The 59,771-nt window shown below is 37.7% G+C and overlaps 1 protein-coding gene, 1 non-coding gene and 2 pseudogenes across 5 annotated transcripts; 2 read left to right on the top strand and 2 right to left on the bottom strand.

The window, feature by feature from the left end:
* The first annotated feature begins 2,100 nt into the window (after positions 1-2,100).
* Positions 2,101-43,878, top strand: REL (REL proto-oncogene, NF-kB subunit). 4 transcript variants are annotated; one of them, XM_035272505.3, is made up of 11 exons: positions 2,101-2,364; positions 10,718-10,793; positions 11,327-11,469; positions 13,928-14,076; positions 20,458-20,549; positions 34,988-35,128; positions 36,384-36,488; positions 36,587-36,799; positions 38,498-38,566; positions 39,017-39,085; positions 40,194-43,878. In XM_035272505.3, the coding sequence occupies exons 2-11, from the start codon at positions 10,790-10,792 to the stop codon at positions 40,970-40,972; spliced, it is 1,764 nt and encodes a 587-aa protein (XP_035128396.2). In that variant the 5' UTR covers positions 2,101-2,364; positions 10,718-10,789; the 3' UTR covers positions 40,973-43,878. The 4 variants fall into 4 exon arrangements, with proteins under 4 accessions (XP_035128396.2, XP_002757773.3, XP_008978905.3 ...); XM_002757727.6 differs by lacking the exon at positions 10,718-10,793; XM_008980657.5 differs by lacking the exons at positions 2,101-2,364; positions 10,718-10,793 and adding an exon at positions 12,053-12,120 and having other exon boundaries at positions 11,323-11,469.
* Positions 29,393-29,532, top strand: LOC118147487 (U4 spliceosomal RNA). The gene has a single exon (XR_004733944.1). It is a non-coding gene; the product is annotated as a U4 spliceosomal RNA (small nuclear RNA).
* Positions 43,879-54,553: 10,675 nt separating the features above from the next.
* Positions 54,554-55,901, bottom strand: LOC100389717 (non-POU domain-containing octamer-binding protein pseudogene; annotated as a pseudogene).
* Positions 55,902-56,464: 563 nt separating this feature from the next.
* On the bottom strand, positions 56,465-56,852 carry LOC118147315 (small ribosomal subunit protein eS12 pseudogene; annotated as a pseudogene).
* Positions 56,853-59,771: the final 2,919 nt, after the last annotated feature.

The raw sequence follows: 59,771 nt of genomic DNA, 5'->3' as shown, positions 1-59,771 counted from the left end.
CCACCACACCTGGCACACTGTGTTGTACTGATAGGCTAGCAGAGTTGCAATTTTCCAATTTTTAAAACATTTTTGAATAAACCAGTCTGCCCTCAATTTATACAATATTTGCATTCCTGGGAAATATAGTGTATATTAAACTATACAAAAATATTTTCTATTTACATATGAAAGTAGGTTGTGTTCTAGGCATACATTATTGTAATAGGTGTTTCACCTACATGTGAATGTTTGTGAGACATTGGAAGGTCATGAGGATGAGGGACAATTCTTGACTATGCTCTTTCCTATCTCAAGGACCCGCTGCCTGCTGTTCCCCCAGCTGGAATGTTCTTTCCCTCAATCTCCCTGTAAATGCCTCTTTCTTATACGGAGGACTCAGTTCAAATGTCACCTCCTCAGAATATTCCTCTCCCTCAGTCACTTTTCATTTGGCAGTTCCTTCAGAGAATTGAAATTGTAAATGTATTCCGTCTCTTTGAAATGTACATATTTTAAAAAGCTAAATAAGCCTCTTGCTAGTTTTACATCCTCAGAAGGTCTTTCCTGGGAGCCTTGGAGCCATCTCTCGGAACTGTGAACATCAAGGATGGTGCTCCACGTCTGTCTCTAGGAGGGTTTAAGTCTTCACTCTTGGCTCCAAGATATAATTTCCCATTATTTTCCATTGAATAAAGACAATTAACAGGTATGTAATGGATTGTGCCCTGACCATATGAAAGGGTGAGATTTCTTTTTTTTCTTTTTTTTTTTTTTGGTCTTTGCACTCTCTTTCAGTAGACTGCCTGTGATGTGCATCACAATATGTTTTAGCACACACCCAATAAAACTGTCTCATTCTTTTGTTGTACATTGTGCATTTCATGGAAAGAATAGTTTGAGGTTGGCAGGATATTTTAAATTATTTCCCCACCTGGATCCTCCAGTTTAGGGCACTTGTATGTCAGGCTGATATTCCCCATTCCCTCTCTGTACCTACCTGCAGTAAAGGATAGCGGCAAGGGCACGGAACTTTGGAGTCAGACAACCCTGGCTTTTAACTGTGTCTTTTCTTTTACCAGCATTCTGAAGTACTGTATGTTGAAGTAATTCTCTGAACCCCAAATTCTTCAGCTATAAAATTAGGAATAATAAATGTCATAGATGAGGTATAGAAATTATCTGACCTATAGCAGGTACTATTCAAATGAAAGTAACGAAGTTATCCTAGGTCCTTTAATGGCCCTAAATGTTTGCTCCATTTCCCCTTTTCTTGGTATCTATGTGAAATCTCGGAATAAGGTGTCCACTTCACTAAACTTGAGTACACTGCGTAATGAGACAACCAACTCGAAGTGCAGACCTTTTGAGTTTAAACGGGTTTCAGCAGGTAAAATACATAAAGTTCACAGTGCCCTCGCAATTTAGGTAGACGAAAAAAAATCAGCCGGGGGGTGGGGTAGCTCCCCGTATGCAAATGTAGGAATTACAGAAGAAGACAGGCCCCCGCGCTACCGCACTTCCCCCTCCACAGTCCCGCGCGCTGGCGCGGGGGTGGAGATTTGCATGTGCGAAATCGGGAATAGGGGGAACCACCTCTCGAAAACCCCGGCCGTCGCCCTCCCGGGCTGCCAGGATCAGCCCCACTTGGCCGCCCGACGCGCCCCCAAAGGCTCCCGGGCGGCCGGCCCTCTCTACGTCACCCGCACCCTTCCGCCCGCTCCTGAACTTTAAACTACACTCGGAAGAACAACCTGGAGGAGGGGGATTTCTTAGGAGCCGGCGGCCTTCTCACGCTGCGAGCCGTCACCTCCCGGCGCCCACCGTTCCCTGCGCTCCCGAAGCTCCCTAGGTTCCCGCAGCCTCGACCCCCTGCCAAGACCACCACCACCACCACCGCCGCAGTGGCAGCAGCAGCTCTGGGGGCGTACGCGCGGAGGCGGGCAAAGAGCGTGAGCGTGCGCGGGGGGGGGGGGGGCCGCGAGGACGCGACGCCCCGCCCCACGCCTCCGGGTGAAGGCGGCCGCGTCGGGTATACGTCAGCCGCGGGAAATTCCCTCCCGCCAAGCAGCCCGCCTCTCGGCCGGGCGGGGAATCGGTTCTCGCCCCGCTCCGCCCCCTGCCCCTGGCTCCCGCAAGGTGGACAGGCGACGCAGGGCGACCCGGAGCGCAGGAATTCAGGGGGTGGGAAGGTGTGATCCTCAAACCCAACCGAGGGCGGGAAGAAGGAGGAGGACCCTGGGGTGGTCGGGGGACTGGGGGCCCCACCGGCACAGGTCCCTCGGCCTCCTGATTGACTGACTGACGGACTGACTGCGGCCGCCTCCGGCCGGGACGCTGGAAGCTGCCTGCGGGAAGGCGCGGGGAGCGGAGCCATGGCATCCGGTGAGTGTTACCGGGGGAAGGAGCTCTTCTGGGGATCCTGCCGCTGTGAGTTTAGGGAGCTTAGTTTTGGCTGGGGCGCGTTCTGTCTTTGAAATGTTATGTGATAAAATTGTCAGCTTTTTAAAAAGTCACCTGGTTCAGGGTTTGCGTCCGAAATCCAAGCCACGCTCTGTAATTTGATCCTGTTGTCATAAGCAAGAACCTTAGAAATTGCCAACGACTTTAGGATTAGGGAAGTCATAATCGAACTAAAGGAGTACGAGGAGTTCCCATACTTAAAAATGGGTATGTATTGAAGTGGTGGTTTTATGTTTTAGAACAAGAATGAGGAACCTTCAGACCTCGGGCAAGCTCTCTCCCCCTTTTTAGTTTAATTTCATCAGATGCAAAGAGGTGATCCCCCTTGTACTGACAGTTGTACAAAATGTGGCGCGGCTTTAAAAATCATCCGTGGTATTTTAACACGGATTTAAAAATCCGTGGTATTTTAAGTTTTAATGTTGCTTCGACCAACTGTGGGCCGGACACGGTGGCTCATGTCTGTAATCCAAGCACTTTGGGAGGCCGAGGCGAGCGGCTCACCTGAGGTCGGGAGTTCGAGACCACCCTGGGCAACATGGTGAGACCCCGTCTCTAATAAAAATACAAAAATTAGCCCGTAGTGGTGGCGCACGCCTGTGATCCCAGTTATTCGGGAGGCTGAAGCAGGAGAATCGCTAGAACCCGGGAGGTGGAGGTTGCAGTGAGCCGAGATCGCGGCCCTGCACTAAAGCCTGGGGGACCAAGCGAGACTGTATTTAAAAGAAAAAAAAATGTGAAGTTTTTATTGTGAGATAAAGCACAAGGTTTCTAATCTGACGAATAGAGACGTTGAGTCCCCGCTCCTCCCGGCTAAAAATAAGGGAAAAGGGAGTTTTAGAACATCGTGCTTTTAAATAGTAAGTAGGATTGAATACAGCTTTATTACTTTTAAATATATAATTTCCCTTAATAAATGCTCGAATCTCTTCCTTCCTCTCTCTCTTATACATAAGTTTATAAGAAACATTGCAAGGCAAGGAAGAGTCTCGTGTATACACAGACATGGTTTGGGGCTGCCTGTAGTTTAAGGTTAGGGGCGTAGGGGAGCCGGAGCTGGGGCCGGGAGATAAATCAAGTAACCTGGGTTCGATTTGGACTTTTACCAGGATTTTGGCAAGGTGAGTGGGGAGCGCTTTCCAGACAGAGGAAGCAGCGTGAGCAGAGGCAGGAAGGGCTAAACACATATATTAAATGCTGTACTAAGAGAATGAAGAGGGGGCCCCGTTTCTGAACTTGACTCCCATCCTCAAACTGCCTGGTTCAGTGACTCTTAGAAGAAAGCCGATGTCTAGTAGAGAAGAGGAAGTCGAAGCTTAAAGAATCTCTTTAAAAGGTTGAGCAAAACAATGCTGTAGCTATTGCTGTAGGCAGAAAAGGAAATTGGGGTGTTTCACTTGACATTTGATTTCAGTTTGTGGTTGTGAGAATACAAGTGTAGTTTAAAATATTTCAACTTTCCCTTTACGTGCTTAAGTGACCCCAAACTTTCAGATAATTCTGTACGTTTGTGAATTCAAAGCATGTGTAGATTGTAAGTGCTAACTAAGATGACTTCAAATATTTTGTTAATTTATTGGTTATCAGAAAGATTTTGTTTGGAAGTAATGAAGAATACCTAACGTAAGTAAGAAAGTTCAGCCTTCTGGCGATTTAATCAAACATTACTAATATATTGCATGAATGTAATACTTCTAATTTTTTCAAATGCGAGAGAAAACAACCATTTCTATATAGACTATTCTAAGATTCACAGGATTTTAAAATGTGTTACAATTTAAATTTGTTCATTGACACTGTATTTTGTGCTGTTGTGAGGACCAAGGATTCCCTAAATGTAAGGAGGAAATGTTTAAAGAAATGGAAAGTTTTAAAGGTTTGGAAGTTGAAGGGTGATTTAACTTTTTGTTTTTTGGTCTTTTCTGAATAGTTGCATTAAAATGGGACTATTTAAAATGTAACAAGTTATTTAAACTGTAATTCAGTTATTAGAAAACTGTCAGGCCTGGAATTTAAAAAAATGATTAAACGAATCTGTGTACTTTTCCTTAATCTGTTATATAAAGACCTTAGAGATAGAAAAAGATTCGCTAATGAAATTCTAAATTCCCATTCTGTTTTGAAACAGTAATTTAACCGGAAGAGTGACCAAAAAAAATTGCTTAGTTTTTCATTGCCTAATTTAGATTCTGTTGGTAGTAAGGTAGCATTAAAACTCAAAAAGTACTTTTATTCATTACAAAGCGTTTAAGAATATTTCTTCATTTCTCACGAGATATCATATATGAATAGGTATATGTAGTTGAATATGTGATATCTATAATGTAAAAGTAACAGAAATCATAATCTAAGCAAAATTATATAATTTAGAATATAGTTTAGAATCATGTATATACATATGATTCTAAATTTTGTTTAGATAAGTTAGCAGATTATTTAGGATTTCACATCGTGTATTAAGCTGCTTTTTGTTGCTTTTTTTAAAAAATTATACCTTGATTACAGTCTTTTGACATAATTAATAATAGACATAGTGAAGAAAAATGTTCCCAAACACATCTAAGGTATGCATAGTAGGCAGTCATAACTTTTGTATATTTATGATTCTGTTTTGTTTACTATAAGTAGAGTTAGATATTTTATGTCTGAATTTAAACCTTCTTATTGTTCCAGTAAAAAAAGCAAAATGTCTTTGTGTGGCATATAGCTCTGTTAACTAATAATTAGTGTTGTCTTTGGTAACACTAATTTTAATGTTTTAAAATTTAGATAATTTATTTTTATTCATGTTTTTCTTTAGTATGGTTCTTCTGTGTCACACAATAGGAAGTACAGGAATGAACTGTTTTTGTGAATCTTACTACTCACCAACTGTTTGTAGTGTGAATTTCAAGAGAACTGTTTGTTGTTTTTTTTTTTCTTGAGAAGGGGGGGAAATAGAAGTTAGTATGATGCAACTTAATCTTTAATAACAGAGCTGGAAGTTAGGAATGGATAGCTACAGCAAATGACTTCTTTTTTTAAGTACAAGGCCACATATTAGCATGAATGCTTCAGAAATGCCACACATGAAAAAATAGAAATAACAGTGGTGTTAAATAATTAAGGTGATATATGATAGGCACAGATAAAGGGAATGAGTTAATCTAATGACAAGGGAGGGGGCCAGACAATGAATCATACATAATTGGGAACATCTAGGTTATGCATAGTATCTTTCTCAGATACAATTTAAGGAACTCAGAATTTCCTTTTGTTCCAACTTTTTCTCATCTGGGTTCTCTGAAAATGATTTTCTTTGTAGGCACATGACCCAAATATTGCATGGGATAAAATTGTTTTTCTAAAATTCATGTTTCTGGGCCTCTTGTATTTTCATTTTTAAAAGAGAGGTGATTTGGTCTTGTCATTTGTTTTAACTTTAATACCTGTATAATCTAGGACAGATTTTAAAGTTTCTTTATTTTCCTTGGCATGTGAAAGAGTTTTTTCAAGACTTACCTTTTCCCCCACATGGTAACAGAATCCCTATTACCAGAATCTTTTATAGTTTTTACCTTGTGTGTGTACATCAGTTGAATACACATCTGAATACTTTGATTCTTAAGGCCCGATTCAAAGTCAGCCTGATGTTTTGGAGTAATAAAGTCAGCCTGATATATTGGAATAGACTTTGGCTCATGAGAGACCTGGTTTGAGGAAAACGAATAGTTCTTATTTTCTTTTTCTCCAAATTAAGTAGAGGTGATATTTGGAAAATATATGTTGTTAACTCCATTTTCTCCTTGAGGTCTCAGGCAAAGTCTGTCACCCAGGAACTTTATGAGAGATATGCAGTCTAGTCAGCTGTTCTCAACTGTGGTGTTGACACACTGGTGTGTCAATCATTTGTGTGATGTGTTAAGATATTTATTTTGTAAATTATTTACTTTTTAAATAAATGAGAGCATTTGAAGGCTATCTCTGTAGTGTCATTTTTCTTGCTTGCGTTTGAATAAGATTCTTTTTCGAGTGGGAGAGAAAAAGTTACAAGTAGCCAGAATTGCTTTGCCTAATTTATCCATGTCCCAGTCCATACTTGTACCTGAATTTTTAGATTGCTTCTCTAGATATGTGCATTGGGTTGTTTCCACTTCGTGTTTAAAGCAATTGTTCTTAATCAGGAGTATGTTAGAATTTCTTGGAAGGCTTTTTCAGAAAAATGTATATGGGCTTTAAAAACCTTGAAGATTTCTGTTTCTCTTAAACACCTCAAGTGGTGTAAGAATGTGCATGTTTTGAAAAAACTACCTAGCTGATTCTGATGTAAATCCCCAATATAAACTCTGTTGAAGGGATTTCTTTGGATCTAAATACTCATTTGACTATACCAGGATGCATTATCTTCTTAAATTAAGTTGCATTTATTTTAGGTTGCAGGTTATGTGCTGTGTCAGTTATTGTGACTTTACCTCCAGTTGCTTTAATGATTGATTTTTAAAATTTGGCACTCCCATATTAGCATGCCATTCATAATTTGTTTTTCTTATAACTTCACGTAATTTTCAACTTTAGTTTCATCATCTGTAAGATGGGATAAAAATTTCTATTTTTTTTAAATGGAGATTAAAGAGGATCAAATGCGAAACGTGTATTAAAGGGGTATTAAAATAGTGTTATAATTATAATAATTAACTTTTTTCTGTATGCTTGATGCTGGTTGCTAATTCTAGCAATAAGATGTTAGTAACATGTCTATTTCTGATAATTTATGATCCATTTAAACGTTTATTTTAATGTCATTAATTTTTTTATCTTAAAAAGTTATGCTTTATTAGATAGGCACTATGTTTTAAAATAGCATTCTTTTTTTGCCTAAGTGTAAATAAAAGCCTAAATATATCTTAGAAACATTTTGGCTATATTTCAGATGTTATTCTGGTGTATATTAGCCTTTTAAAAGACTGTTTAGAATATGGGGATCAGTCCCAGCTTTGCATGGTATCGCTTAAAGAAAAATACAGTAATCAACTTGTTTAGAGCCAATTTTGAAGACGTTTTGGTGCTTTTCAAAACTGGCGATTTGAGGTTATCTTAGTTAAAAGCACTCATTTTCCCTACAATTCCCTGATTTGTATTTTACCGTCTTCCACTCCATAGATGACTACATTTCAGCACATTTTATATTCAGGAGGAATGGCACTGCACAAAGCACAGTATTGAGGAAGGAAATAACTGGTGAATTGTACTGATGCATTATATAAATGATTTATAGTTGGGAAGTTTTTAAAAAATCATAAACTTAGATAAGTAGAAATATGAATCAGAGTATGAGAAAATACTGAGGTATAGCAATCCTGGTACCTACAAAGCACTATTTATTTTTCTTAGAAATCTAATTTAAAATACTGAATAATCAGTTATTTGATTATTTAACATTTGAATAACTTGTATAAACAAAAGATCTTAAGACTTTTTAGTCATTCAGTAGTTGTTCAATTAATATCTGTGTACAAGGCACTGATGAGTAAGCCACGATTTCTGCCTTCAAGTAGCTTGAAGAAATAAAACAAATAGCTTTATTTCAAGAAGAAATAAGACAGTAGGTTTTCCCTAAGAGTTATTTGGAATAATTGCTATAAACAGAATACTATAGTAGTTTAAAGGACAGGAGATTATTTCCAGCTAGGGAATATAGAGTATTGCAATATACTCTGTTACTTGGTTGTAACCCCAGCTTGTTGATTTTTACCAATTAAGAGCTTCTGCAATAGGAAAAATAAATTTCAAGGATTTTAAGTACTCAATATTATATGATAACTGATATTTATGTAAATTTTACTGTTTAAAAATGTTTAATCTTTTCAACAACTACTTTTATTTTTATAGACTTTTTCATAAACAATCTAAATAAGTGTCATGTAACCAATGAAGTTTTTTTTGTTTTTGGTTTTGGTTTTTTGAGGCTGGAGTACAATGGCTCAATCTCAGCTCACTACAACCTCTACCTCCTGGATTCAAGCAGTTCTACTTACTCAGCCTCCCAAGTAGCTGGGATTACAGGCACTTGCTACCATACTCAGCTAATTTTTTGTATTTTTAGTAGAGAGAGGGGTTTTGCCATGTTGACCAGGCTGGTCTGGAACTTCTGACCTCAGGTGATTCAACCACCTCGGCCTCCCAAAGTGCTGGGATTACAGATATGAGCCACAGTGCCTGGCCTCAATGAAATCTTTGAATGTTCACTATGAACCTAGCATTTTTATTCACACTCCCTCCTCCCAAAGTTAACCACTTAATCATTAACGATGTCATTTTATATCACTTTCCCACCAGGACACCTTTAAATAAGTAGCGGGCAGGGATTTATTTGACCTTTACTTCAGCCACATAAATTATTTAAAATGTCACTTAAAAAATAATGTTAATTTTAACAGTTTGTAAGGGGAAAATGTACTTTTTCTTAAATACCCCTACAAGGATATATAAGGGTATGAAATATTTAAAATTGAAATATGAACTTGAAAGATTTGAAATACGCAAGGATAAAATTGTGAATTACTCATCTGCATATCTTATGTTTTTGAGTAAAACTGAAATAAGGATTATGAACTTGTTTGGGTTAAAGTTAGTTTTCTCTGGCTCATTATCTTTTGAATAAACAAATAGGTGGTAGATTCAAATACAAGGAGTTTGCACCATACAGAATAAAATTAAAAGTAACAGTAATACTTTATTCAGTAACCCAAAGTAGAAACCATGGAACCATCAATGATTCTTTAATTCCTGAGCTATCGATGATTCTTTAATTTCTCTTAATCCTAATTTTCACCAAGTGCTGTCAGTTTTATCTTTTAAATAATCCTTCATTCCTTTGATCACTGCCATATTTCAGACATACCCTCATCATTGTCCATGTTATTATAGTGGTCTCTAAAACTGATCTCCTTGCTTACTTTTTTCTATCTGTCTGCTGTGACTAAAGTTTTTACTCTAAAATGCCAATCTGATCATATGATTTGCCTGCATCAAAATATTCATTGATTTCATCACACATGAAAGGAAATCCACATTGCTAAGTATGCTCTGACTTTTAGTTCTCTTTCTAAAAGTGGAAGTGTATTCCATTTACATTGGTGATTCCTAAATAAACCCTCCTTTGTGAATACACTGTTCCTTTTTCCTCTTCATTTCCCTACTCTTTTGCTTCATTAACCACTCTTTTTCTACTGACAGTTAGGCTTTCCTGACTCTTTTGCTCTTATTATCATTTCCGCAGAGTTTTGTTAGTGCTTTCCTTCCTGCTATAGTCTAATAATTTGTGTTTGACTTGCTCTTCTGTAAGGTCCTTTAGGCTGGCAGTTTTGATAAAATCATGGTATCACTACATCATTGTTATCAAGAAAGCATCTGAAATAATAGACACCATTTATTGAATGTATATGTATATATGACACTTGGTAAGAATTTAGCACATATAATCTGTACTCTTCACAACAACCCAATGAGGTAGGTGCTATTATGAGTATTCCTATTTTACAGAAGAGGAAACTAAGGGATTTTAATTTTAATAACATTTCCATGGTCTTACTGTTAAGAAGTAGCTGGGTAGAATTCTAAAGGCCTCTTCTCAATACTGTTCTGATGAGACCCACTGTGTTACCATTTCTCTGTATTGCTTGCATTCTAACAAGATAAGCCTTAGTCAGCAAAATGGATATGTAATTGTGAGAATTTAGAAATCACTAAACTGATTAAGGAACACTTTTTTTTTTAATGGAAAACATCTTCACACCCCTGAAATAAAAATACATTGTTAACTCCCCTACTTGCAAGCACAGTTGAGTGTCTATTTACCTTTTCTCCCACAATTTGGATAATAAGATAGTAAAGTTGCATATATTTTAAACAGCTTTATTGACATATAATTTATGCACAACAAATCACACTTAAAGTGTGCAATTTGATAAGTTTTAACATATGTATACAACCTTGGAATCATCATCACAAGATAATTAACATGTCCATCATCCCCCCTGCCTTTCCTATCCACCCTATCTTAGGCAACCAGTTATCTGCTATGGGTCATTATATATTACTTTACAAATTCTAGAGTTTCATATAAATTGAGTCATACAGTATGTTGTCTTCTGATCTAACTTCTTTCACTTAGCATGATGTTAAGAGTCATCCATGTCATTATGTATATCAGCAGTTCATTCTGCAGATGCATATTTTGAATTTTAGTTATTATAGAAAGTAAGTAATGTTTTTTCTTTGTTGTGTCTTACTTTAGATATATTTTACATGGGAATGATTGCACATTCTTTGAGCATAAAGTCCTTCCTGGGGCTTGTTCTGATATACTATGTGTAAGTTTTTTAATATTTAATGGAGATGTAAAAAAACTTACCTATGCTTATGCAAGGATTTAAATGCATTTTCACTTTCAGTGAATGGACTTTTCATTCAGTATTAAAAGTATGATGTAAAACCAAGCAGTTAAATACATTTAACTCACTTTAGGAGTGTAATCTTCTTTACCCTTCTCGGGGAATCTTGGGGGAAACCCTTCTGCTAGGTCTCACGTGGGAGGCGGATATCTCTGAAGTGGTTATCTCAGAACTTCATATTGACATTAGCTGTAGATACTAAGCTATAAAGTGCTAACCATCAATATGGTTTGAATGACTTGTTTTGACACTGCATAGGGACTCAATTTGAATAGGGAAAAAAAGGTGCCTCTCCCAGCATATCTCCAAGATAACATTTCAACCTTGCTATTTAAGGTTAGGAGGAAAAAAAATCTTTATTTAAGTCTGCTGTTATGAAAAAACAGAAGTGTTAACATGCATTATTAATTGTTACACTAATTTCACTGAACTCCTTTTTAAAAAAATTTCAGGTGCATATAACCCGTATATAGAGATAATTGAACAACCCAGACAGAGGGGAATGCGTTTTAGATACAAATGTGAAGGGCGATCAGCAGGCAGCATTCCAGGGGAGCACAGCACAGACAACAACCGAACATACCCTTCTATCCAGGTAATAGACCCTTCTTCTGTGTCTGTCTCTATTAGTTGCCTCATAGATCAGCTATAGCAATTATTTTTAAGGGCCAGTTTCTTCACAGTTATATCCACAGTTTTGTCTTTTTATTTTTTCCTCTTTTCCTTTTCTTTTCTTTTTTTTTTTGAGACGGAGTTTCACTGTTGTTTCCCAGACGGGAGTGCAATGGCGTGATCTTGGCTCACCGCAACCTCCGCCTTCTGGGTTCAAGCAATTCTCCTGCCTCAGCCTCCCAAGTAGCTGGGACTATAGGCGCGCACCACCATGCCCAGCTAATTTTTGTATTTTCAATAGAGACGGGGTTTCACCTTGTTGACCAGGATGGTCTCGATCTCTTGACCTCGTGATCAACCCGCCTCGGCCTTCCAAAGTGCTGGGATTATAGGTGTGAGCCACCATGCCCGGCCCCTCTTTCACTTTTTTAACAGATCTATATTAGATAGATGTCTAAGGACATTTCTTAAATATAGTATGGAGTCTTTCCCACTGCAGATAGTTATATGGTGCTTGTGTATTAACCTAAGTAGAGCGACTCATAATGTTTAGTGTACATTGACAGCTTTTGGATCATGTTCTCTTTCATGGAACACACAGCTAATAAGGAAAACACATTCTCTCCTTACAGAGGTGAGTGATATTATTCTGTAGATTAAACATGGATTTGAGAACTCAATCACAATTCTTCTTGGCTAGTCTTAGGACTAGAACATCTTTTTCTTCTTTTTCCTTACCTTTATTGCCTGTCTCTGATTCTCTGACTCGTTGACTGATTTGAAATAACACTTTTTAAATATGGTTTTTTTTGTATTAGCATAAATTTTGAAAAACTTTTGACTTTGGTAAACATACTAATAGTTATAAGATGTACTAGATTTATTTATTTTTATTTATTGAAACAGTTTCGCTCTTGTTGCCCAGGCTGGAATGCAATGGCATGATCTCGGCTCACTGCAACCTCTGCCTCCTGGGTTCAAGTGATTCTCCTGCCTCAGCCTAACGAGTAGCTGAGATTCCAGGCACCCACTACCATGCCCAGCTGATTTTTGTATTTTTTGGGAGAGTCGGGGTTTCACCATGTTGGCCAGGCTGATCTCGAACTCCTGACCTCAGTTGATCTACCCGTCTAGGCCTCCCAAAGTGCTTGGATTACAGGCGTGATGTACTAAATTTATATTTTCTATTTGTCAGCTATTTTTTTATTTGACTTTCAGTGAAGGGTTTATCCTTTAAATGCCAATTAAAAACTTTAATGGCAAAGTAGATTTTGAAGTGTTACTTTTATCAACAGATCTTAATTCACTGTTTTATAAGTAGATTATTTACAAAGTCTATTCTTTTGATGAACTTAAAGGGAATTGCTAATTATAGAATAAACTAATGGCAAGATTATATATTGAATTCCAGATTCCTATTTTTATCACATTTTAGGCAGTAATATGGATTTGGGTTATCTAAGTATTTTAAATGTTAAAATGGATGAGGTGCTAATAAAAAGGAAATAAGGAAATACTATTTGTCCAATTTTGGAGCCATTTTTAAACTATAATTCATCTTATCCTATGCATCTCTAAAATATTTCTAAGATCTGTATTTTTACAATTCCAGTAGGTCCTGAACACTTTGCAGCTTGAGTTTTGTATTTGCCTCCTTAGAGTCTTGAGCAATTACCTTCTCTTTCATCCAGAAAGAAATGTAATACCTTCTGGTTACTGTTCAAATTCTATTTAAATTCAAAATTACAGATTTTAGTGGCCGCTACCTGGTAAGCTACCCATTCTTACTTTACCTTGTTCCTTTGTGGTATGCTGGTTTTTATATGCCCTGCTTTGTTCTTACAAATTTACTAGCTTTCAAACTAAGCATTAGTTTCTATCCTTCCTTTTCCATGTTAAACTCTCCTTTTTACTCTGTTCTGTATGTACTTTCTATGTGAAATTTGATGTTGTTAAACTAAATTTGATTTATTGCCTATTCTAGAGTGAACTCTTGGGGTATGCTTACTGAACAAATATTTTTATGAAGTGGAATGTCACATATTAAGTAAAATGATCATTTTATATGCTATCCTTTCCAGTGTGGCTTAAATATATTTTCAAGGAATGTTTATGGCATGACAGTACATTTAAGAGCTGGGCATTCAGTAACTTAACATCTGTTTTCTCATGTCTATGATAAAATTTGGGTATAGTTTATTTGTTTTGAAAGGAAAATAAGCATAGTCAAATGATTTGACCAATTGAAATTAGGGCAGAAAATATGTCAATGAACTGAGAGGTAAGTTTTTCTCTACTGGTATTCTCTGGAAAGTTTCATCAGTTGGACTTTATTTATCAGGTGTTGATTACATGATAATTAATGTAAATTGAACTCTCATTTAGATCTGTTTATAATGTGATCCATTTGGATCATATATTTAATTTCCCCCTTTTTTCAGATTATGAACTATTATGGAAAAGGAAAAGTGAGAATTACATTAGTAACGAAGAATGACCCATATAAACCTCATCCTCATGATTTAGTTGGAAAAGACTGCAGAGACGGCTACTATGAAGCAGAATTTGGGCAAGAACGCAGACCTTTGTTGTAAGTATACAGTTACAGACATCTTCAGAAACAAGATAAGGCATAGGATGCTCTGTTTCTTCTCCATGACAATTTGTTACTTTTAAGCAGAATAATTTTCTCATTCTAATTCTGTTTACTATGTTTTACATCTTCTTACTATTTGCATTACAACTACCCTTTCGTTCTTCATTTGTAGACACATCTTATGATGATGATTAGCAGGAAGACATTTTTGTAGTTATTTAAAGTAAACATTAAACTTATTGTATACTGTGATTTCCTTTCTTGGGGTGAACAGTTTTTTAAATAATTTTTTACTATCTTTTCATTTATAGTTATCTTTATTATTATTGTTGTTATTATTTTGAGACAGGGTCTTACTCTGTTACCCAGGCTGGAGTACAGTGGCATGATCTCGGCGTATTGCAACCTTTACCTCTAGGCTCAAGCAATCCTTTAGCCTCAGCCTCCTGAGTAGCTGAGACTACAGGATGTACCACCATGCCGAGCTAATTTTTGTATTTTTCGTAGAGATTGGATTTTGCCGTGTTGCCCAGGCTGGTCTTGAACTCCTAGACTCAAGCAGTCTGCCCACCTTGGCCTCCCATAGTGCTTGGGATTATAGGTGTGAGCCACCATGCCACACCCATTTATAGTTAATATAAAAATGGCTGGATGTGGGAGAAATCAACTGGAAAACTCTACAATTATTATTTAGAAAGTAGCAGGTTATAGAATTAACATACAGCAATAGTTCTAAGAGAAAAATAATTATGTAATAGTTTATGATCGTGAGGCTACCAGAAGGTGGGCCCATTCATCATGTTAGTGAGAATGTAAATTAATGAAATCTGTTAGGCAATTTAACTACATAGCAAAAGCCTGAAAAATATGAATGCCTCTTGAGCCCGCAATTCCACTTCTAGTTTAGCTTCAGAAAATAAATAAGCCTATTCAGACATTTCACTCTAGTGCTGTTCATTGCAGTTCTCTTTGTAATGGCAAAAAGCTAGAAGCAATCCAAATAGTAAAGGGGATTAACTAAATAAACTGGTACATTCATCCAGTGTACTCCTGTACAGCCTTAAAAATCATATTGCAAATATGTCTACTGATATGTAAAGACAATCACAATATATTAGATACATAGGGTTTTTTGCTTTGGTTTTTTTTTGTTTTTGAGACGGAGTCTTATTCTGTTGCCCTAGCTGTAGTACAGTGGTGCAATCTCGGCTCACTACAATCTCCATCTCCCAGGTTCAAGCAATTCTTCTGCCTTTGCTTCCCAATTTAGCTAGGATTACAGGTGTGTGCCACCATGCCCAGATAATTTTTTGGTATTTTTAGTAGAGACGGTTTCATCATGTTGGCTGGGCTGGTCTCAAACTTCTGACCTTCAGTGATCCACCTGCCTCAGCCTCCCAAAGTGCTGGGGTTACAAGCGTGAGCCACCGCAGCTTGCCAGATAAATAGGTTTTAAAACAATATGTGAAGAATAATCTTATGTTTATAAATATAAATTTATATATATACATGATAGTACATATGTTAGTACTAAAGTATTAATAGTAGTTGTCTGGGTGGGTAAGATTGTAGGGTTTTATGTTTGTCTTTTACCTTATTTTATAATTCATTTTTGTAATGAACATGTATTGGCTTTTGGGGGAAAATGAACTAGTTACAATAAAAAAGAGATTCATAGTCCCACATATATTAGTAATAACCATTTAGAAAAAAAATGCCTTAAATGCTCCTCTTAACAATAATAACACAAAACATACACACTTGGCAAATATTTGTCTATATTACTTGACCTCTCAATAACATTTTACATTGTGATCACTTCTTACTTGAAACATTTTTATTCTTTACTTCTGTGAGAATAAACTTCCGTTTTACTTCTTGCTTTTCTGGCTGTCCTTTCTTAGTTCCGGGCAGTTAAATTTTTGAACCACCTCACTTACTGTCCTAATAATGCTCTTTAGGGCTGTTCCACCTCTTTCCCCAATTTAGGATCCCATTAAGGATCACACACTAGAGGTAGCATTATATTTAACATGAATAGTGTTTTCATGTTAACGTGAAACATTTTGGGCAAGAAACCTACAGAAGCGATGCGGTATAATTCTTAAAATATCCCTTCAGTTTTTTACATTCTTGGGTATATTAATTGGCATTCTGTTATAAAGAAGAACTTTCCCTTCTTCACTATCTCCATTTAAAAAGTCTCACTGTCAACTCATGGAGTCTTGTATTTAATGTATTATAGTTATTCTTTTGGTTTTCAAATTGACCCAGATTTGAGTAATGCATGCCTCTTCAAACTGTCTTCTGTATTTTTTTGATATGTCCTCATCTTTCTTAGAGCACTTTTTTACTTTCTGACAAAACAAAATGTTCAAGGCTTGTGCTTTTCTTTTTTCTTTCTTTCTTCCTTTTTTTTTTTTTTTTTTTTTTTTTGAGACAATCTTGCTCTGTCGCCCAGGCTGGAGTGCAGTGGTGTGATCTCGCCTCACTTGCAACCTCCCTCTTTTTGGGTTCAAGCGATTCTTGTGCCTTAGCCTCCCAAGTAGCTGGGACTATAGTCATGCATGACCACACCCAGGTAACTTTAGTATTTTTAGTAGAAATGGGGTTTCTTCGTGTTGGCCAGGCTGATCTCAAACTCCTGACCTCAAATGATCTGCCTGCCTTGGCCTTCCAAAGTGCTGGGATTACAGGAGTGAGCCATGGCACCTGGCCAACTTGTGCATTGCTTGCTCCAGCCCTGAAGTCATCAATTTTGTTTTTTGTTTTTTGGGAGTTTCAGGCTGGAGTGCAATGGCGTGATCTCGGCTCACTGCAACCTCCGCCTCCTGGGTTCAAGCATTTCTCCTGTCTCAGCCCTCTGAGTAGCTGGGATTACAGGCATCTGCCACCATTCCCAGCTAATTTTGTATTTTTTACTAGAGGTGGGGTTTCTCCATGTTGGCCAGGCTGGTCTCAAACTCCCAACCTTAAATAATCCACCTACCTCGGCCTCCCAAAGTGCTGACATTACAGACGTAAGCCACCGTGCCCGGCCGAAGTCATCAGTTTTTCCAGATTCTTGGTTCCTTTTAGTAGGAATGGTATTTAGTCTGATTGCCTTCTTAACATATTCTCTTAAATGTCTCAAAAGTACCATAAGCAGCCAGGCACAGTGGCCCATGCCTGTAGTTGCAGCTACTCAAGAGGCTGAAGCACAAGGATTGTTTGAGCCCAGGAGTTTGAGTCCAGCCTGGGCAACATAGTGAGACCCTATCTCTTTAAAAAAAAAAAAAGCACCTCAAATAGAATATGCCCCAAACCATGATTTTACTGTGATCATACCTCTTTCCCCTCAGAATTGGTCTTCTTCCAGTGTCCCGTGTGTTGGTGATTGCTATAAAAGCCCTATAGCTGTCATCTCTGACATTCCTTCTCCAGATGTGCATGTTGAATCGACTAACAGATACCTTCTAAAGTGGTTTTGAATCTATCTACTTCACTCAGTGAAATTTATCACCACGACACTACCACTACAGTCTAAACTGGGGCTGCTGGAATAACCTCCTGACTAGTCTTGTATCAACTCATTTTGTACTTTTTCCCCCTCAATCTTTCTTCACGTTAGCCAGAGTGATCTTTTAAAATACAAATGGAATTGTTTCTCCCTTGCTTAAAACATTTTAATGGGTTTATTTGGCTCTTGGAACAAAGACAGCATTCCTTCTATATAGCCTATAAGGCCCACATGACCCACCTGTATTTCTAGCCTTCTATTAAACTCCGCTTTCCTTAATTTTTACACTCAACTCACAAAACCTTCCTTTAGTTTCCTCTGCTTACAATGCTCTTCTATAGGGGTCTTTGTGTGGTCTGTTCCTTTTGCCTGAAGTCTCTTTCTTCTAGTCCATCATAGGCTGCATAATATCATGTATACCTCCTTCATAAAACTGGTTATGATTTCAGTTTAGCATTTATGTATTGTGATTATTTAATGTATATCTGCTTCACTAGACCAAAGACTACTAGCTTTTTTCTATAAAGGGCTAGATAGTAAATATTTGGGGTTTTGCAGGCTATATGGTCTCTGTTGCTCAACTCTGCTATTGTAGCTTGAAAGCAGCCATATAGATAATATATAAACATCAATAGGGCTGTGTTCCAGTAAAACTTTATTTGCAAATACAGACAAGATGCTGGGTTTGGTCCATGAGTTATAGTTTGCCAACCCTTCCACTAGATTGTAAGCCTCTTGAGGAGAGAGATTGTATATCCCCATTACTTTCCAGAGTTTTTGGTATACAGTAGGAACCCCAAAACTTATTGAATGTCTGTGAATGAATGAGTGAATAATTGATTCAAACAGTCTCTGTGATCCTTAATTTCTCATGTCAGAATTTCAAAAATTACCACCGCCTCTAATATTTTGTGAACAGCAGTCAAATACAAGATTATTCAGATGAAACAAAATGAAGTCATATAAATATATTAATATGAAGAAGTCTGTAAAATCTTTTGCCAAAGAAAAAAAGTCAAACCAAGAATCTTTCAAAGAAGTGGAATACTTTTGAGTAAGAGGATTATAACTGCAAGATTTCAAGAAAGGACTAAGAATTCAAGATTTAGCCAACCGAGCACAGTGTCTCATGCCTGTTATCCTAGCACTTTGGGAGGCTGAGGCAGGCAGATTGCTTGAGTCCAGGAGCTTGAAACCAGCCTGGGCAACATGGTGAAACGCTGACTCTACAAAAATACAAAAATGTACCAGGTGGGGTGGCATGTATCTGTAGTCCAGCTACTCAAGAGGCTGAGGTGGGAGGATCACCTGAGCCGGAGAGGCGGGGGTTGCAGTAAGTCAATATTGTGCCACTGCGCTCCAGCCTGGGTGGCAGAGTGAGATCATCTTGAAAAAAAAATTTTTTTTAAGATTTATTTTTGTAGTTATTGGAGGCAGAGGAAGGAAATGTGAAATATATTTTAGGTGCTAGCAAAATTGTAAGCGTATTGACTGAAGAGCATCAGCATAAGACAGCATGAGTGTGGAGACAGGCAAAGTAGCCTCTGGTTTCAAGTGCCATGTGAAGTTTGAACAAATAGTAATGTTATTATAATTGAGTTTTGCTTCCTTATTCACACCCACCTGATTTTACTGATGTCATGGTTTTTCCATGTGGGAACAAGTATGACTGGTGGTGGTGGGGGAGTTCCCCCCACCACTGTCTATGCTACAAATATGCAAATTAGTAATATTTGTAGCTATTGGGAAGTTTTTCATAAATGACACTTTGAAACTTGTTAAATATTATTGTTAGCATTAAACTTTCTAATAAAAAACACACCAGTAATTCTTTGTGATGAATAGCTGTGATAACTTTGTATAATATGGCACAAAACATATTCTACTGCTACTAACAGTGAATTCAGGGCTCAAAAATCACATTTCTGCAGAGCTAGGCAAGCAGCATAAATGAGTGGTGTGAATCAAGTGTAGGAGGACTAACAGGCACTGTAGCAAACTGAAGAGCCCTGCATAAATGGGTCTCAGTCCTCAGCCTATGTTTTCTGTGCCAGCCTAGTGTTTCCAGGCCTTTAAAATATTCAAGAGAAACCAGAAATCCAGATGTTCATATGTAGTTTTCTGATTTCTAAATGTAGATAATCTGTGCAGATTTTTAAAAATATAGGCAACACTCTTGTGGGCCTAGCAAAACATACCTGTGGGCTTCAACCTGTGGACTTCTTTTTACAGCTTTTGCTTTACATTATCAAACATACAGATTTTATTGATTTGATTCTGAATTTGAGAGGTAAATTTTACCATTATGGTATTGCTTTACTGTTAATCTATACTTTGGTATGTTTGACATACATATTAGTAAGATGTAATTGTGAAACACTGTATGTAAAAATGATATATAGTATTTTTCTTTTAACAGTTCTCTTAGAAATATAACCCTACTTCTTTTTTTTGAGATGAAGTTTTGCTCTTGTCCAGGCTGGAGTGCAATGACATGATCTCAGCTCAATTCTCCTGCCTCATCCTTCCAAGTATCTGGGATTACAGGCTTGTGCCACTACACCCAGCTAATTTTGCATTTTCAGTAGAGACAGGATTTCTCCATGTTGGTCAGGCTGGTCTCAAGCTCCTGACCTCAGGTGATCTGCCTGTCTTGGCCTCCCAAAGTGCTGGGATTACAGGTGTGAACCACCATGCCCTGACATATAACCCCACTTCTTACCCTCTCATCTTTATCAGAGCAATTTGAAGCACATTCATGCTTTGGTATGTCCAGCTGACAGCATGATAACTTCAGTATTGCTATACATTTGATTTTTGCAATATTCCATGTGTTTATAATGCAGTTTTGAATATTCTGGTTTTTTTCCTGCTAGTTTCCAAAATTTGGGTATTCGATGTGTAAAGAAAAAAGAAGTAAAAGAAGCTGTTATTTCAAGAATAAAGGCAGGAATCAATCCATTCAATGGTAAGTATGTTTGATATAGTCATTTCTATTTATTTGGGTATTGATTTCAGTCTATCTATATATATGGTTTTTTTGATTGATTGTTTTTGAGATGCAGTTTTGCTCTTGTCGCCCAGGCTGGAGTGAAATGGCACAATCTCGGCTCACTGCAACCTCTGCCTCCCAGGTTCAAGAGATTCTCCTGCCTCAGTCTCCCATGTAGCTGGGATTACAGGCACCCACCATTATACCCAGCTAATTTTTGTATATTTAGTAGAGACGGGGTTTCACCATGTTAGCCAGGCTGGTCTCGAACTCCTGACCTCAGGTGATCTACCCACCTCAGCATCCCAAAGTGCAAGATTACAGGTGTGAATCATCATGCCTGGCTATTTATATCTCAAACCTGTGTTTTAAGTTCTGTGTTTACTTTTCTACTTGTTGACTTATACCTCTACCTGAGGAATGAAGTATACTATTTAAAATAGCTTTTTCACAGTTGTTGAAAAAAATCTTATGCACACAGAGATTTCTGGTATTGTTGGAAAGTGTCATTGTTTTCTACAACAAAACTTCAAAATGTTCTGATTCTTTTTGAATGTGGCCTTCCTTATGCCACTTCCAGCAGACATATACTCTCCTTTTGAGTGTTAAATAGGCACTGTTTATTGGAGTGCATTTAGCTCAAGGGCATATTCACCAGTAAGTGATTGGGATTAAGTAATCCCAATGTGGAAGAAGAAGCATAGAAATAATAGAAATCATACAAAGTATTTTCATAGTATATTTGTATATATGGCTAGAGAACTACTGCTTAGTTGATTTTATTGGGGGTAGCATTTATTAAGTATTTATATTTATGGTACTATCTGCCTCATGTTATAAGTATAAATGCTTAATGTTACCTGACTGTTACTTGTAAGCACTGTATTATTTGAAGAGATAAGTACTACCACGCTAGATGGTGGCATCCTATACTTACAGTAGCCTCCCTTCTAAAGTCATCTGCAGCTACTTAAATATGCAAAAGTCAGGAATTAAATGACTATAACATTTTCAAAGAATAAATTTCCTGGTCATATTTAAGACTTCCTTATACTGTTAGTTTGCATTTTTCCTGGATGTATAAAAATAATTTAAGAGATATGTTGATAATTTAAGGAATATATTCACAGAAAAGTACTATTTGATGGACCATAAGATCTGTATCTCTTTTCTCTAGGTTTTCATTTTCATACTACTTAGTGTAAAACTGAAAACCAAAGTCCCCTTCTTCCCTTCCCTTCCAGTCTTACCAGGGAGACTGCTATTAAGTTTGATATATATTTTTCTAGAATTGTTTTTATACATGTGTAGTTATATGTAGACATATATATTTTATATAAAAGGAATCATGCTATACATCCTATTCTACTGCTTTATTTTTTTTCCACTCAGGAATATACCTTAAACTTTCCATGTCAATACTTAAAAATATGGTTTTTTTTTAACAGAATATTTTATTGTTTGGGTAGAAAAGAATTTGCTTATTTAGTTTTTTTTTTTTTTTGAGATGGAGTTTGGCTCTGTCATTCAGGCTGGAGTGCAGTGGTGCAATCTCGACTCATTGTGACCTCCACCTCCCTGGTTCAAGCAATTCTCCTGCCTCAGCCTCCCAAATAGCTGGGATTATAGGCACTTGCCATCACACCTGGCTAATTTTTGTATATTTAGTAGAGACGAGGTTTCACCATGTTGGTGAACTCCTGACCTCGTGATCTGCCCACCTCAGTCTCTCAAAGCGCTGGGATTGCAGGTGTGAGCCACTGCACCTGGGTTTTTTGGTTTTTTTTTTTTTTTAAGGTAGTCTTACTCTGTTGCCCAGGATGGAGTGCAGTGATGTGATCACAGCTCACTGCAGCGTTGACATTCTGGGCTTAAGAGTGATCATCCCACCTCAGCCTCCCTAGCAGCTGGGACAACAGGCATGCCACCATACCCAGCTTGTTTTGTACTTTTTTTAGAAACAGGGTCTTGCCATGTTGCCCAGGCTGGTCTCAAACTCCTGAGCTCAGTAATCCACTTGCCTCGGCCTCCTAAAGTGCTCGATTACAGACATAAGCCACTGTACTCAGCTTATTTAGCCTTCTATTAATTGTTCTAAAAACATTTATGTTGTTTTCATTTGGTTTTTAAAGCTCTACTGAATATATGCTTTGAGCTCTTGTGTGATTATTTTCCGAGGATAAATTTTTGAAAGTGGCAAATTTCTAGGTCAAGAGTATGCTCATTTAAAATTGTGATTTATTGCCAAATTAATAGGCTAGACTTTCAAATCAAAGAGGCCATGTAAGTCTAGATGCAATGTAAAACAAGGAAATTATAAGTGATGGCTATCGTTTATTAAGCACTTCTTGTATGTCAGGGAGTACTTTATGTACACTATTTTATTTCATCATGAAAACTAACTAAACGTTAGTGCTTTATGTACACTATTTTATTTAATCATGGAAACAATTCTGCTTTATGGAAGAGAATACCAAGGCTTTTGTTATATAACTGTCCCAAGTCATGCAGCAAATATAAGTGGCAGACCTGGAATTTATATGCAGGTTCCCTGACTCCAGTGGTAAAGGCATTAAAAAGAAAGACGCTATCTGTGGAATTTTTTTCTTAGTTTTGGCAGTTCAGAATCAGGCATGATGTTTTTTGAGATGCCCAGGCTGGAATACAGTGACGCGATCACAGCTCACTGCAGCCTTGACCTCCCAGGTTCAGGTGATTCTCCCACTTCAGTATCCCAGGTAGCTGGGACTACAGGTATGCACCACCATGGTGCAATCTCGGCTTGCTGTAACCTCCACCTCCTGGGTTCAAGCCATTCTCGTGCAACCTCCACCTCCTGAGTTCAAGAGATTTTCATGCCTCAGCCTCTCGAGTAGCTGGAATTACAGACGTGTACCACTATATCCGGCTAATTTTTGTGTTTTTAGTAGACACAGGGTTTCACCATATCAGCCAGGCTGGCCTCAAACTCCCGACCTCAAGTGATCTGCCCACCTCAGCCTCCCGAAGTGTTGGGATGACAGGTGTTAGCCACCATACCCGGCCACAGTTTTTATGTTTTTGTGGAGACAGGTTTTGCCATATCCCCCAGGCTGGTTTCAAATTCCTGGGCTCTAGTGATCCGCCTGCCTCAGCCTCCCAAAGTGCTAGGATTATAGGCATGAGCTCCTGGGCCCAACTCAGGCATGATATTAATAGTGAATATTCATAATAACACTAAAAATAGTTCCTGGTAGATAGTAAGTGCTTTATATACTTTATTTCATTTAATCCTTATAACAACCAATTAGATAGGTACTATTATTAACTCCATTTTATAAATAAAATGGAAGCATAGAAAAGTTAAGTAGGCCAGGAATGGTGGCTCATGCCTGTAATTCCAGCACTTTGGGAGGCCAAGGTGGAAAGGATTACTTGAGTCCAGGAGTTTGAGACCAGCCTGCGCAACATGGTGAAACTCCATCTCTACAAATTTTTTTTTTTGATTGACCAGGTGCAGTGGTGCGCAACTGTGGTCTTAGCTACTCAGGATGCCGAGGAAGGAAAATTACTTCAGCCTAGGAGGTCAAGGCTGCAGTGAATGGTGTTCGCACCATTGCACTTCGGCCTGGGCTACAGAACAAGACCTTATCTCTAAGAAAAAACAGGAAAGTAATTTGTTCAAGGTTGTATAGCTGCTGAGTGATTGAGCTAGGATTTGAACACAAGTAGCCAAACTCTAAAGTCATGGTCTTAACAACTCTGCCATGCTGCCTGGATGAATATTGATTTGGGGAAGGAACAATTCTTCCAGTTAATCCTTCCCACTATCTGTGTTTTCCATTGTTGTGTACTTGTTTTTTTAAACATTCATTCCTTCCCTGAGCTCTTGAGTAGTGGTTCTCTCTCTCTTTTTTCTTTGAAACAGAGTCTCTGTCACCAAGGCTGGAGTTCATTGATGTGATCTCAGCTCACTGCAGCCTCTGCCTCCCAGGTTCAAGCAATTCTTCTTCCTCGGCTTCCTGAGTTTCTGGGACTACAGGCATGTGCTGCCATGCCCAGCTAATTTTTGTAGTTTTTAGTAGAAACAGGGTTTTACCATGTTGGCCAGGATAGTCGATCTCCTGACCTCATGATTCGCTCGCCTCAGCCTCCCAAAGTGCTGGGATTACAGGCATGAGCCACTGTGCCCGGCCGTGGTTCTCAATTTGAATGTGCATAGGAATATCTTAGTACTTGTTAAAAACATAGATTTCAGGCCACACTTCCACTAATTTGATAGGGCTGGTATGGATCCTGGGAATCTGCATTTTAAAAAATATTTTTAAAATAATAACTTATCAGAGTCACCTGGCACCAAAGTATGTTATCTGTTCAGGTCTGCAGCAGCCCCAGTTCTTGCCTCCTCAGAAGACAAAGGAGAGACTGAGGCAAGTTTTAGAGCAGGAGTGAAAGTTTATTAAAAAGCTTTAGAGCAGGAAGGAAAGGAAGAAAAGTACATTTGGAAGAGGGCCAAGCAGGTCACTTGAAAGACAGGTGTGCTGGGAATCTGCATTTTAACAAACATCTAGATCAGTATTTCTTAATTCTTTGACCATGACCCACAGTAAGAAATAGATTTTATTTTTCAGCTCAATACATTCACAGGCACATACACCACACACTTACAACAACAATACCCTATGTATTAGTCCGTTTTCACTCTGCTTATTAAGACATACTTGAGACTGGGAAGAAAAAGAGGTTTAATTAGACTTACAGTTCCACATTGCTGGGGAGGCCTCAGAATCATGGCAGGAGACCAAAGGCACTTCTTACATGGCAGTGGCAAGAGAAAATGAGAAGAATGGTTTTATCAGGGGTTTCCGCTTTTGCATCCTTCTCATTTTCTCTAAAACTGCAGCACGTGCCTGTAGTTCCAGATACTCAGGAGGCTGAATATTCACTTATTCACTACCACAAGAGCAGTATGGGGGAACCACCCCCATGATTCAAATTATCTTCCACCAGGTCCTTCCCACAACACATGAGAATTATGAGAATCATCTTGAATTATAATTCAAGATTTGGATGGGGACACAGAGCCAAACCTTATGACCCTACTACATTCAGTGTAGTCTATTCTATTCTGTTCCTTTCCTTTCCCTTTTTTTTCTTTCTCTCTTGCTTTGTTAGTGCTTACCTAGCTCACTAAATTAATTTTACAACCAGTGGTTCCAAAACTACAATTTGAAAATGTCTGAGATGATTCCGATGCAGGTGATCCACAGAGTACACTTTGAGAAACTGATCTGATCTGCATGCTGAGTTCGGCTTCTCAAGTTTGGCTTCAAAGTCCTTCATAATCAAATCCTTGCTTTCTATTCTAGCTTTCATTCTCTACCTCAATTTCCTACCCCTCCTTCCTCTACCACTGAGTGCACACATGCATTTATTTGTTTTTGTCATTCTGAACTACCTGCACTGTTAGAAGAGTTACGTTCTTTCTTACCTCTGTGCTTTTATACATGCAGTTCCTTTGCATGGAATACCCTGATCTGCCTGGTGAATTTTTCTTACTTATCCTTCAAGTTTAGAATCACATCCTCTTTAAAGCCTTCCTTTACCTTCCCTTTGTTTTCCCAAAGTACCTGTATGTATTTCTAATATGATTTGCTATAACTTTGTTTACATGTTTTACCTTCACTAAATCGTGAGATTCTGGTTGATGAGGACTATCTTCCATGTATCCCTGGCACCTAGCTTAGCGTCTGGCATATGAAAAGAAACTTAATTAAAATGTGTTGAAAGGGCCAGGTACAGTGCCTCATGCCTGTAATCCCTGCACTTTGGGAGGCCGAGGTGGGTGGATCACTTGAGTCTAGGAGTTTGAGACCAGCCTGGACAACATGGTGAAACCCCATTGCTACAAAAAATTGGCTGGGCTTATTGATGGGCATGCTAGGGAAATGGCCAATTTTTATTAAAATATTTCTGGAAGAAAATTTTTTAAAAAATTGGCTGGGCATGATGGTGTGCACTACCAGTCCCAGCCTGCTCCAGAGGCTGAGGTGGGAGGATCGCTTGAGCCCAGGAGGTGGAGGTTGCAATGAACTGAGATCATGCTACTTCAGCCTGGATGACAGTGAGAAAAAACTGTTAAAAGAATAAATGGATGAACATGTCTTATTTGTACTTTTCTACCAAAAATATCACAATTGTTTTCCTTAGCTGAGATGCCCTGAAAGCCTTCTCAGTTCTCTAAGTCTAAGGTAATGCCTTCCTAATTTATACTGTATACTTAGCAATTAATCATTGAAAGTTTTGTGATATCTGTTAGATCATTTGATTCTTCGGGAATTGTCTTCAGATGTGAATTTCATGCTCATTGTGGATGAGGTCTGTGATGGAATGTTGTTTGCATTTCACTTTGGCACCTAAACAATGTATTTGTTTTACTGTCATATAAATATCTTCTCAGCTAAGTGCCTTGAACTCTTGTTTCCTACCTGCACACAATAGATTCCTCAACTAGTGTGTTTTAAGGGCAATCATTATCTTTCTTGCCATTAGGTCTTTAAAACTAAGGAGCAGTCTCTTGCAAATGGGGCATAAAGCAGTCTACTACTGTCAAAGTTGAGGCTTCAAGTAAAGGATTATTCAAATTGTCTAATAATGTACCAAAGTCTAAATTGGGTGAAGAATTTAATTAAGGACTCCAATATTAGATTTTAACAGTGTGTACTTAGCTAGAACAAGAGTGGCAGTTAGACTTTGTAGAGGACTCTTAACTGCAAAGGCTGAAAAAAAAATTTAATTACATATCATTTTCTAATTATGTATTTAAGTAATGAAATATTAGGATTTCTCGTATGTGGCAATTAAACCCCATAGAATACCTAAACTCTGTATTGAATTTTGTGCAATAAAATTGATTTTGACAATAAAGAATTTGCAATTAAGTTTTATTAGATATTTTACTATTTTCCTACATAGAGAATCTTGAGTTGTTTGGAGAGTAAAAGGCTGTTGTACAGTTGAGTCTGGGAAAAGTACATTACTTAGTAGTCTGAAGGGAATACAGTTTGGTAAGACAAGTAGTTTAACATAGATTCTTACCTCTAAAGTCTGGTTAAATACAGGAAAAAGCCTTTCCTTACAACTGAAAACGTAAAGCTTGAAAAAAATGATTCATATCTACTTCATTGTCCTTTCTTCATTGCAGTCAAAGTTTTCAAAGCTTTTTTTCATTACCCAAGGCAGAACTTGTATACTTTCTTGCTTTTGGTATTGCTTGAACATACTTCAGTTATAACACTTTTCATGTTGTATAATTTTAGTTTATGTATCTATTTCTCATCCAGATACTCCTCTCACTAAGGTCAGGCACTGTCTTTTTATATCTGTATCTAACACTTATTTTGCTGTGGTAGCACATAATAGATACTCAATAAATATGTTGAAAAGTTGAGTAAATTAATGATGTATTTCTAGCACCTTTACCTTTTGCCTGAACACATGAACACTTAAATATCAGCTTTTATTATATATAGAATACTTCGTATACTTTTAAGTAACAAAAATGTAAATTAATTATAACTAAATTTTATATTTTTCCTTAACTGAGACATAGTTCATTTTTTTTTTTTTTTTTCTATTATTCGTAGAGACAGGGTCTCCATATGTTGCAGGCTGGTCTTGAACTCCTGGGCTCAAGTGATCCTCCCGCCTCAGTTTCCCAAAGTGCTGGGATTACAGGCATGAGACACCATGCCCGGCTGAGACATAGTACTTAAAATTGTTATTCCATATGCTGTGTATTTTTGCCATGTTATTTATTTTTATTTCTGTAGTATTTGATGGTATTAGAATTTTAGAAATGTTAACATTTCTAGAGCTAGTAGATATCATAATTGATTTTAAAAATTTAATTCCTGCTTATGAAAAAATAGAGCATGATATATCTTCTTGGTTAAAAATGAAATTCTCATTATACACCTACTGATTTTAGGGTTAAAGGAGTAATACTTCTTTCTAAAGGTAGATTGAACACTTAACATAAAAAGGAAGGAGAATAGTTATTACCTTATATTCTTTTGACAAAGTACAAAGTGAAATTTTAAACTAGTTTAAGAGGAATTTGAGAGAATTTGATTGGTCTCATGCTTTCTCTGTTAGTTTTTGCAAATGTTAAAACTGAGTATCAGGCCAGGTGCAACCACTCACGCCTGTAATCCCAGCACTATGGGAGGCCAAGGTGGGCAGATCACTCGAGGTCAGGAGTTCCAGACCAGCCTGTCAACATGATGAAACCCTGTCTCTACTAAAAATACAAAAATTAGCCGGGCGTGGTGGTGCACACCTGTAATCCTAGCTACTTGGGAGGCCGAGGCATGAGAATCTCTTGAACCTGGGAGGCAGAGGCTGCAGTGAGCCGAGATCATATCACCGTCCTCCAACCGGGCAACAGAGTGAGACTTCATCTTAAAACAAAACAAACAAAACTGAGTATTAATTTTCACATTACAGAATAAAACACTGCATTTTGTATTATAGAATGATGTGTATTTATTAAAAAGTCTACAGCAAGCATTATCCTAAGTAAGAGAAATATCAGAAGCATTGATTTTAAAGTTGAGAATGAGAAACAGGGCACACTTTTACCACTTTTATACAACATTGTAGTGAGGATCATGACTGAGCAGTGAGCATTGAAGCCAGTGTGCAGTGAGATTCCCCTGAAAAGTAGAGGCATAGGATTGAAAAATTAGGAAATAAAACTGTAATTATTTGAAATTGTTATTTGTAATGATAACCCAAAAGATACATAAATAGATTATTCAAATAAGTTTAAAAGAGTGAGCTTTTTGCTTTGGCAGTATTGCCAAATGAGGTTTATCTCAGGAGTGGTTATTGGTAATTGAAAACTTTTTCCGAGTTCCCTGCTGTCATGACTTGTAGTGTAGTCAGCATTGGCAAGTTTTGACAATCTTTTTGGAGACTGAATAAAAAATGAAGTTTAAAAAGGTTAGTGGATATAAAATTAATGTACAGAAGTCAGTCATGTTTCCATACATCAGCAACAAATAACTAGAAAACGTCATTAAAGCAATTATTGTCAGGAAAATGAAGCACGTAGAAACAAATCGAAGAAGTGATAATCAAGATTTCTTTAGGGAAAATTATAAAATTTTATTAGGAGATCATAGAGAATACTTAAATAAATCAAGAGGTATTCCATGCTAATAGTAATATTGTAAAAATGTCATTTTCCCCCAGTTGATAAATAGATTCAATGCAATTCCAAACAAAATCCTAGCGAGATTTTTCATTAAATATGATAATGCTAAACAAGAACCAGTTACTTTATAGAAAAAGAACAATGAGGAGAAATTGACCTCATCAGAGAGAAGTATTAATACTAATTAAGTGTTGTACTGGGGTAAGGATAGAAAGATTGACTCATTGGAGTAGGATTGAGAGCCCAGAAAAGGCTCCAATCACCTGTGACCCTAAGCTGGAATAATTGGGTAAATAATTATCTTGTTTTTATTACTCTTTCTTAAATGTATGTATGGCTCACATTTATTTCAGTATTTAATGTTACAAGTATTTTGGTCTTTACTTAAAATTTAGTGATGTTTTTGTGACCAGAAGTATGCCATAGAAACTTAACTCTTACTTATATTGATTAGCCTGTGGTAAAATTTGTTTTATTACGTGTTGTTTCACTTGAAGTTGCAATTTCCAAGATCCTATAGACATTATCCTAGAAGACATTAAGTGAAGACTTCTGTGTGTATAAATAGATTTGAAATTAAAAATATAACAGATCTTCTGAAGTTGCAACAGTACTCAGAAGTATTATAAAATAGAAATCATTTCAAAAAGATTTCATTTCATTTTTGCCCAAAAGCTTTGTTTTGGTTTGTTTGTTTGTTTTTTGAGATGGAGTCTCACTCTGTCACCAGACTGGAGTACAGTGGCACGATCTCAGCTCACTGCAACCTCTGACTCCCTGGTTCAAGCAATTCTCCTGCCTCAGCCTCCCTAGTAGCTGGGATTACAGGCACGTGCCACCACACCAAGCTAATTTTTGTCTTTTTAGTAGAGACGGAGTTTCACCATGTTAGCCAGGATGGTCTCTATCTTCTGACCTCATGATCCGCCTGCCTCAGCCTCCCGAAGTGTTGGCATTACAGGTGTGAGCCACCATGCCCAGCCCCAGAATCTTTCCTTTAATCTATAAAAGACAAAACTGTTAAATACACATTTTTGTCAGTTTAAATCTACCTATTTACCCAATTTTTATAAAATTATTTTTGTAATTATTTTAAAAAGAAAAAAGAATTGAGAGCCCAGAAACAGAGCTAAGGAAATATACAACTTTAGTGTATGACAGAGGTTGCATGACGTATTACGAGGAAAGGAGGAAGTGTTTGAGAAATGAAGCTTGAAAAAAAAATAGTTATTTAATTAAGTTGGATTCCCTACCTCACATGATATACAAATATCAGCTGAAAATGGATTAAAGGCTTTAATGTGAATCAACACTTTAAAAACTTTTGGTAGATTCTGTTGGTAAACATTTTAATCCTTGGGGTATAAAAAGATACAGAGTGTTTTCTATAAAACCTTTGATAAATTTGATTACGTTCTTCATTTCAATTTATTACATTTTTCAGTTCCAGAATTTGATTCCTTTTTTTCAGTTTCAAGTTCTCCAGTAAACTCTCAATCATAATTCTTTGAATATGTTAAGTATAGTTACTTTAAATAATGTCTGAAAACTTCATTATTTGGATCCTTTGTGATTATTGCCTGTTGCTTTCCTTTTTAAAAAATAATCGTTTTATTTTGCCTCCTCGTATGCCTGGTTATTTAAGATAGAATACCAGTCATTTTCTGTGAAAAAGTATAAAGATTTTAGACCTACGATATTATCTCCCTGCAGAAAATTTTCTTCTGGCTGGTGGCTGGGTACACTAGCAATTCCAGATCACCTAAAATCAATGAATGATTTAGGTTATTTGCGGCTGGGTTTTCATCCCTGAGATCTGATTTGTTTCCAGTTACCTTTACTCTTAGGGTATAGCTTTTCCAGACCTCAAATCCCCAAAAGTCTTGGGTATTTACCATATTTGACATCCTTGGCAGACTCTCAAGTCCTTTATTTCTTCCCCATATTTTATCGAATGTTCATCTCAATCTTCTTAACCATCTCTTAGAAAATTGTCAGGCTATATTCAGATAAAAGTGGCCTCTCATTCTGAACTCTGGATTTTCTTCTCTCATATTTTGGTCCCATAATTTTTCATGAGCTTGTTGGCTCTCTAACATCATTAGAGAAATTTTGTTTCATATTTTGTTCACTTTATTAGTTATTATGGTCGAATTGGTCCCAGTTCACAGATTATCATCTGCCATTACCAAAAGTAGAACTTCTTTTCGTTAACTTTTACTTTATGCTTTCTTCAGTAACTTGTAAAAATATCTAAATGCTTTGTTGTTCAATAGGCCTTTAATTAATTCTTCAGTCATGTAAGTTAATTGAGGAAATATATAATGAGTATCAAATGTATGTAAACCACTATGTTCCATGCCTAGTGGAGATAAGTCAGACACCCCTTCTGATTTCATTTGAAACTTCGTCTAATAGGATAGAAGAGGCATACATAAATTATTATGTAAGATTTTAAAACTTTTAAATGCATAATAAAGGTGTAGGTCAGTCTTACACTGATCTAGAGAGGAGAATTCCATTGCAGAGGATGAAGTTAGGCTTTATAGAAAATAAGCTTTGAGCTGGGTTTTCAGCCTTACACTAAATCTTGTATTGGGTAAAAACAGGTATCTGTAATGATTCTTGCCTGTCAGTGGTTTTTAACCACATTGTGCAGAGATGAAAGTAATTCTGATGCCGTAGTAATTGTATTTCCACAAATTGAGAAGATTCAAAGCAAAATCTCATTAACACTGTTTTTTTTTTTGAGAAGTAGGTAGAATTTCTTCTCTGTAATGGAACATGGCGTGACTAAATATTTTTAAACTTTGGCATATTGACCAGTTAATTTGTTTTTCTTTTATGTACCATTTAAAAATATTTAAAATCAACTTTTATTAAGATACAATAAAATCTACCAAAATATATCCTGCCACGTAACAATCATGTGGACTAAATCACGTAATTTAGTGGGCTATGGAACATTTCTATCACCCACTAAAATTACCTTGGTCCCCTTCTTGCTCAGTTCCTTACCCTGCCTCTGCCTCAGTCAATTACTAATCTGCCTTCTGTCACTGGAGATTAATCTTTTCTAAAATTACATATAAATGGAACTATACAGTATACTTTTGTGTCTAGTTTCTTTTGCTCATCATGGTTTTAAGATACATTCATTTGGTGGGTATATATCCATAGTTTGTTCTCTTTTATTGCTGAGTTTATTCCATTGTAGGACTCTACCACAGTTTGTTTATCCGTTCACAGAGTTCACATAGGTTTGTTTTTAAACTTACCAGGAACATCTAGCTGCCAATTTATCTTTTTTGCATTTTGATTACTCATCTTTGCAATTGAGAGACACTTAATATCTTGAACTCTACATTTATAATGCTGTAAAAACGGATTTGGAAGAGGTAGCTCTCATACTGCCTACACAATAGGCAGTAAAGTATGCTGCTGTAATACAGGTGTTGGTATCATAACATTTGACCTTTTAATTGTACAAATGTGTTTTAATACACTCTTTCAAAGATTAGACATAAGAATGCTAATACTGGGATAATTCTAAATGTTGTGATAGCTATGGAGACTGTCAGTGTCATTAAATAAAAACAGTACAAAATATGTTATCATTTTTATTAGTTTTTACATGTAAAATAAGGAATTTGGGCTTAATTATGTTTCTAAATTTAGCGTTTCAAAATTTAATACTTTGCAAGGTAAAACTTATATAATGTGCATGTCATGTTTTTTAAAAATATGAATGTTATTGCTATAGCTTATGGTATTTGAAAAAGCAATATTTTCTTTTGGAACTGGATTTCTGGTTCAATTATTAATTTAACAAATTATTTCTATTGTGAGCTTTTCTAGTTCTATAGAATTGCAAAATTTTTAATTAAAAAAATTTAAGCGAAGCTAATTTGCACACAAAATTACTTATGGAAGCTGGCTATCTTACTTTTTTTTGTTTCTTGGTATTTCATATTTAAAATGTTGATCCACATTTTAGCAGATATTCTTGTGTGTGTCATTTTTATGTATAACATATGTACAATTTTCTAATAGAGTTCAATCTTTAAAAGCATAGGCTCTAAATTCAATTACTTGAGTTCACATTTTCACCCTACCACTGTTAAACTGTGGGCAAGTAATTCATTTCTTTAAATTCCAGGCCAGGTGCAGTGGCTCACACCCATAATCGCAAGACTTTGGGAGGCCACAGTAGGTGGATCACTTGAGCCTGGGATTTGAGACTATCCTGGCCAACATAGTAAAACCCCATCTCTATAAAAAAGTAGAAAAATTAGCTGGGCGTGGTGGCGTGTGCCTGTAGTCCCAGCTACTCAAGAGGCTGAGGTGAGAAGATCACTTGAGCCTGGGAGGCAGAGGTTGGGGTGAGCCAAAATCATATCACTGCACTCCATCCTGGGGAATAGAGTGAGACCCCTATCTCAAAAAAATTAATTAAATTCAGTTCCTCACTAGTAAAATGGGAATGAAAGTAATTCTTGTACAGATTTAGGAGATAATTTACAGAGTCCTTAACACAACAACTGGACCAAATACATACTTGTTGAATGAATAAGTAAATGCCATTCTTTGTTGTGTACGAACCTGCAACTATTTTTTGAAACTTTGATTTGTTATTAATGTCAACTTGGGAGTCTGCTTTAAATCCCAGGTGAGGGGATAGTTACTTCCTGAACATGGCTGTATTTTTTCAAATACTGTTAAACAGTGACTACTTGATAAGAATGGTAAAAGGCAATCTTGAGATTGTATACTATTCTGTTTTTATTGGTACAGATTTGGATGCTATTCAAGGTTATTGGCTATAATGGGCAGGGAGGAGTACCTAGCAGGACTTTAGGTCTATGTGACTATTTTGCTTTTTGTTTCTTTGTTTTTGAGACAGAGTCTCACTTTGTTGCCAGGCGCCAGGCTGGAGTGCAGTGGCACAATCTCGGGTCACTGCAACCTCCACCTCCCAGGTTCAAGCCTCAGCCTCCCGAGTAGCTGGGACTACAGGTGCATGCCACAACGCCCAGCTAATTTTTGTATTTTTAATAGAGACGTTTCACCATGTTGGCCAGGATGGTCTCGATCTCTTGATCTCGTGATCTGCCCGCCTCGGCCTCCCAAAGATCTGGGATTACAGGCTTGAGCCACTGTGTCCCAACTATTTTACATTCTTAAAAAAAATTCTTTTTTTTTTAAAACTATTCAGTGCCTGAAAAACAGCTGATTGATATTGAAGATTGTGATCTCAATGTGGTGAGATTATGTTTTCAAGTTTTCCTCCCTGATGAACATGGTAATTTGACAACTGCTCTTCCTCCTGTTGTCTCGAACCCAATTTATGACAACCGTAAGTACTTCATTTTCTTGTATTTGTAGTCTTAACTTGTTTTTTATAATAGTTTAATTCTTAAAAGTATTTTGGTAATTAGAAAAACAATATATTTATGATAGGAAAACTTCCAGACGTTACAGAAATATTATAACAGAGAGTAAATCTCTAATCTCATCCTCCAGAGATAATCACTATGCTTAGGTGCATATTTTACCAGTTTCTTGTTCCTATGTACACACAAATACACTGTCATCATCATTTTTGACATAGTTACAATTTTGGCAACTTAAAAAAAATCATAAGTGATAATTGTTTTAAAAACTAACTTTCATCTTACCATCTATCTTGAACATTTTCCTTTCAGTCACCTTATTTGTTTCAGTAGCAGCATATTTCATTATATAGTTATATCATAATTTTATTAATTACCCTCTTACAAGACATTCATTTTGTTTCTTTTCTCATTTTTTATTTTTTCACTAACTGTACTGCAATACATATTCTTGTATATGGTTTTTTTAGGGGCTTTTTTAGTTTTGTTTTGTTTTTGCAGTGTAGGGTCTTGCTTTGTCACTCAGGCTGGAGTGCAGTGTGCAGTCATGGCTCGCTCACTGCATGGCAAATGCTGGATCAAAGGATATGGATATATCTAATTTTAGAAGATTATGAAACTTCCCCCCAAAATGCTGTGTGTGTGTGTGTGTGTGTGTATGTGTATGTGTATGCGTGTGTGTGTATGTACATAGGCATCTCTATATACATCCACCAATGGTGTATGGCTATACCTGTTGTACATGTAGGGTAGTGAGACATAGGTCTATAAAGGTAGATTAGAGTATCCTTAATATGTAGAGCTTTAAATGCCAGGGATAATTATTATAATCTTACAGCCAGATAGTAGGAAGCATGAAAGTTGTATTGCCATAAGGAGATGTATTGCCATAGGGAAAATTGTGTTGCTGTAGGGATATGGCCATGATTTATAAAGATTAATCTGGTGACAATTGTGTAGGATTGATTGGCAGAATCAGAATTTAGAAGCAGGGAGCTATAATTAGAGAATGTGTCATTACCTAGAAATGAAGTCACAAGTCTAAAGTAAAGCAGTTAGAAAGGAAGTGGACAAATATAGATGATTAGTGTATTTAGTGTCCTTTATTTATACACTAAAACTTTTATTCTGTGAATGGTTTTCCTCAAATTCTTCCCTTCAAAAAGAAATAAAATATTATGTAGCAACTCATTTTTTTTTTAAATCCTTTATATTTAGGTGCTCCAAATACTGCAGAATTAAGGATTTGTCGTGTAAACAAGAATTGTGGAAGTGTCAGAGGAGGAGATGAAATATTTCTACTTTGTGACAAAGTTCAGAAAGGTATTTATTTATTTCGTTGAATTTAGAATAAAATTTAGATTAATAGATGCAGTTACTTTGTTTTCCCATTGTTATTTCTTTTGTTTCTTATTTACTAGATGACATAGAAGTTCGTTTTGTGTTGAATGATTGGGAAGCAAAAGGCATCTTTTCACAAGCTGATGTACACCGTCAAGTAGCCATTGTTTTTAAAACCCCACCGTATTGCAAAGCTATCACAGAACCTGTAACAGTAAAAATGCAGTTGCGGAGACCTTCTGACCAGGAAGTTAGTGAATCTATGGATTTTAGATATCTGCCAGATGAAAAGGGTATGACATTATGCTGGTAATAATTTATATATTTCTTAAAGTGGTCCTGCTAATAACATCTTGTAAGATTCATTTAAATACAGCTATGTATATTCATAATTTGTGTTTCTTTTCCTGGAAACTTTCCGTTGGGTTTTTTTCTTTATGCTCTTTGCATCTCATTTGTTGTTTTTTTTTTTTTTTTTGGTTTTGTTTTTTTGAGACTGAGTCTTACTCTATCACCCAGGCTAGAGTGCAGTGGTGCAATCTCAGCTCACTGTAACCTCCGCCTCCCGAGTTCAAGCAGTTCTGCCTCAGCCTCCCAATTAGCTGGCACTATAAGCACGCACCACCACCCCCAGCTACTTTCGTGTTTTTATTAGAGATGGGGTTTCACCATGTTAGCCAGGCTGGTCTCTGCGTTTCTTTCTTAAGAAAGAGGTTTGGGCCAAGCTCGGTGGTTCACGTCTGTAATCCTAGCACTTTGGGAGGCCAAGGTGGGCGGATCACAAGGTCAAGAGATGGAGACCACCCTGGCCAAAATAGTGAAACCTTGTCTCTACCAAAAATAGAAAAATTAGCTGGGCATGGTGGCACGCACCTATAGTCCCAGCTATTTGGGAGGCTGAGGCAGGATATTTGCTTGAACCTGGGAAAAAGAGGTTTCAGTGAGCCGAGATCATGCCACTGCACTCCAGCCTGGCGACACAGCAAGACTCTGTCTCAAAAATAAAAAAAGAGGTTTGATTAGTATGGAATAATTTCAAAGTATCTAAACTGCTTATTAAAATTTCTATTGTATTTTTGAAGGTCTATTTTTGTCCTTGTGCACTTACCACTCAGAGAGTAGTCTCTATATTGACTTCTTATCCAACCTTATTGTATTAGTTCACATTATTGACTTGTGTGATAAGAAAACAAGATGAATATTTTAAACTGTTTGTTTTGGTTTGTTTTGAGACAGGGTCTCACTCTGTCACTCAAGCTGGAGTGCAGTGGCATGATCATGGCTCACCAGAGCTTCAACCTCCTGGGCTCAGGTGATTGATCATCCCACCTCATCCTCTCTGGAGTACCAGGACTACAGGTGTGCACCACCACACCAGGCTAATTTTTGTGGGTTTTGTTTGTTGGTTTGAAATGGAGTCTTGCTCTATCTTCACCAGGCTGGAGCGTAGTGGTATGATTTCGGCTCACTGCAGCCTCTGCCTCCCGATTTAAGCGATTCTCCTGTCTCAGCCTCCTGAGTAGCTGGGACTACAGGCATGTGCCACCACACCCAACTAATTTTGTATTTTTAGTAGAGACAGAATTTCACCATGTTGGCCAAGCTGGTCTCAAACTCCTGACCTCAGGTGATCCACCCTCTTTGGCCTCCCAGAGTGCTGGGATTACAGGCATAAGCCACTGTGCACAGCCAGTTTTTGTATTTTTTGTGGAGACAGGGTTTTGCCATGTTGCCCAGGCTGTCCTCAAACTCCTGGGCTCAAGTGATCCACCTGCCTCTCGAAGTGCTGGGATTACTTTAAACAATTTTTTACCAAGAGAAAAATATCCTTTACTACTGATAGTACTGATTTGGGACATATTCTATAATACTTATTAAATCCAAATTATATACATATTTATTGAAAACATTTTCTATATGTGAATAAAATACTTGTTTATTAGTGGAGAGTTTAATTTTTTACCTGCTTTTTTTGGTTTCTTTCTAATCAGATACTTACGGCAATAAATCAAAGAAACAAAAGACAACTCTGCTTTTTCAGAAATTGTGGCAGGATCATGGTAAGAATATTTTTGATTGATTCATATTTAAATAGGTTTTGTTTTATTTGCTTTATTCAGGTTTTCAATTTTTACTTTTGTTTTGTTTTTGTTTAGTAGAGACAGGGCCTGTCTTTCAGCCAGGATGGAGTGCGGTGGGGCAATCTCAGCTCACTGCAACCTCCACCTCCCAGGTTCAGCAATTCTCCTACCTCAGCCTCCTAATTAGCTGGGATTACAGGCATGTGCCATCACACCTGGCTAATTTTTAGTATTTTTATTAGAGGCGGGGTTTCCCCATGTTGGCCAGGCTAGTCTCAAACTCCTGACCTCACGTGATCCACCACCTTGGCCTCCAAAAGTGCTGGGATTATAGGCAGAAGCCACCACCTCTGGCTGGTTTTTCAAATTTTAACTGATAGTGTTATTTTTCAAATTATATTTAATAATGGAAAAACTTTATCCTAACAGTTAATTTTCCTGAGAGACCAAGACCTGGTCCCCTTGGATCAATAGGAGAAGGAAGATACATCAAAAAAGGTATTTTATTTCCTATAGCATATTTCTTGTGATTAGAAAGACCAGAGCTTGGCACAATGTATTGGAACTCTGTATTTAGGAATGAATAACTACTTTTTTGAAAATTTTCTCTCCTTCAGATTTTTCTTGGTTTCAGTATAGAATGAATTGAACATGGCTTCTGAAGGTTGTGTTAGAAACAGATTGTGTTTTTGGGATTTATTTTTCAAGAAATAACATGTGTTTTATACAGTAGCAATTTTATTAATTATATCATGTTATGGAAAAAATGTTATTGATTTGGTTAGTTACCAATTTTTATAAATACAATTTTACTGGAACATGGCTATGAATATTTGATTAAATACTGTCTCTAAACTGCCTTTTTAACACCATGGCAACAGAGTTGAAAAGTTCCAACAGAGGCTGTATATAGCTCACAGAGCCTAAAATATTTACTATCTGACTTTTTACAAGAAAAAAAATTGCCAATCCCTAGTTTAGATAATTTGACCAAGGGCTAACGGGCTAATTAGAAGTCCTTTCTACCCCCTTACATTCTTAAATCAGTGCTTTTTCCTGGTTTAGGTTGTCAAGCATTTGTATAATATGTAAATAAATACAGAATTAATTTTTTCTGACTGTGAATTTTATAGTCTGTTAGGATTGTGTCATAATATATCTTAAAAGTTGTGTATTTTCTTATTATCCCTAATGGGTGTTTTCTCCATCCTTCCATTTTCTCCTAAAAGTGGAGAGTAAGAGATGATTTTGGCTGTTTGGAGTCCCATTAATTAAAATTCTCATATTTATCTTCCAGTTTTCAAAAATACATTTATAGAGCCTCAGAAACTAGATTTTCATTTAACTGGAGTGAAAGTACATATGCCAGAGTAATTTGCCAAAATCATTTTTCCTGTATTTGTAAACGGTATATGTTACAGAATTTCATTTTGGATTTGTGTAATAATTTTAGTGCTTTTTACATTTTTTATTTGAAATGTTACATTGGTTTCCTTGACATTTTTTTGTGTATTTATTTGTGTTCATATGCAATTTTAATTTAGAAATAATACTTTTTCTAATTTTGTTTATTTTAATTTTGTAAAATAAATTTTTCCTCCCACAGAACCAAACTTGTTTTCTCATGGTGCAGTTGCGACAGAAATGTCCAGACCTACAGGGATTTCAAATCAAGGAGAATCCTACTATCTCTCACTTGGGCACATCTCAAGTGGATTGTCACGTCATGCCTCAATGCCACCTCCGCCTTCTTCAAGCTGGTCATCAGTGGCCCACCCCACCTCACGCTTAGTCAATACAAATCCACTGAGCAGTTTTTCAACAGGGACACTTCCTTCTAATTCACAAGGTATCCCACCATTCCTGGGAATACCTGTTGAGAATGATTTAAATGTTTCTAATGCTTGCATTTATAACAATGCTGACGACATAGTCGGAATGGAAGCGTCATCCATGCCACCAGCCGATTTATATGGTATTTCTGATCCCAACATGCTGTCAAATTGTTCTGTGAATATGATGACCACCAGCAATGATAGCATGGGAGAGACTGATAATCCAAGACTTCTGAGCATGAATCTTGAAAACCCCTCATGTAATTCAGTGTTAGACCCAAGAGACTTGAGACAGCTCCACCAGATGTCCTCTTCCAATATGTCAGCAGGTGCCAATTCCAATACTGCTGTTTTTGTTTCACAATCAGATGCATTTGAGGGATCTGACTTCAATTGTGCAGATAACAGCATGATGAATGAGTCAGGACCATCAAACAGTACCAATCCAGACAGTCATAGTTTTGTTCAAGGTAGTCAGTATTCAGGTATTGGCAGTATGCAAAATGAGCAGTTGAGTGACTCCTTTCCATATGAATTTTTTCAAGTATAACTTGCAAGATTTAAATCATTTTAAGTCTTGGTATCACCTGTGTAGGTGCAGCATTTTGTATTTGTCTGACTGGGAATATAGTACTGTATTTGAGAATATAAAAAAAACTTTTTTCAGGGAAGAAGCATGCAACTTTGGACGTAGTGAACACAAAATTGGAAGCTGTCATAGAAAGACAACTCAGAGGCTGGGCATAGGAACTTACACCTGTAATACTAGCACTTTGGGAGGCCTAGGCGGCTGGATCACTTGAGGCCAGGAGTTCAAGCCCAGCCTGGCCAACATGGTGAAACCCCGTCTCTACTAAAAATGCAAAAATTAGGTGGGCATGGTGGTGCACACCTGCACTCCCAGCTACCTGGGAGGCTGAGGCACAAGAATTGCTTGGACCCAGGAGGCGGAGGTTGCAGTGAGCTGAGATCTCACTACTGCACTCCAGCCTGAGTGACAGAGTAAGACTCCATCTCAAAAAAAATGCTTTTATGCTTTTTTATATTTCTTTTTATAATGTTTTAATGTATTCTTAAATTTCAAGTAAATTTAAGATAAAACTTGTAATGGCTATGCCATTGAAAAACTTAATTTCTTATTTTTGAGGCCCATGGGCCAAGGTAACCCCTAAGGGGTTTTCTTAGGCTTCTTGGAGTTTCTTAGGTTTGTATGTGTATCAAAATGTCTTTAGTGTTACGTTGGGCAGAAGTGAGCTTTTAAGGTATGGGAGGTTTTCTACATTTTATACTATTTCAATCTATGCCTTTAAAGTTACTTATACTTTTAGCTTTACACTCATATTTTTTAAGGGGAAAAAGTTTCCTTGGACCATTCTCCTTAAATGTCCTCACTCCTTGTGATCTCATAAAACTGCCTATTTGATATCTCTATCTAGAAATTGAATTAAAGCTCACACTCACCATATCCAAAACTGAATTCTTGGTCTTCCCTCCCAAACTTGCTTCTCCTTCAGTCTTCCCCAACTCAGTAAATGGCAATGCCATGCTTCTAGTTGCTCAGGCCAAAAATCCTGGAGTCATCCTTTGTTCTTCTTTTAGCTCCCATATCCAATCCATTAGCAAATCTAGTAGACCCTACCTTCACAACGTAGCTAAAGCTGACCCCGTCTTTTGACCTCTGCTATTAACACCCTTTTCCAAGCCACCATTTCTTCCCTGGATTGAAGGTATCATCTACAAAACTTCTCCTTATATCCTTGAATCCCTACAGTCTGTTTAAATTAGCCAGAGTGATTATTTTAAAAATAAGTCAATTCATTCCATTCATCTGCTCAAAACCATCCAGTGGCTTCTTATCTTAGAGCAGTCAAAGTCCTTAAAAGTAGCAGGCCTAGACTCCCTGTCCTACCTCAGGTTCTGCCATTTCATCCTTATACAGCTCCAGGCACCTTGACCTCAGTGCTCCCCTTCAAAGCATCAAGTATGCACCTGCCCTGGACCCTGGTACTTGGTATTCCCTCTCCCTTGAATGTTCTCTCACAGAAAAATGCATAGTTCATTCTTTTACATCCTTCAGGTGTTGCTCCACTGTTACCTGAGCAAGGTCTTCCTTGACTCTATATGCATCAGCATTCTCTGTCCCCCCTGCTTTATGTATGTCCATAGCACTTACCATGATCTGACCTTACTAAGCATTTATTTGTTTATTGTTTGTTTTCCTATACCGGAATATAAGCTTTCTAAGGACAGCAATTTTTGTGCTTTATTGTTGAATCTCCAATTTGTAGGAAAATGCCTGCCTTATATTAAACACTCAGTAAATATTTATTGAACATTAAAAGTATTACTAATAGAACTTTGGTTTTTGAAAGAAATATTAACTGTAATTATAAGACGTATATCATTTTTGCAGTTTTACTTAGTGTGACATTGGGTTTATGAGAATCATGTACATTCAAGTCCAGGAATAATAATGGTCATCCAAATTGTTTGAAAGCAAAATAATCCCAGTGGCAAAATGATGGTAGAATTTGGGTAGTCTTTTTTTTCCTTTTATGAAAAGAAATCTTATGGAAGGTAAAACATCTGTTCATTGAAAATCTCTAAATCCACATTTTGACATTGTCGGGCTCATTGCAACTTCTGGATTGAGTAACATTTACAACAAGATTTACAAAAGAGACTCTTCACATATTCATTTGGCTTGTCTCATATGGTGAGCTGAGTGCTGGGTAATCTCTGCTGGCCCTTTAATCAGATTAAAAATTCTCAGTGTTTCCTAGTTGTTTCTACATACTTACCTAAGTTGTTGTAGCTGTAACTTACACTTTATTTGCTGTTTTTCTTTCCTGACTTGGTAATTCTGGCATTTAGAAACCTTTTACCTGTGCTTCAAAGCATAGTTACATACATTTTAGTAACTATTTTAGTAGTTTCATTTGCTATAAAATTATTTATTTTGCCCTTTTATTTCCCAAAGACATTGTAAGGGTTAATTAGATCATTATATTTTATTATTACAGATTAAAGTTGGGCAGTAATCTTAATTGTGATGGAATTATTATGTTAAGTAATTAACTTATTAAAGACCTAGTTTGTTTTACAACTAGAACCTGTGCTAAATGTTGAGTATGTTCCTAGCAAGAAACAGTCTGTCAACACGATGTCTAACCAAACCATAACTTTCCATACACTAGTCATTTCAGTCAAATTGGGGAATGTGTGAATGCCATGCAAACAAAAATTCTGTTAACTGATACTGGGAAATAGGGAAGAGAGCAAGATAAGACTTGGGGTCAGGATGGTTCAGGAAGGAAAAAAAGAATTAGAAACCCTAACTGATTACCATTAATATTCCTCAGAAATTATGATTTCAAAAGTAAGTATTGCTGTCTTATAAATTTTTCATGAGCAGCAGTGATGAACTCTCACAAGAATCATAGAATTCAATAAAAAGATAGAAAATAATTTTTTATTTAAAAATATAAATTAAATTTTTAAAATCATAATCACATAAATAGAACTTACCAGGGAGAAAAAAAAAACCTGAAGGCACAATTTCTTTCCTGTTTAAAATATGAACCCAGGATGTCTCCACATGGTGATGGACAGGTGGGGAGGTTTTTTAAATACGGAATCTCATAGTTTTGTGTTCATTAGCACCAGTTAGTTTAAACACTGACTGTTAGAATAGCTACATGGATTTTTTTTTAAAGCTAAATAAGTGTTGGCTAGTTTTGCAGTTTGGCTAGTTGGCTAGTCTTCCCTGTGTAAGCAGAATTAAGATTCTGCTACATCTGTGTTTAGAATCTTCCCAATGGATTTTACATTTTTCAGGTGCTACTTTTTGATCAAAGACTGTAAAATGAATTTGACAGCATTTCTCCTCTATCTCCACATGTATTTATTCTTTCACCTGCTCTTTTAACACCTGCTTTTAGTTTCTGAGGCATTTTTCTGAACTCTACTTGTGCACTGAATTCCTCCTCCTTTCTCTCCCAGCCTGTGTTTACTTTATCCTCACATTATCACTTAGTGCTTTCTTTCTTTGTATGAACATGGTAAATGTCTTCATTAGACTAAAAGGAAAGACCAAAAAAAAACCTTTCCAACCACCTGTATGACACTTGACTTTGCATCCTGACTTCTGAAATGCCTCCAACCTCCATTTTCTCCCTTCCCAGTCATTCGTTAGCCCAGCGATCTCTGTCTTTAACTCCTACAATGTTCTTAAGATATTCTGTTAAAGATGAGCCGAGACTGCCCTCCTTGTCAAATCTCATGTCTTTTTATCAGTCCTCACATTGCTTGACCTACTGATAACCTCCTAGACTTCCCTCTTTGGACACTCCTCTGGGTGTTCTGTGGTAGACAAGATTCCTCTCTGAGACTTATTTCCCAAGAATCTCGACCCCTCTCCTCAGTTGGTGCTATTTTTCCCCCCGGATGATCTTATCAGAGCCCACAGCTTCAGTTTTCACTCATGCCACCTGAATGCCCTGATAAACTGGCTCTCTGTCTTGCATTCTTTACCTTCCTTATAATGGCATTACCATTTACCATGCCACTCAAGATACTAGGAACCTCAAAGTGTTGTAGTCTTTTTCTCCATCATTCATAATTAATCATTAAGTCCTTTTGAGCTTGCTTCCTCTTGCTGCTTTCTTAGTAAAGGCCTTCATTCTTTTTCCCTAGTAATAATCTTTTCCATATGTTCCAGTTAAAATACCATGTTCACCCTAAGCCTTATTACATAGTTAGCATTCCTTGAAAGAAAACAATTCTCTCAGGCCTTCATACCTTTAACATGTTACCCACTCTGCCTCTGCTCTTCTGCAACTAGAACACTCATCCTTGAAGACTGGGCTTCTCTATGAAGCTTGGTCCTGCCTCCCAGGTTGAGGCGAAGCTTTGTACATGCCTGTATTATGGATATCCTCTCATTTAAGTGTTTGTCTCATTCGTCTTTAGGACTCCAGCACCCAGCATAGTCCCCAGTATACTAGATGGTGCTGAATAAGTGGTAGCTATTATTAGAGAAGGATGGATAAAATTACTGAATAAATGTTAGCTATTACTAGAGGAGGAAGGATGAAATTGACATAGGGGTGATTATTACAATGTATATGGAAATGGTTTTTAAAGGAAAAGGTAATGATTTTCTGTCAGGAAAAGCAGCAATGCCTAGATTACTTAAGTCTTGTGAAATATACCTCTGTTCCTTGACCTGCCACTTCCCTTTTTAACACACACACACGCCCCACAGCCCTTTGAGATTGAAAGCAGCTCTATTGAGAATACTAGTGTCAACTGTATTATGTAGAAATTTTAAAGTTTTTAGGATTATTTCATAGCCCTGACCTTGCTACTTCTCTCCACTTTATGTGGCAGGTTTAATCTCAAGTCTCCCTCATATAGTTCTCAGCCTCAGCACCTAACCCTTATACAGACACTCCAGTATTGATGTAATCAATCTTAATAATCACATTTTTTGAATGTCTAATGTGCAAAGCACCATGTTGAAAATGATACAGAGGTGAATAAGACAAAAACTCTTGCTCTCAAAGATGTCAGTCTTTTTCTTTGCGAGGATAATACATGTAAAGTAAAATGCATAAAGTGGACTAATTTTAAATGTACAGCCTAATGAATTTTTATTTATGTTAACACCTATGTCACCACCATGTTTAGGACATTTCCAGTACCCCAGAAATTTCCTTTATGACCCTTCCCAATCTGTACCTATACCTTTAAATCTATTCTGTTTTCAATCTTAATGACCTTTTAAATAACTGGGCCTCACAACTATAGTGAACAGAAACAGCTGGGTTGTTGTCTTCTAACCTAATACTTCAGGAAAACTCATGATAGTTCCATTTTAAGAGTTCTTGGAGCTGGGCATTGGGCATGGTGGCTTATGCCTGTAATCTCAGCACTGTGGGAGGCCAAGGTGGAAGGATTGCTTGAGCCCAGGAGTTCAGCCAGCCTGGATAATATAAGAAGAACCTGTCTCTGCAAAAAATAAAAAAAAATGGCCAGGCATGGTGAAATGTGCTGATGGTCCCAGCTATTAGGGAGGCTGAGGTGGGAGAATTCTTTGAGCCCAGGAGGTTGAGGCTGTAGTGAGCAGTGATTGCACCACTGTGCTCCAGCCTAGGCAAGACTGGAATTGGTGATCCAGGCTGCCTAGTACCCTCAAATAATTTGTTATTATCTTTAGTTGATTTACTGAGGGATCATCATGTACTATTAAATAGCCTGGAGAAATGGAAAGAATAGGAACTTTTTAGTCAGGTAATACCCAGCCTACTACCTCACAGGTTGTGTTGGGCTAAATAAAATGGTACATAAGAAGAAACACTGTAAATTATGTAGTGCTAATCGTATTGTTAATAAACCAATATGTGTATATTCTGTGGCCCTGATTAATCTTTAATTCAGACACTCCTAGTTATCTAGTACAGAGCAGACTGAAAAAAATTATGGATTCAATTCTTTAGTAAGAAACCTGAGACGGATTTCTCATTAGAATAACTAGTTATTGCCCAGATCTAAAGAGCCTTATTTTGGCCTTATTTTTACAGAACCATTTCCTGTTGATTAGTGAAGGTATGGCCAATTTTAATAACTTTAGTTCTGAAATTTTGTGACTCCTAATTTATTTGTAAAAGTTGGTTATGAATTGAGAATGGTTTGACTTTTCCTAAAAGTGAATCTGAGCTAATTAAGTTAACCACTGAAAGGTTTCTCATCTGTTTTGTTTTCAGACATTGACTATGAAAGGGGAAAAATTAGAATGCTTTTTGTATCACATGTAACAGGAAATGTATCATTTATTATAAGCCCAGAAATAGGTGACTAATCAGAGATAAATGTATGGGTTGTCTGTATCTAGTTTTATACCTTTTTTTGTCTAAGACACAGTCAAATTAATATTTTAACTAATACATCTTAGCAAAGTTTAGTTCAGCACAAGGTTAACAGTGGGTAGGATAGAGTTTTGAAAGTAATCATGTCTGTAATATTTTTCATGCATGCAAAAAGCACAGACAAAAACCACTCATGCCCTATTAATAAACAAAAATTTTACAGATCAAAATTTTAAAAAGTAATCACTCTGTTTATTCTAAATGTCTATGGCTTTAGGAAAAATAGCACCTGCTAGTACTTATCTATTTAAAGATGTAGAATTTATCATCCTACATCTTTATCACTTATCACTTGTTTCTACAACTTTAGTTTACAACTGAACTTTCAAAAATTTAAAGATTTACAAAGTAAAATTAATTAGACACCTGTGTGTGAATAGTAATACACAGTAGTTAGTACAGAATGTTACTTCTTCAACAAGTTGAGTTTTCAGGGAAATTAGCCAGTAAATAAAATACAAATTTTTGGTAAAAGTATCAAACATTCCTCTTGCCCACTTTTCCTCTTAAACTGAATATTATCTAATCAAAACATAGTTTTCCATAAGATGTAACAAAATATAGATAAGGTTGGAATATTTGGGGATCCATTTGTGGAACTGAATTTCATGAGACTTCATTGGTGATACACTCGATTTTTACTGGGTAATTAGCTGATAATGTTGTTCACTGTTGCCCAGTTCAGGTAGCTTTAAGATGATGTGGTAAGGAAAACAAAGCTTTTGGATAATGAGCATTCTTAAAAGCACGGTTTGGACCAGGTGAACCCTTTAGAAGTGAACTCTGTTTTACAAGTATGTACTTAAAATACCTTTGGCTGTGATGAATCTAGATCCCAGCAGAATACCAAAATTCTATTTTTTTGGCTGAATATTTGTATTTGCTTAATGACTGAAATGAATTTGGAGGCACTGATGAAAGTGATTTTTTAAAGTTCTCAGGTACTGTTCAATTATTTAATGTTAGGTTTAGTATCAAGAAGCATTGTTTTTAAAATGCCAATATGCCATCTATTATAGAGAATATTTTATTACCTTTGTAATATCTTTGTATAAAGTGATTTTTTTCTTGGTAATATAATAAATGGAAAAAATTGTAAAACACTTGCTAAAATTTTGTTGCTTTTTGACTTTTAAAATATCGATCAGATTTTCTTCATTTTTATAGCATCTTCCTAACAGGAAAAGGTAGTTTTGGTTGCTTAGAAACGTCAGGCATTTTTTTTGGAATGCTATTGCTGAATATGGTTGCATATGTAACTGTCCTTTGAAATGATAATTTTATAGAGTACTGAAGTGCCTTTTTTAAAGATTTTTTTTTTTTCTTTTTCCCTTTTTTGGCTTAACCAACAAAAATCTGTTTTCAGAGGCTGAAAGTCCGAGATCAGGGGTACAGGGATGGTTTCTGCTGAGGCTCTCCTCCTGGCTTGCAGATGGCTGCCTTCCCACCATCCTCACATGGTGGAAAGAGAGAAGGATAGAGATCTAGGGTGTCTCTTCTCTTTTTTGAGACAGGATCTCACCCTGTCACCCAGGCTAGAGTGCAGTGGCACGATCTCAACTCACTCTGCCTCCTGGGCTCAAGAGATCCTCCTGCCTCAGCCTCCCAAGTAGTTGGGACTACAGGCACATGCCACCATGCCCAGCCAATTTTTGTATTTTTGGTAGAGACAGAGTTTCACCACGTTACCCAGGCTGGTCTCGAACTCCTGGCCTCAAGTGATCCACCCACCTTGGCCTCCCAAAGTCCTGGGATTACAAGCATGACTCACCATAGCTGTCCTGGCTTCTTCTTTTCTTAAATCTTTCTTTTAAATTGACAAAACTGTATATGTTAATATTTATCTTTTACAACATGATGTTTTAAAATATGTATACATTGTGGAATGGCTGATTAACATTACTTCACATAGTTATTTTGTAATAACACTAAAATCTACTCTTAGCAACTTTCAAGAATATATTTGTTATTATCTATAGTCACCACGTTGTACAGTAGATCTCTTAAACTTATTCCTATCAAGCTGAAATAAATCCTTTGACCAACACCTCCCCGATCTCACAACCCCTATCCCAGTTCTAGTAACCCCCAGTTCTAGTAACTACCATTCTACTCTCTACATTTTTTTTTTTAGATGGAGTCTTGCTCTGTCGCCCAGGCTAGAGTGTAGTGGCATGATCTCAGCTCACTGCAGCCTCTGCCTCCTGGGTTCAAGCAATTTCCTGCCTCAGCCTCCCAAGTAGCTGGGACTACAGGCACGTGCCACCCTACCCAGCTAATTTTTGTATTTTTATTAGAGATGGGGTTTCACCATATTGGCCAGGCTGGTCTCAAACTCCTGACCTCATGATCTGCCCACCTCAGCCTCCCAAAGTGGTGGGATTACAGGCATGAGCCACCGTGCCCGGCCTCTACTCTACTTCTCTGAGTTCAACTATTTTAGATTCCACATGTAGGTGAGATCATGAAGTAATTGTCTTTCTGTGCCTGACTTATTTCACTTAACATAATGTTCTTCAGGTTCATCTGTGCTGTTTCAAATGACAGGATTTTCTTTCTTAGGTGTGAATAATATTTCATTGTACATATACACCACATTTTCTTCACTTATCTATTGATAGATGCATAGGTTGATGTCATATCTTGGCTATTGGGAATAATATTGCAGAGACTATGGGAGTCAGATGTCTCTTCAACATAATGATTTTATTTCCTTGGGATACATATATCCAATAGTGGGATTGCTGGATCACAGGTAGTTCTATTTTAAATTTTGTTTTCTGTTTTTTCCATACTAGCTATACTAATTTACATTCCCACTAACAGTGTGCCAACAGTTCTGTTTACTCCATATCCTTGCCAACACTTGTTATTGTTCATCTTTTTCAGTAATAGCCATTCTCATAGTTTTGACATGGTGTCTCACTGTGATTTTAAATTTGCATTTCCCTGATAAGTGATGTTGAGCATTTTTATGTCTTATACCCATTGGCCATTTGTATGTCTTCTTTTAGAAATGTCTATTCAGGTCCTTTACCCATTTTTTAATCAGCCTCTTTGTTTTCTTGGTATTGAGTTGTTGGAGTTCCTTGTGTATTTTGGATATAACCCCTCATTAGATGTATGGCTTATAAATATTTTATCCCATTCTGCAAGTTGTCTCTTCACTCTATTGATTGTTTCCTTTGCAGTGCAGAAGCTTTTGTTTGATATAGTCCCATTTGATTTGTCTTTTTTGTTGTTTTGTTGTTGCTGGTGCTTTTAGGGTCATATTTATATAATTGCCCAGACCAGTGTCATGGAGCTTTTTCTCTATGTTTTCTTCTAATAGTTTTACAGTTTGGGGTCTTAGAGTTAGGTCACTTTGAGTTTTGTTTTGTTTGTCTGAGACAGAGTTTCACTTGTTGCCCAGGCTGGAGTGCAGTGGTGCGATCTTGGCTCACTGCAACTTCCGCTTCCTGGATTCAAGTGATTCCCCTGCCTCAGCCTCCTGAGTAGCTGGAATTACAGGCACATGCTACCACACCCAGCTAATATTTTAAAATTTTAGTAGAGATGGGGTTTCACAATATTGGCCAGGCTGATCTCAAACTCCTGACCTTGTGATCTGCCTGCCTCGGCCTCCCAAAGTGCTGGGATTACAGGTATGAGCCACCATGCCCGGATGAGTTGAGCTTTTAATATGGTGTGAGATAAGGGTCTAACTTCATTCTTCTGCATGTGGATATCTAGTTTTCCCAGCACAATTTATTAAAGAGACTGTCTTTCCCCATTATGTTTCTTCACACGTTTTTCAAAAATCAGCTGGCTGTAATATGGATTTGTTCTTGGGCTCTCTTTCCTATTCTTTTGGTTTAAATGTCTGTTTTTATGCCACTAAAAAAGTGTTTTGATTACTATGGCATTGTTGTAACTTTGAAATCAGGTAGTGTGATAGCTCTAGCTTTGTTCTTTTTGCTCAAGATTGCTTTGGCTATTCAGGGTCTTTTGTGGTTCTGTATTAATTTTAGGATTTTTTTCTACTTGTGTGGAAAATGTCATTGGAATTAGTGGGGATTGCATTGAATCATTACATCACTTTGGTTAGTATGGACATTTTAGCAATATTAAGTGTTCCAATCTATGAACATGGGATATCTTTCCATTTATTTGTGTCTTTAATTTCTTATATCAATGATTTACAATTTTCAGTGTACAGATCTTTTACCTTCTTGGTTAAATTTATTCCTAAGTATCTTATTTCTTGTAACAAGAGTTACAAAAAATTGTTTTCCTGATTTCTTTTTCAGGTAGTTTGCTATTAGTATATAGAAACATTATACACTACTGATTGTTGTATGGTATCCTGCAACTTTACTAAATTTGTTTATTAGTTCTAACAGTCTTTTTGGTGAATTCTTTCAGCTTTTCTATATATAAGATCATATCACCTGCAAATAAGGACAATCTTCTTCCTTTCCAATTTGGATGCCTTTTACTTCTTTCTCTTGCCTGTTTGCTCTGGCTAGGACTTCCAGTTCCAGTACTATGTTAAACAGAAATGCGAGTGGAAGTCCTTGTGTTGTTCCTGATCTTAAAGGAAAAGCTTTCAGTTTTTCACTGTTGAGTATGGTGTTAGCTGTGGGTTTGTCACATATATCCTTTACTGGTGAGGTACATTTCTCCTAATTTGTTGAGAGCTTTTATCATGAAAGGATGTTGAATTTTGTCAAATGCTTTTTCTACATTGAGATGATCATATGGTTTTTGTCCTTCATTCTGTTAATGTGGTGTATTATATTTATAGATTGGCATATGTTGAACCTTCTGTGAATCCCTGACATAAATCTCACTTGGTCATGGTGATTAATCTTTTAATATGCTGTTGAATTAGTTTATTAGTATTTCGTTGAGAATTTTTGCATCTTGGCCAGGGACGGTGGCTCACACTTGTAATCTCAGCACTTTAGGAGGTCAAAGCCTGAGGATGACTGACCCAGGAGTTCAAGACCAGCCTGAGCAACATAATAGGACCCTGTCTATACAAATACACACACACACACACACTTTTTTTTTTAATTAGCTGAGTATGATGGTGTGCACCTGAACAACCTGCTACTCAGGAGGCTGAGGTGGAAGGATCACCTGAGTCTGAAAGGTCAAGGTTGCAGTGAGACATGATCACACCACTGCACTCCATCCTGGGTAACAGAGGGAGACCCTATCTCAAAAAAAAAATAATTTTTGCATCTATGGTCCTCAGGAATATTGGCCTGTAGCTTTTTTTTTTTTTTTTTTTAATATTTGCCATAGTTTGATGCCAAGTTTTCTTTTTAATAGTGCCTTTGTCTGATTTTGGTGTCAGGGTAATGCTGGCCTTGTAAAATGAGTTTGGAAGCATTCCTTCCTCTTCAGTTTTTTGGCAGGATTTGAGAAGGACTGGTATTAGTTCTTCTTTTTTTTGAGATGGGGTCTTGTCCTCTTGCCAGGCTGGAGTGCAATGGCATGATCACAGCTCACTGCAGCCTTCACTGCCTGGGGTCGAGCAGTTTTGCCAGCTCAGCCACCCAAGTAGTTTGGACCATCAACATGCTTCACCACACCCAGCTAATTGTTTATTTTTTGTGGAGACAGGTTATGTCTGTTGCCCAGGCTGATCTTGAACTCCTGGGCTTAAGCAGTCCTCCAACCTAAGCCTCCCAAAGTGCTGGGATAACAGTTTTTTAAATGTTTGATAGCATTCAGCAGTGAAGCTGTAGGATTCTGGTCTTTTCTTTGATGCGAGACTTTTTTTTTTTGAGACAGTCTCGCTCTGTTGCCAGGCTGATGCCGTGACATGATCTTGACTCACTGCAACCTCTGCCTTCTGGGTTCAAGAGATTCTCCTGCCTCGGCCTCCTGAGTAGCTGGGACTACAGGCACATACTAGCATGCCCAGCTAATTTTCGTATTTTTAGTAGAGATGGAGTTTCACCATGTTGGCCAGGATGGTCTTGATCTCTTGACTTTGTGATCCGCCTGCCTCGGCCTCCCAAATTACTGGGATTACTGATTCAATCTGGTTTTTTCTTTAAGGCTTAAAATGTATTTTAACAAGTTGATGCTGCATTTCTGCTCCATTTCTCAGAAAAACTTCAAATTTAAGGTATCAGCAACAAATCAAACATAGTACATCAATTAAAAGTGCACAGCATAACTACCTAAGATAGGCAAGGCTAAGAGCTACCATCCGACCTTCAGCATACAGCAATCTTGTTCCCAAGATTGTACTAGGTCTATCAAGAAAAGCTGTGTACAACATTATAGACACAAAAGGGCCATTCCTGGGTTGTCCTTACCCAAGAGAAAAATTTAGGCAAGTTAACACAAGATTTTTTTTTTTTTTTTTTTTTTTTTTGAGACAGAGTTTCGCTCTTGTTACCCAGGCTGGAGTGCAATGGCGCGATCTCGGCTCACCGCAGTCTCCGCCTCCTGGGTTCAGGCAATTCTCCTGCCTCAGCCTCCTGAGCAGCTGGGATTACAGGCACACGCCACCATGCCCAGCTAATTTTTTGTGATTTTAGTAGAGACGGGGTTTCACCATGTTGACCAAGATGGTCTCGATCTGTTGACCTCGTGATCCACCCGCCTCGGCCTCCCAAAGTGCTGGGATTACAGGCTTGAGCCACCGCGCCCGGCCAAGATTTTTTTTTTTAATATATTAAAATGAAAGTCTCTAAGAGAAAATGTCTCCTTAGGACATGAAGGGATAATATATGGGATACATTGTTTGTGGACCTTTGTGGACATTTGCCTGAATTCTCACCTGGGAGTGAATGGAGCAGTGGGGCGAAGGTCATGAAAGGAGGTTTATTTTTTGTGGTGTATGTAGCAGTGTCTCTGGGGTTGGGGAGTATATGGATAAGAAAGCAAATGAAACTATGGAGGAAAAAAGAACAACCATTTCACCATGGTTCCCCCAGGCCTTCAAAAGTCACATTTGAGACTTCAGTAATGCACCACACAGAACTGATCAGTTAAACAATATACCACACAGAACTGGTTTGTTAAATACCACTCCTCCCTTAGCCCCTTCCTCCAACAATTCCCTAGTGTAGTACAGGTAAAGTAGACCTAACTATTGGGAAGAATCTCTCAGCACTTTTCCAGGGTAGAATTCTGGCTAGTCCAAAAAGGGTCCTTTTAAAGGTTTTGAGGAACTAGACACTGCAACTTTATTAGTATCAGTGACATGTGTTTGGAGCAAATTCAGCTCCATGAGTTGCACAGTTCAACACAGGAGGAATTCCACCAATTGCCCCAATTCCTTTCATTGCAGCAGCTTGGCCAAAGCATTCTGTTGTTGGTGGGGTCAATTCTAAGGTACCATCTAGCATAGGTTTAGGTTCTGGAGGAGCAGGGATCCCAGCTGGCACAGGAGCGGGGGCATGGTGCCTCTGTTATGCCCATCTGTATCTCCTGCTCTCTCATATCAGAGGTTCCATTGAGTCTTTCCTGCCCTTGCCACTTCCTCCCAGTGCCTGCACTCATCTCACGTGGGCTCCAGTTGCCATCATTTTTGCATTCCTTGGTTATACAGCTCTTCCATCCTCCACAGCTCTTCTGGGCACTTCATCAAATCCTGCCTCATTAGCATGACCTGGCGTTGACAAGGGTGAGCAATCTTCATCTCCATCTCCAGCTTCTCATGAGCCTTCTTGATATTGTGGTCCACTTCATCCTGCTGCTGCTTCTCCATCTCAGTGGGCACCTTCCAGTGCATGGCATACTCATATTCAAAAGCCATTCTGTGCATACCGGGGTGGCTGTTCTCACTCTTTGTGAAATTGCTGGTTCTTTACAACCAGCTTCTCTGGAAGTCCTTCTTGGTCACCTAGTTAGCCTATGGGCTACATAGTAACAGGATGAGGAAACATGGTTAGCAGGAAGAAGCCTTCAGTGCATCTGTCCCGAGCTTTCTGAGCAACTGGCTGCCCTGAGAAAGCCCTTTCCGTGAGGGCCTTTCTTGATCATCCACAATGACTACAGCCCTCTCCATCTGGCCAAAGAAAAGTCTTCTTCCAAAAGTTTGTTAGAAGGTTTTGGACTATAAAGGATGCACTATGGCAGGCAGAGTGCGCACAGCTGCATATTGTCCAGACCCACTTTGGCAATCTCCACTAGGGTTTGTGCTTCCAAGCACATAATGCCAAAGCCTTTATCCTTATGAAGACCTCAACTGCCTTCCCATATTTCTTTTTTGTTCTTTAAATTATTTCACTTTTACTTTTTATTTAAATTCTCTTTCTGTGAAATTGCTTTCCCATATTTTTCACATCATTTCCTCATTTCCTCCTCAGTGATGTCAGAAGGAACACTACCCACAAAGAAATGGCTTCATTTGGCGACGGGCTTCTTTCTGGTTTCCTGAAATGCTTCAGGTCAATAGTCAGGGCTTCATTTTGGCTGCTGGCTTGCTTCCCATGCAGATTTCGGCAGTGGTGATGGCTGTTGCTGTTGGTGGTGATGATGCTGATAATGTTTCACAGGAGTATAATTTTGCTCCAAGTTTAAAGTTTTACTGCTGTGCATTTTTGCACCCTCAGTTTCAAAACAGCAGAGCACCTCTCAGTCCTCTCTAACCTCAACTTCTCTACCTACTGGCCTCTCCTCAGAGTAATGGTGAGCCTTATTTATTATTAGTCTGTTTACATTTTCCATTTCTTCATGATTTGTTTTTGGCATGTTGTATGCGTCTAGAAATTTATCTACTTCTAGGTAATCCAATTTGTTGGCATAATAATTCTTCCTAATAGTCTCTTATGATCCTTTGTATTTCTGTGGTATCAAAAGATTGTTTTCTGCCTTCCTGACTTCTTTCCCACCTGTCTTCCTCCCTTCCTGAGTAATTCAGGACAAAAGCCATTTGCTTGTTCTGTGCAAAATGCAGGAAGATGTTACCACAGGGGGCAGTGGTAGTGGCCTAGTGTAGGACTGCCATGTGGAGCTGAAGAGAACATCTGAGGGCAGCAGTGAGGGGACTGTGAATAATGAGGCAGTGATTGGTTATTTTTTAGGAAGACTGAGGCTAACAGAAGCCAGATTTCTTTTTTCTTTCTTTCTTTGTGTGTGTGTGTGTGTGTGCCCAAGATTATTCACTTCTTGTATTTGAAGTACTCTTCGATGACATTCCCCTTGCCATAGTCCCTAACTATTACACAACTGCAACGAGCCACTTTACAGTTTCCCCTCTGTCAGTTTTACAGAGGCCTGTCCATTCCCTAGTTTCTTGTCATCAACCTTAATTAGGTTGATTTGGTGTTCAGCACAAAGGGGCTACACTAATTTGAAATACAGAGGCTCATCACAGTTGGATGCAAGCACACATAGCACACAAAGATGGGCTTGGCACTTGTCCAAGGCTTTGGCAGCTTCGCAAATTCCATATGCAAGGCCATTGTGGATGAGGGCAGTCTTCAGCACCTCCTGTAAAGCAGTATTAACGTCCATTACACCTCCAGCAGCAATGCCTTCCTCGGTCATGGCTGTGGGTTACAGGTGAAGTCGAATCTTGAATACACCTGAGACTCCACCTCTGCACAACTCAGTGGTAGCAGGGAAAGAGCAGGAGCCAGATTTCTTATAGTCAGAGAAAAGAATTACAAATTTAGGAAGGGTGAAAACTAGAATAAGGTTGGAATTGGAAGTACTGGTATAAATTCTTATAGCCTTCAATATCTGTAATAGAGATGTATAGGTTTGTGTGTTTGTGTGTGGGGTGTGTGTGTGTGTGTGCATGCATTTGTGTTTATTCCCTAGCTCTGTTCCATGAGAGGGCTTAGAAGCAACAATGGCACAAAACTATCAGCACACCTACTGCCGAGATCTTGGTTTCTAAATACCATTTTCTGATAAAAGAGATGAGATCTTAGAGAAAAAAATCCATTCCAGGGTTAGTGCAGAGGAAACACAAAGATGAGCAGGGAATGTCCTTTTGTTTAGAAAGTAAGAACATGCTCAAAGAATGATGTGGACATGTCAAAAGAACAGAGGAGCTAGCTTGAAGGGGCTCTTACTGGCCAAATCAACAAATTACAACTCATCAGATAAAATAAGCCACGAGTCCACATGATATAAATCAATGAATAAATTGGAGAGAAGGGAAAGCTCTACCTTTTAGGGGAATGCCAACCAAAAAATGTAAAAGGAATGATGGAATTAGAAAATCTGTATTTGGCAATCATTTGGTACTGATTGATTCAGGTGAAAAATATTCAATGGATGCTAAAACTAGTCAGTGAAAGTTGTATGATCTCTCTACAAGATACTTATTAATTACAAAGGGAAAAAAGAATAACAATAAAGGTGAAGAAGTCTAGGTGGATAATACCTTAATCAATTGATCAAAGCCCCAACCAGCAACTGAACAAATCAGAACTGTGTGACACCTGATAAGATGCAAGAAGAAGACAATCTCTCTTTCATGGTGTTCTTGCCAAAAAGGTACAATCTGAATCTAATAAAAAGGAACCATCAGGCAAACCCAAATTGAGGAACAGTCTACAAAAAAACTGACCTGAAATCTTCAAAAATGTTAAAGTAATTAAAGTCAAGGAAAGACAAACTTTTAAGAGTGGTGGAGACTAAAGAGATGTAACTAAAAGCAATGTGAGCACTTGACTATGAAGGACATTGATGGGACAACTGGCAACTGGAACAGGGTCTGTGGGTTAGATGGTAATATATCAGTGTTAATTTCCTGATTTTGATCACTGTGTTGTGGTTAAGTAAAAGAATACTCCTGTTTATAGAAATTACACACTGAAGCCTTTAAGATCATGAGGCATCACTGGCTCCATGGTTCAGGGAAAAGGGTTCTTTGTACTTTTCTTGCAACCTTTCCTCTAAGTTTGGAATTATTTCAAAATTTAAAAATTCAAAATAGAATCATAAAAGTATTATTTTTCATAATAAACAAGGGTAGCCTTTTTAAAAGCTCAGGAAAGCTGATTTCAAAGTTCATTCTCTTGAGGGGAATGATCCAAGATGGCCGATCGATAACAGCTTGGGATTGCAGCTCTCAGTCAAAGTGCAGAGAACTAGAGGATGCCACACTTTCAGACAAATTCTGGTCATTCACGGAGCAGAAGATCCCCAGTGGAGGAACCACATGGGTCGCCAGCGCGACTCTTGTGGCCGGTGCAGCAGTTTCGCCGGCACCTCGGCACGGCAGCTCTCGAAGCAGAGTAAACAGGGCTGGCTCCCCTTCTGACCGAGGTTTGGAGGACCCACATGGGTCCCCAGCACGACTCCTGAGACCGGAGCAGCGGCTGTGATGGCACCTCAGCGTGGCAGCTCTTGGCGCAGAGTAAACGAGACTGGTTCCCCTTTTGACCAAGGTTTGGAGCCCGGGGAAGGCAGAGTCGCCCATTACAGACACAAGAAGGAAGCCAGACAGGAGAATCCTGGGCAGAAAAGTACCATCAGTCTTACCACCGCCGTTCTGGCCCTGGGAACTAACAACTTGGACGTCCAACCAAGAGACCTAATCTGAAAGTTGGTAATTTCAAAGACGACAGGAGGATAAATTTACAATGATGGGAAGAAACCAGCATAAAAGGCTGAGAATACTCAAAATCAGAACACCTCTCCCTCTAAAGATGATCACAGTTCCACATCAACAATGGAACAAGGCTTGATGGAGAACGAGCGCATCCCAATGACAGAATCACTCTTCAGGGAATGGATAATAAGAAACTTCTGTGAGTTAAAAGAACATGTTGTAGCCCAACATAAAGAAACTAGGAACTTTGAAAAAAGGTTTGATGAAATCCTATTGCGAATAGACAACTTAGAGAGGAATATAAGTGAATTAATGGGACTGAAAAATACAATACAGGAACTCCGAGAAGTATGCACAGGTTTAAACACTCGAATTGTTCAAGCAGAAGAAAGGATAACAGAGGTCAAAGTCCAACTTAATGAAAGAAAACAAGAAGACAAGATTAGAGATAAAAGGATAAAAAGGAATGAACAAAGTCTCCAAGAAATGTGGGACTATGTGAAAAGACCAAATTTACATTTGATAGGTGTACCTGAATGCGACGGACAGAATGAATCCAAGCTGGAAAATACCCTTCAGGATATTATTCAGGAAAATTTTCCTGAACTAGCAAAGCAGGTCAATATTCAACCCCAGGTAATACAGAGAACACCACAAAGATATTCCTCAAGAAGAGCAACCCCAAGGCACATAATCGTTAGATTCACCAGGGTTGAAACAAAGGAGAAAATACTAAGGGCAACCAGAGAGAAAGGTCAGGTTACCCGCAAAGGCAAGCCTATCAGACTTACAGCAGATCTCTCAGCAGAAACTCTACAAGCCAGAAGAGAGTGGGGGCCAATATTCAACATCCTCAAAGAACAGAACCTTCAGCCCAGAATTTCATATCCAGCCAAACT

The sequence above is a fragment of the Callithrix jacchus genome, chromosome 14, assembly GCF_049354715.1.
Source record: "Callithrix jacchus isolate 240 chromosome 14, calJac240_pri, whole genome shotgun sequence".
Classification (NCBI taxonomy): domain Eukaryota; kingdom Metazoa; phylum Chordata; class Mammalia; order Primates; family Cebidae; genus Callithrix; species Callithrix jacchus.
Note: the sequence above shows the minus strand (reverse complement) of the source record. Positions and strands in the feature narration are given on the sequence as shown.

Bases quoted from the DNA above. Each gene is read 5' to 3' on its own strand.
- REL (XM_002757727.6), top strand. The intron at 20,550-34,987 runs GTAAGTATGTTT...AAAACTATTCAG, and splicing joins AGGAATCAATCCATTCAATG to TGCCTGAAAAACAGCTGATT. The intron at 36,800-38,497 runs GTATGACATTAT...CTTTCTAATCAG, and splicing joins ATATCTGCCAGATGAAAAGG to ATACTTACGGCAATAAATCA.